Below are 54,283 nucleotides of genomic sequence, written 5' to 3'. Positions count from 1 at the left end.
AAAAAATTATTTACTTTTTATAAATTTATTTTTAATTGAAATCACTTTCTAAAAAGCGTGACTAGTTGACTGTTACATAACTCGAAGGGGTTTGCCTAGTTGTTAAAAAAAGTGTTGTTTTTTTCTTTTGAGGGTGAATCCTGCAATCAGCATCCAGGATAATAAAATCAGGGATATAAAGATTAATTGAAGACTTATTCTATTATTCAAGAATAAAGTAGATTATTCTTCCGAAATATATATATATATTAAAAGAACGGTGGCCATAAGGATGAATGAATCTTAAAGGAAGAAAAAGAAAAGAAGGAGGGTTGGGATTGAAAGGATAAGAAATCGAAGGTGTGAGAGAGTAATCTATGACAACAATTTTGGTCCGATTTGATACTTTTCCTGATATTGAATTTTTAAAAAAATATATGTTTTTTCTACTTTTCTAAAAACCGTTTGAAAGACATATGAATGTCAAATTATTGTCTGTACTTGGTTTAAAAATATAAAATTATATTATTGGTTTTTTTTAAAAAAAAAAACAGCTCGATATCCTACAATGCTGGTGGTTTTGGTATCCTATAGATGGAAAAAAAAAAAATCATCTTTTAAAAAACAGGGTGAGTTCTAAAACTGTTTACAGGGAGAAATAAATGAATATAGCAGTTAGAAATACAAACCTGAAATTGAGCTATAAACAGGCCCGTCGTCTTAAATATATTTGACAACATTAGTTTACTAATTTTAACCCCCTGAGATATTATATTTCCTAACTCTATTTGACCTGAAATTTTTTCATAATATATTTGACCTGAAATTCAGATTATAAATTTATAAATAATTTTTTTAATTAGTTATGTATTGATAATTCTAGTAAAAAAAATTAATTTATATTAAAATCTGGTAAAATGAGTCAGCAATATTATAATCAATTAGTTATCTAAATAAAATGAGAGAGATAGATAATATGAATCAATAAGTTAATGATATAGAAAAATAAAAAGTTTCATAACAAAATTTTTCAATACAATAGAATCATTGAAAGATAGAAAACAAACATAAATCTAGTGACAACCTAGTTGTTTTCATCATAATAAGTCTTGATAAACTTCTTTTGAGTTGCAAGCTAATGAGTTTAAATTAACAATTAACTAATATAAATTCAATAATGAAATAAACCCCTAAACAATATCTAATTCACTATAAAAAATTCAAATTAAAAATAGTTATTTAAAATTAAATAAATAAAAAAAATATAATAAAAAAATTTTCATGTTAAAATTCCTCAATGTACCCTGAATCTTCAATTTTTTTATATTTTTTTGCGGATTTGAGTAATGATTTCAAACATGTCGTTATCTCCTGATTTCAAACATGTCGTTCTCTCTTGTCTGAATGAATTATTGGGCCTACGATATATAGTTGAAAAGTTTTAGATGTCTAGTTTCTATCACAACTTTAATTAAAGCAAAATTTAACCGGTGGCTCCAAATATATCCCAAACAGTACACGAAGTTCTTGGTTGACATATTTGACAACATTAGTTTACTAATTTTAACCCCCTGAGATATTATATTTCCTAACTCTATTTGACCTGAAATTTTTTCATAATATATTTTCATATTTCTAATATTTCTTTGTAAAATTTCAGTTTTATCTAATATATAATTTGAAAGATATACTTAATCTCGTAAAACTAGTCAACTGATATTTTCAGATCAAATTTAAACTTCACTTGATATATATTATAAATTTATAAAATAAAACTAAGTTTACTGAGTTTATTAATTTTATCAATTTTGCATGAGTTAATTCTTGATTTTAATAATCTTAAAGTCAGCGTTTCGCGGGCTAATGAAGTCTCCCTCCTCGTTTCCATCCATAGCCTTGTTGTTGCATGTGAACTTAACGTGGCGTCATCAGCCAGCGAGTCCGCTGGCTGGGCTTGCTGCTTGCGTTTGCGTCCTGCAAGACAGAAGGAGATGATATGCGTCCTCTGACCTGTTTCTGATTTCCATGCCACGTATCAACCTCCTATCATGTATCCGTGCGTTTCTACTCCTATAACTCACAATTTGACAAGTAACTACAGAAGGTAATCTATCTGTAGCATTTTCTTCTTCTTACGATCTACTGGTATTTTTGTACGATAGCGAGATCCTCTTGCCTTGGTAAGAAACAAGATTAAAAAAAAAAAACAAGAAGATCAATTTCTTTGTATTGGATCGACAATTGAAATTTCAAGAATTTCTTTATTGCTGGGCTTGAAGCATGAATAATCCCTTTAGTAAAACACTAGTTAATGACCCTCACAACATTGCGGTCAGATGAAAAATTTGTCAAATAGAAAAAATTATATTTAGATAATATAAAACTATATATTATTGTTATTAAACTTAATTTCGTGAGTTGGTTTTAAAACTTCTTGATTATATTTTTGTTTGGGTTGTTCGTGATTTGGATTATAAACCCCACTAAGTTTAACTTTGTTTTTTTTATATATTATGATATAGTGACAAAAATAATAATTCGCAAAATTGAACATCAATCGAGTATATAGATATTTATTTGAGATTACAATAACTTTATAAAAAATAAATAGAAACAAGTTATGAATACTAATTTAAAGTTAATGAAATATTAAAGTATAAAGTTGAAGAAAAAATAACTAAATCGAAGGGAAAAAAATTGAAAGATAAGATTTTTTTTAAAAAAGGGAAAAAAAAGGTCTTACCCTATTTTCTCTTAATATATAAACTAGTTTCTTAACTTGTACTGCTCTGCGAGTTTGATTAAAATTTTCTTCAACCCGAAAAAGACATATAAAGCAGCTGGAATTCTCTTGCTTTGTTATTAAACAAGACCCAGGAAGTCAAATTTAAAGATTCTAGATTTAGACTCTTTGCATGACCAAAGTTTCAAAATAAATCATGTAATAGTTGATTTTACGTAACTTAATCGACTTGATAAGTCTAAAGACAACCATGACCAATAAAAAAAAATGTTTGGTATTAAAAAAAAGTAAAGATGACATTTTTTTTCTTTGATATTAAGAAAATAACATATTAGACTAACTCAGGTTTCACGGCTTAATATGTCAAACTCTCGATTTTGATCATAGACTCTATTAGGTTTACAAACTTTGTTTTTAAAAATAAATAAATAACTCTCTACTAAGCTACTCTCGTCCTGTAATAAGAGACGTTATGATCATCATCTATATGCGTGCTAACTTGAATATTTGCAACATTCATACTTGTATTAGCTTTCACAATTATCAACATCACCTCGTCAATAAGATCATGGTCAATCAAACAGTGGTGTTGCAAAATCAATGGGTTTTGGCATCCATGTGGCCCTTTCAATATTGAAATTTCAAATGAATCATGCATCTGGCAATACCCCTATACAAATACCATGTACATGTTGGTTCATGAATGCATTACAACTGTATATAAGTTTTAATTGAATGTTGAATCTTATACCATAGTGAATTATTGATATGTTACCGTTTAACTGTGATGGTACATTTAACCATGTTTTTAATTTTTGTCCGGCCTTAATTCATCATATGACAAGCCTGAATTTTCATTAATCAAAACTCAGTCATTGTATGTATTTTGGACATACCTACTTGCATCTTCAAACCCAGGAGCATGATGTCTCGTGAATTGGTTTGGTGGCTCAATTAACTCACCATCCTTATCTTCATCGTCTTCTTCATCTTTCCCATTTTCATTGACTTTATTAATGTGATGGTCGTCTTTATCATCACATGTTTTAGGTTTTTCATAACAACATGGAGTAGTTGTCATATTCACTCGAGCTTCCATGTCAATAATTTATTGTGCCGACATTAAGTTATTTACTTCATGCTACTTGTGTGGTTCTTTAATTGTAACTTGGCACCCGGGTGAACTTGATATCAAAGGAGTTTGTTTGTCTAAATCTACTACTAAAGCAAAACTTTATAATATGCAACCCGTTATTGTTAACGAACTTAAGCATTGGATTCACGCTTTTGTCATTACAAATGGATGCATCGAAATAACAAGTTATACTTACTTTAATTTTCATCATCTATGTAACTTTAATATCAATTTGAAACATGTTCCGCCAAATTCGATCACATATCATTCTAGTAGCTTTATAAAAAGCATATTTAATATGACAATTAAGAACTCATTATTTTCTCTACTGCAAGTGATACCATTGTCGGAATTGACAATTACACCACTATAAAAGCACAATATTCTAATATCTCCATATATTCTATCAAATAACAAGACAAAACTCAATTTTTATTTATCAACAACCCAAATTCATCGGGGCACTTAATTTCAACAAAAGTTTATCCAGTGAAACCCTTACCATAATATAATTGGCAAAGACCCAAATTCATCATTTTTCTCTATAGATAATGAAATTATCAACTCAATTAACATATTTTGCAACTCGTTATCGTATTTTATACCTAATTCATCAAAATCCCTAATCTAACTACAAAACCCTAACCCTAAACCACAATTGATAATATGAGTTAACTCGCTAGGCCCGAGACCTAAGTTATGAAATGGTGATAACCTCTTGAAAAGCAAATTAAAACAAATCACAAAACTTAATATCCAATCAACTTAGTGTTGAATGATAAAATCAGTAAAAAATTTAATTAGGAAAATAAATAAATAAAACTCGAGTCAACCAAGTTAATTGATCAAACCCATGGTCCATATTATGAAAATGAGATAACCTTATAAAAAATAATTTTTTTAAAAATATGAAGTCCACCCCTCAATAAACCTAATGTTGAAGGATTGAATTGAATTTGGAAAATCGATTAAAAATAAAAAAAAATAACTCGAGTAAACTCAAATCAACCCATTAAACATATGACCCGAGTTAAAAGATCAAAATGACCTTACAACAAGTAAATCAAAACAAATCGTGGAGTCTAATTCTTAGACAATCCAAAATCAAATGATAAAATTAAAAATAAAAATAAGTGAATTAGAAAATGAAAAAAAACTCGAGTCAACCCGCCAAACTTGCGGTCAGGATCATGACGTTGAGATAACCTCATAAAATAATAAATTATAAAGCCCAAACCATAATAAATCTAATGTTGAAAAATAAGTTATGAATTGAAAAAAAATATACAAAATACTATGCAAAAAAACACTAAAAAAGAGAGGAGATTTTATGTACCCCTCCCCTCAACACAGTACATAGGAAATAATATTTTGCAAGTAGTAGTACAATAAAATCCTCTCTTTTTGAATAATATTTTGCAAGGAAAGATTTCTTTTAATAGTATTTTATAAGGAGAAGTAAATAAAATTATTTATTATTTTAGGTTTTTCTTGTTAATTTTCTTGCTCTCTTTCCTCTCGGAACTTTCCCATCCAAATCACAATTTTAATGCTATTTAACTTGTGATTTTTATCTTAAATCAAGAACAAATTTGCGATGAGATGATCAATGTCATCATAAAGTTGATTTTCTATCCATGACAATCATTTTTATAAAATGACACTGATCGACTACGTTGAAAAAAATCATAGCTACGTGCAATGACTATATAGTAATATTGGGATTGTTCTGGTCATATATAACTGCAATTACCTAACCATTTGATGATTGATGATCTATCGTTCCAATGTTTGAATTAACCTTGCTCCCAAGAAAATAATTCAAATCAAATATCCTCTAAACAATAAAAACATTGGTAAACAAAATGTTTTAAATAATAAAAAAAATAAAAAGAAATAACCAAGAATCAAAACACTGCATCATTTTTTATTCTCTGCATAAATAGAAATACTGATTGATTTAATTGACACTCACGTAAAATTATCTATAAAAGCATCATCATTTTCCATATATTTTTTAAGTGAAATCCAATAAAACTTCAAGCTGCATCAATTCTGTTTATTTTACGTTTTAAAAACATTTTTAATAATAATAATAATAATTTTATTTTTTTTACATCAAATTAATATTTTTTTGATATTTTTAAACAATTTTGATGTGTTAATTTTAAAAAAATAAAAAATATTATTTAAAATATTTTTAAATAAAAAATATTTTTAAAAGTAATCGCAACCACACATCTTAAGCTTCAAAAATAATAGTTAATCATTTTTAGACACAGTCACATCTTCCATTTTTAATCTGTGTTTAATCTATATTACCTTCCCCTACTCCTAAAAAACAAACGAATCTGTTCATGTTCCTAAAAAAAACGTTTCTTTCACTGTATCTTCCCCAACTGCTAAAAAAAAGGTGTTGTTACATTGCTAATAGCACCTTAAAATTTTTTTTAAAAAAAACATGCTGCCAACTGCATTTCTAGAAATATTACTGCCGGTATTTAGAAATTTGGTTGTAATTATTTTTTAAATGAACTAAAATAATATTTTTAAAAAATTATTTTTAATATTAATAAAAATTTGAAAATATCAAAAAAATTAATTTAAAGTAAATAGAAAATAATAAAAATTATTATTTTTTAAAACAGAAAAACAAAAATAACTTTAACTGTATATGCAGACCAAACCTATCCATGAGTGGCCGTGGCGCCCTCTTTTCCTGGACAATGCACTTTATAAAGTGCCATTCTTCTGTCGATTCTCAAAGAAAGCTTTAGAAACAGTATCATACCCTCATATCTTGCAAGACAAGTGAACCATGGCATTTCAGAAAATAAAAGCCATAAACATTGCTAGCAGCCTTAAAATATTCAATTTGTCCAGTGGAAAGTCACAAACAAAAGAGGTCTCTCCACTCCAATCCCTTCCCTTCCCTTGTTTCTTACTGTTGCCAGCACCCACGATTATCCCGGTATGAATCATGACTAGCCACGCATCATTCACTTCCCCGATGCAATCCAGGTGGACCCCAACGTTGGTGTGGACCGATCTCTTTTCTACCTACTCATCTAGCATGCGCACGTTAGAGCATTTCACTGCTTTTCCCCACCTCTCCGGCGGGAGTGCACGCTAGCAATTTAAAGCAAATCAATCACCAAGGCGCACTTCCCACCTAACTAGAGCCGGAAAGTGAAGTGCCCGGTTTCAACTCCGACATATTTAGCACTCAACATCCTTCACCAGAGCAGGAAAAAGGAAAGTAAAAACTAAAAAGTAAAGAAAAGAAACAAAGCGAAAATAACAAAAGTACAAATAAAAGCGTTTTAAAAAATCTAAATCTCGAAAGTACCCCTGATCCAGTGATCCCTTCAAAATCCTAAAATTTAATTTCTCAGCAGCCTCTCACTTTCTACGTGTGGATGGAGCTGAAGAAGCACCTAGATCAGAGGCTCCCTGAGAGGAAGGGGCAAAAAAGGAAACTTGAAGAGGAAATCGAGGAGGAGCAGAGGGAGATCTCGGCGGTGGAGGAGGCCGCTGCAGCTCCCTACGGCGAGGCACGGAAAGTGATATTGAACGAGGTGTATGCTCAGGTTAATATCCTCAACTCTACCTTCTCATGGGACGAAGCTCATCGCGCCACCGCCAAACGCGCTACTCACGTCCTCGCAGAACTCGCAAAAAACGGTACCCGCTATTTCCTTAAATTTCTAGATCTTTTTTTTTGTTCAAGAAATCGGATCTAGTTTTAAATAAGTGTATTTTCGCATGTCTTGCTTATAAATTGAGGAATTTTGTTATAGAGGAAGTAGTGAACTTGATTGTTGAAGGAGGTGCAGTTCCTGAACTGGTTAAGCATCTTCAAGTACCACCGTCAAGTGAAGTTGATCATGATAATTCGAAGCCGTTTGAGCATGAAGTCGAGAAAGGAAGTGCTTTTGCGCTTGGGCTGCTTGCAGTCAAGGTGAATTAGTTCAATCACTTTGTAAATCCGTGTGTTGGATGTGGTGTTTGGATAGTGGAGTGAAGAAGATTTTGATTAAGAGGTTTCTATCTCTGCATAGAGAACTTGTTGGAAAATGTTTTATGATATGCTGATTTTGTTAAAGGAATATAGCTGTGTTGGTGATCATGTACTAAGTGAAATTAGTTATTTTAATTCCTTACAAAGAAATTAGCATACAAGAAGGGATTGTTTGGGTAGTCGGTTCATTTACTTTGTCGTATGAACGTTGTAGTTGTAGTGACACACATCCAGTCCTTGTTAGGAGTATTTGTAGTATATTATGTGAATATTGCCCACGGAATGTTACAAGCGAGGCCATGAAAGGAAAGCAAGGGTAGCATATGGAGCACACAATGTGCTGAAGACTAAAGTATATATACTCAAGTTTGTTTTGAAGAAAAATGTAGGTTGTGCTTGGCTATGCAATGGCAACTAAATCAATGTGTAGGTTCTTATGAAGGAGTTTGAGGCATTAATCTAATGTTTGAAACTGTTAAAAATAACATTTAAAACATCATTTGAATGAAGCACATCTAATGTTTGAAGCATTGAATGATTCATAAATGTTCACGTTGTACCCTGAATACATATTTGGTTCAAGGCTTTTGAAAATTTTGGTTGGCAAATAATCTAGATATAATGAGTGAACCTGTGATGTCCCCCGAATCTTACTTTTATCTCCTATCTTTTTCTGACAGCCAGAGCATCAGCAACTCATTGTTGATGCTGGGGCTTTGTCACATCTTGTGAGCTTGTTGAAGAGGCAAAGGGATGTTCACAAGGATGGTTCTGATTCTCGAGCTGTGAATAGTGTTATTAGGAGGGCTGCTGATGCTATCACCAATCTTGCTCATGAGAACAGCAGCATTAAAACTCGTGTTAGGTTTGCTAATTTTGTTGATAATTGTATTTCAATTCTGTATTCAGCAGTCTGCTCAGTATTCTTATGGTCTTTGGAACTGGACATGCAGGATGGAAGGTGGGATTCCTCCTCTGGTTGAGTTGCTTGAATTCACTGACACAAAGGTGCAAAGAGCAGCTGCTGGGGCACTTAGAACCCTGGCTTTTAAGAATGATGAGAACAAGAATCAGGTGATTGGACCTTCTTAAGTAAGTTTGACTTTTATCAGGTTGGTTGTATAAGGGAGTAAATGCTATTTTTTTTTCTTTTCTGATATTGCAGATTGTTGAATGCAATGCTCTTCCTGCCCTTATATTAATGTTACGATCTGATGCTGCTGCCATACACTATGAAGCAGTATGATATTTCAAACTGCCTTCTGTGATTAATTTTGAAATCTGCATTGGTGAGGAATTTTTTTCGCACTTCTTGTTTTCATCAGCCTTTTCATGTTTGCAGGTAGGTGTGATTGGAAATCTGGTACATTCATCCCCAAGCATAAAAAGAGAAGTTCTTGCTGCTGGGGCTCTCCAACCTGTTATTGGTTTACTTAGGTTTGTCTGGTCTCATAAACTTGTCACCTTGAAACTCTCTTTAAGCTAGGCTTTGCAGAGTTTGAATGATACCTAGTTCTTAAAATTTCCAGCTCATGTTACTTTCTTTCGCAATTTCTTAAGTTTACTCTTTTGTGCAGCTCCTGCTGCTCTGAGAGCCAAAGGGAGGCTGCTTTATTACTTGGACAATTTGCAGCAACAGATTCAGATTGCAAGGTGCATGTAACACCCTTTGTATTTTCCCCTTTAGTTCTCCTCTCATCTAGCTTGTCTCCTGTATATTTTTGTTCTTTTATTGTTTCTGAGTTTTCACATCTATCTGTAGCTCTTGAACTGATAGACAACGCACTAAAGAGTGCACCTTAATCTGTTGAGGCTCATTTGCCTGACCTTTTCTGATTTTCCAGTCATTTCTATTTCTGTTTTCTCTGCAAGCTCTTCTTTTGTTTTGGTAAATTGAAGAAAAAGTTATTTGCAGGTGCACATTGTACAAAGGGGTGCTGTTCAACCTTTGATCGAGATGCTCCAGTCTCCCGATGTCCAACTGAGAGAAATGTCAGCATTTGCATTGGGGAGGTTGGCACAGGTTACCATTTTTTTTTTGTTTCACTTACTCTATTTGTATAAAAGTACAAATCCAGTTACGGATGAAACAATGTTACATTTGCTGGTGGAGTTAGCCACCTTTTTCCTCCAAAATAATGTAGATCTGGCCATTAATGATTTTATAGTTACATAATATGGTTTGTGTTATAATTTGTATTCTTTGCCTTTTCCATCAAGCAAGTTGAATTCTCAAACAGAGTAATGAAGTATTTGTTTACTCTTATCACAATTTTCTTCCTTCCTCTCTCTACTGCAATTGGGGATGTTGCCCTTTTTTTCACCTTTCCTTTATTGCTAATCATTTTTGTAAGCTCAATTTTTTTTTTTCGCATTGTAATCTGCAAATGTTCATACCATGTGCTCGTTGAAGATTTTCTTTGCTGTTAAGCTTACTTTTTGTTTTGTTTTATTCCTTAAAAGCTGACCAATTGCCGTACTTCAAATTATTTTTCATCAAATGTGCAAGTGTTCTGCAACACATTGTTTTACTTAAAAATCTGGAGGACTTGAGAAGTAATAATATCTTTGAGCAAGTTCTTATTTGCAATTCAACAGAATTTTGGCTGGATGGTTCTTTTTGGGTCGAAGAAGTTACTCAATTTCAGGTTAAAAAAATTACTCAATTTCAGGACACACACAACCAAGCTGGTATAGCCCAAAATGGTGGTCTAGTGCCATTACTGAAGCTTCTGGATTCAAAGAATGGATCTCTTCAACATAATGCTGCATTTTCTCTGTATGGCCTTGCAGATAATGAGGTATTGGAATAATTACTGAATTCTTTGGAACTTGACCAAAACTACCTTGTTTGTTCCATTTTAATAAGAATTTTATTAAACTGCAAGTCTTTCTAATCTAGTATGATCTTGTGGTGTTTCATTTCTCCAATAGGACAACGTCTCTGATTTTATCAGTGTGGGAGGTGTTCAGAAGCTGCAGGATGGAGAGTTTACTGTTCAGGTATGCAACTTTCTTCATTTATAGTTGAACAGTAGTTGTAATGTCTATGCTCATATACACGCCTATGCTGCTGATGCTATATTGCTTTAAGCAAACGGTAGCTTGAATATTTTCATGTTGGGACCAAGATGTATGCCTTCCCATTGTGTTTTAATCTGATCTACAATGACCAATATAAATTATTAACATATTTCCAGGCAACAAAAGATTGTGTAGCCAAGACTTTGAAAAGATTGGAGGAGAAGATTCATGGAAGAGTGAGTTTTTTTTATTTACTCTTTCCCTGTCCCTCTTCCATTTGTCATAAAATTTGGCGATATCCAGTTGTAGAAACTGTAGCAGGTTTATGTTTCTTCAGAGTTTTATATCCGAGCCTCGAATTTGAAATTGTATAATTTTCATATGTAGGTTTTAAACCACTTATTGTATCTAATGCGTGTAGCGGAGAAGGCTGTCCAACGACGTGTTGCTCTAGCTCTTGCACATCTTTGTTCCCCAGATGACCAGAGAGCAATATTCATTAATAATAGTGGCATGTCCTATTCTTATTAATTACACGTGATGTTAAATTTTAGAAAGAAGAAAAATCTTACTATTTTTATTTATTTGAGTGCAGGATTGGATTTACTCCTTGGGCTTCTTGGCTCTTCAAGCCCAAAGCAACAACTTGATGGAGCCATAGCTCTTTACAGGTTGGCCAACAAAGCAACGATTCTTTCTCCTGTGGATGCGGCTCCTCCTTCTCCAACACCGCAGGTGTGTTTCCTCTCTGAACTCTTTGGTCTTTTGTTCATGCATTTTGTTTTGCTGTGTAAACAAATAAAAATGTCTATTTGTTGGGTATGCTTCCTAGTATGAATAAGTGGGTATTCTGAAATTTATGGTTGTATCGTTCTAGTTTTGGTGAAGAACAATTAAAATAAACGTCAAGTAAAATTTTCGAGCATGTTTAATGCATGTTGAATTTTTTATCATGCATTTCCATTTGATGCTGTTTTATTACGTAGTATTTGTTTCACAACATGAAAGATAATCTATACCTCAAAATCTCTTGACTGTTGAATTGTGTGTGATAACAATTAATTCTTTTCGCAGGTGTATTTAGGAGAGCAGTATGTAAACAATGCTACATTGTCGGATGTCACCTTTCTTGTCGAAGGTTGTAAATTATAAGTTCTAGATACTGCTGTATTACTTGTTTAGGATACCTGACTTGCGATTTTCGTTTTAGTGCAAAGCAATTTTGTTGGTTGCCCTGATGAGTTATGTAATTGACTTAATTTGTACTGCAGGTAGACGATTCTATGCCCACAGAATTTGCCTGCTTGCTTCCTCAGATGCATTTCGGGCAATGTTTGATGGTGGTTACCGGGTAAGATCTTGTAATTGTGCGGATGTCATGGTTTACCAACCATTCTTTGTGTCCCTCTTGGGGAAGGGTGCGAGAGATGGTTGTTTTCAAACTTTATTTTGCCACCCAATCTTCTGTTGCTATCTGAACTCATTCAACTGAGATAAATCATTGGCTTCTGTTTTCAATTTGTTCAGAGTTATGCTGTGTGTTAGTCCCCTTATTGTGGACGTCAAACTCAATGGGATACGTAGTAATGTATTGAGTTTTGTTGCATAGCCTGAAATCTAGATAGGATAGGCAACTTGAGTTGCTGTGCATCAGGCAACCAAGATGGTTACAGCATTCATGTCCATCTTGATTAATTCCTCTGCATCTAACAGGAAAAGGATGCAAGGGACATTGAAATTCCAAATATCAGATGGGAGGTTTTTGAGCTGATGATGAGGTTTGTTAGAATGTAAAATTCACGCTTTCATAAAACGAACAGTTATCTAACTCGTTTCTGTTTTCTACAGATTCATATACACAGGTTCAGTAGATGTTACATTAGGTATCGCACAGGATCTCCTCAGGGCTGCTGACCAATATCTCTTAGAGGGGCTTAAGCGACTATGCGAGTATACCATAGCACAGGTAAGCCATGAAGCTTTTGTTTATACATGTGAATATTCAATCTTGCACTGCTTAAGTTGAAAGCCGATGTCTGATAAACATTTTATGTGTGCTTAAGGATATAACATTGGAAAACATTTCAAGCATGTATGAACTTTCGGAAGCTTTCCATGCTATTTCATTGAGGCACAGATGCATTTTGTTTATTTTGGAGCAGTTCGATAAATTGAGTGATAAGCCCAGGTTTGTTGCTTAACTCCTGCGCTCTTGCTATCTTAAAAAATGCCACATGGCAATGAACATAAACACATAAATATTTGCTTCTGATTCCATTTGAAAAGACAGGAAAAGGAGTTCTATTCTGGGATCCACATGATGTTGTAATCCCAGATTAAAAAAAATTTCACTGCCGGGAAGAAAATTTTCAAAAATTAAGATCATTGGGTGTCTATCCCAATTAACTATTATATTCTTCTAGCATAGATCTTTCCACTCACTAATTTTGGAACTGTCCAATAGTTTTCTAGAATGTGAAAACACTTGTTACACACAAAAAAAGAACCCGTTCCAAATCCTCTACTGGTTCTTGACGTTATTTTGTATACTGATATTGCAGGCACTCTCAATTAATCCACCGTATAATACCTGAGATTCGTGATTACTTTGACAGAGCACTCACCAAACCTAACCAACATAACTTGCGGCTCTAGAATCTAGATGGCTGGTTTTGATTCTTCGCATCTGACTAGATATTTTTGTACAGAAAGTGGTAGATGTTCTCATTGATGCTGAGCCATTGAAATATTCTAATAGGTTGGTGAATAGTATGGCTCCTAAATTCTTAATCTTTCCTGTTGCCTGAGTTACGTTGCATGTTAGCACTCTGTAACTTTCCACATTAGTTCCGCTGAGATTGTTGATGGAAACACGGGCCACCTCCAACATGATTGTGTTCATGGATTGCGATGTTCATGTATTCTCTGATTGGCATTAGCGGGAGATGCATCTTTTTGTGCGCAATAACAGAGTCGTTGCTTGAAGCAAATTCTTGGCAAACTAAAAACCAGGAAAAGATTCCAGGTCTAGAATCTCTTTCCTTGAAGGACTTTTAGTCTCGGAAAGTGACTTTTAAGGTGAACTACATGGCTGAGGGTGGACTTGGAGGAGTGGGGCAATGGGCCTCCCAAATTATTAAAAAAAAACTATTTTAGTCACTTGTAGTTCTAGGAGTTCAAATTTACCCTCCGTTTTTAGACGTTTGTGCTCTATATTTTTTGAAACTCTCTTTGTGCCACGTTATCTTTGAATTCTATCCCCCCCTGTACATGGGTTTATGTAAAACCATTATTTACCCTTTCCGGGTGCTATGATTTTTTTATTGGGCTTCTCAATATGGTTTGGTCGATCACTAGTTACATGTCGTGGGTTAATTTTTTTTTTGTATAAAAAATATCAAGAAAAAATTAAGATTTAAAAGTGTTTAGTTTTTCTCTAAAGCTATATCTAAAAATCTTGGATTTGGCTGTAACGCCTGACTTAAAAGTAATATTTATATGATCTAGATCTAGTTTGCCAATAGTCTTGGATGCGGGTTTGGCTGTAAGGTCGTGTTATAAAAGTGTGATAATTAAATAAATTGATTAAAAAAAATCAATAATAAAAAAAGTAATGAAGAAAAAAAAAATCTGAATTAACTGGGTTAACCCTTTAAATCAGGTTAACCCGTCAAACCTTAAATTCGTGTCGTAAAAGTTTCATAACTAAATAATAAAAAAAATTTGACGGGTTATCCTAGAATTAAATAGGCTAACCAGTCAAATCAGGTTATCTGTCAAACCCGGAATCCGTGTCATGAAAGTTTGATAACTAAATAGAAAAAAATTGAACATTAGCAACCTAAATTAAATAAAAAAAAATTAATTAAAAATAATAATAAAAAAACAAATAAAAGATATAAGCTTGTTACTAATGAGAAAAAAGAAAACAAATCTGAATCAATTGAGTTAACTCGTCAAATCAGGTTAACTTGTCAAACCTGGGATTCGCGTCATGAAAGTTTGATAACTAAATAGAAAAAAAAAATTGACAGGTTAAATGAAAAAAAAATTAACAAACTAAACTAAACGAAAAAAATTGATGAAAAAGTAAAAAAGATAAAAAAAATTCCAGGTTAACCCGTCAAACCAATTTAACCTGTCAAACCCGAGATCCGTCTCATGAAGTTTGATAACTAAATAAAAAAAAATTCACATTAACAAACTAAATTAAATAAAAGAAAATTCATTAAAAAAACACAAAGAAAAAAAAGGCAAAAATAACTCATAAAAGCATTTTAAAAAAAACAAAAAAAAAACAGTTAAGAGTTTTGCACAGTGCACAGTGAAACACTGATGCATAAAAAGCGTTGGAAAAGCTACAGTACTTTTGCCATACCTTATAGAGTATTCTATAATTATAGATGCTCAACTAATTCTCGAGTTTTAACTTTTAACTTTGAAATAAATTTTTTAAAATAAATTTTTTTATAAATATATTAATTTTTTTTAATATTAGTATATTAAAATAATTTAAAAATATAAAATTATTAATTTAAAAAAAATTAATTTTTTAAAGATATTTTAAACGAAAAAACAACCCCACTTCATCAATCCTTGATTGTGCCTTGCATTTCTTTATTACACTTCATATCTTCTCATTTATGAGTTCTGTTGGGCGTAGGAGTGAGTGAAAAAATTAAAAAAAAAATTGAAAAAATCGAATCGTGAAAAAAAACTAATTAAATCGATTAAAATTTTAAAAAACTGACCGGTTTGATTTTGGTTTTATAAGCTTAAAATAAAAAAAAAATTGAACTGAACCGAACTGAACCCAAACCGAAAAAAAATTAGAAAAAAACCGAGCCAAACTTAAAAAATCGAGTCAAACCGGTTTGAACTGGTTTTTGTCATATAAAAACCAAATAGAACTGAAACTGACCGGTTTTAGCTCCAGCTCCCAGAGCTCACTGAACCTCACGAGAAACTCCTCATCTTGGTCTACTTCCATGGTGGAGGCTTCTGCGTTGAGTCTGCCTTCAGCTTGCAGAAACTAAATTCTTGAGAAGCTTGGTTTCTCTGTTCATATGACGCTAATCAATAACAGGCTTATGAAGACGTTAACGTTTAATACAGATACCACCGATAACTAAAAACGTCATTCACTATTAGGACTGGTATCCTATCATAGGATATATCATTTCCCCAGCATGGTAATTGCAAATAAAAATTAATTATATTTATTCATTTTCATCTATTTTATATTTATTCTATTTTTTTTGTTTTTTTAAAGAAAAATATAGATAAATGAATATTATGAAAATATTTTTGAGAAAAAAATAATTTAAGTGTGGTCAATATTGATGAATGAACTAATATACCTCTCATTTTATTTTAAATTCAAAATTAACAAAATTTTAGCTTGGTTTAGCATGGACCTTTGCTAGAACAAAAAGGTTTCCAATAGGTCCATTCAAGCCTTCCCGTCCTAACCTTTTAATTTTAGATTTTGGCCTTCATAAAGGCCCAAGTGACTTTCTCTTGTATAAATTAACGGGCCGCTGGCACCCTCATTCCACAAAACCAATCAGAACCGTCTAATTGCCCCAGAAACCCCTCCCCGCCCTCCACGTCATCAACTCAAAACCCTAAAAGCACCCTCCCCCTTATAACCCTCTTTTACTCGACCCCCTCTTCCCCACTTCCCCGCGAGAGTTTTTAGGCGCTTGGCTGCAACCAAACCCCCAAAAGAAAACCCTAGCCAACCAACCATGGCGGCGCCGAAGGAGTCCGTGCAGTGCTTCGGCAGGAAGAAAACAGCAGTCGCAGTCACCCACTGCAAGCGCGGTCGCGGCCTTATCAAGATCAACGGCTGCCCAATCGAGCTAGTTGAGCCTGAAATCCTCCGATTCAAGGCCTATGAACCAATCCTTCTCCTAGGACGACAACGTTTTGCTGGAGTGGACATGAGGATCCGTGTCAAGGGTGGAGGACACACGTCTCAGATCTATGCGATCAGGCAGAGCATAGCGAAGGCACTTGTGGCGTTTTATCAGAAGTATGTGGATGAGCAGAGCAAGAAGGAGATAAAGGACATTTTGGTGAGGTATGATAGGACTTTGCTTGTTGCTGATCCTAGAAGGTGCGAGACTAAGAAGTTTGGTGGACGTGGTGCCAGAGCCAGGTTCCAGAAATCTTACCGTTGAGCAAACAAGACAGCAGGAGAGGTTTTATGTTTTGATTTTGTTGGACGAACCGTTTTGATTTGGTTATGCCATGCTTATGGATTTTGCTTCTAAGTTTGTTGGATTTTAGGCAAGGCATATTATGATTATTAGTATTACTGCTATGGATTTTCTTATGTCGTATGAATTTATAAAGTTTCATCGAACTGCAATTCTTGGTTTTTGATTTGGTTTTGCTTGTGATTAATTGTTTGCATGCATTAGTTGTGATTTGCTTTCTGGATTGTGCTTATGGAAGTTGAGTTTAGGAATCTTTTGATTCTTATCTGTGAATTAAGTTGCACCATATTTGGCTGCATATAATTGTGATAGAGTACTTGCATAATGCTTACAATAATACAATATAGGCTTAGTTTTTCAGGGAAAATCGTGCCTTTTTAAGATTATTCATTCTGGAGAAGATTAGAGGGTAAGGGGGGGGGGGGGTTGCTTTTGTAAATGGACATTTTTCTTTTTTAACACAGATGGTTTTAATTGGCAAATTTATCATAGGGACTAGTAGAGTTTTGGTACTGGATTAAACATGTGGGTAAGGACAAATCTGCTTGTAGAATGTTGGGTTAGCACAGGTTAGGAATTTGGTGTTTGATGTGTATATAGACTAATTACTCGGAGAATCTTTTTTGTTGATTGTGATTTTTGCTTATGCAATTAGTTTATGCTTTAGCTGGGATTCTCCAGTTAGCGCTGGATTCCTGGTTTATGGAGGTGTTAATGCCTAATATTTTGTGGATACTGTTTTGTGCCGGATGATCCTTTTGTCCATTTTTCTGTGCTTTAATTAACTGAACTATGAGGTGTGAAGGGGGCTGTAAAGACCAACTGATACGATGGTGGTTGATCACCGAATACCACGTTTAGGGCGACGCCAGTTGGTGAAATGAAGAAAAAGAAACTATTAATATGGAAATATATTGAATGATATTTTTTTCTACATATACATATAAAATAATAATATATTAGATTGATTTGAATTAATTCTTTAAACTTATAACTTTAATCATTAGTTTATTATAACTTTTTAGAAAATAAATTAAGAAAACCAGTTTATAATTAAATGATAAAATTATATATAAAAAAAATTAAAAAGTAAAAAAAAAAATAGAGTCAACTTGGGTTAACTTATTAATCTATTAAATCCACAATCAAAGTTAAAATATTAAGATAACTTCATAAATAAATAAAAAAATTACAAAACCCAACCAATTAAAAAAAAACAAAAAAAAAAAAATCTCAAGTTAACCTAGGATATCTTAACCTTTATTTATTAAAAAATCAAAATAATTTTATAAAAAAATAAATAAAAAAATTATGAAGTTCTATTTCCAACAAATCTAATATTAAAGTTTTAAATTGAAAAAAAAATCATGATAATTTCAAGTAAAATAAATATTAAAAAGTAAAATAAAATAAAAAGATTAAGTTATTGAAAGATAAGTACCGGAAATTTAATTAGACATTTAATTAGACGAGTATAAAAATCAATTTCTACCCAGATTAAATCTAAATAATTATTTCAGATTTAATCATGAATAATAATACAAAACATAATCCATGTCTATTGACTATAATCTACGAGATATATTTAACATCAATTCCAGCCTTTCATTAATTTTCAGATTTTCCTCTCGGTGACAAAAAAATAATATTAAATTTCAAGAGATTGTCAAAAGTGATTGCAGTTGCCAGCATCTAGTTTCAATAATTCATGCATAAATGCACAATTCCTCGTCCGAGCATTACACACATCCACGTTGACAGGACTTGCAAATTTGGTTTTGAAGCATCACAAGCCCATTAAACCAGGGGGTAATAAAACAAAACAATTGAATCTAGTCAACCTGTAAGCTCAAAGTCAGGCCCAAAATCAAAATAACGCCAAACAGCAGCGTGACGAAGCGAGCAGAGCCCGAGAGAGACAGTCCAATAACACAAGGTATGTGCGTCCAAAGAGAGAAATCCTGAAAAAACCTACTACGAGTAGAGTATTGTATTTGTGCGTGGGAACTTGAAAGTCCCTTCCTCCTTTTCACTCCCACTCGAAATCTCCATTTCCCTCCACGCGCGCGCACACCCTCTCTCTCACTATACATAAAGATCCATAGAGTATTTAGCTGCCTCTGCTCTTAGGGATACTTACTTCTTGATAATAATATTAAGCATACACAGTTAACGCGCTATCAAAGACAAACAGATTCGCACAGAAAGAGAGAGAAAGGGGAAGGTACTTTCCCTCTTTCTCTCTCCAATCCTATCTTCTCGCTTGTTTAAATCTTACATTTCTAAAGCTTCTTCTGCTTTCTAATTGTTATGACTGATTGATATAACTTGTGATATGATATCGCTAGATCTGTTACATTTCCCACTTCTTTTCTTGATTTAATAAAGATTTTTTTTTATCGTCCTAGCATTAGATCTAGGGGTTCTTTGCTCTCACGTGTTATTATACTATTCATTCGCTAATTTTATTCGCTTTTGCGTATCTCTCTGTTTTTTTCCTTAATATTATTCTGCTATATTATTATTTATTAGCAATTTCTGTACCCAAAATGTTAATGAGTTGATAGTGTTTTTTGTCTGCGAGATAGAAAAATGGGTAGATGATATATAAACGAGTAATATAGGTAGAAAATTGGAGGGATATATGATCTCCACTGAAAAATTGAATCTCTTTTATGTAAAAGGTAGTGACGTATTTTAGATATAATAAAATTGGAATTCTGTAGGAAGGATATCCGTGCAATTATTTTCGTTGAATTAATAATATATTATTGCTATGCGAAGGCACCTTCTGGTGAGTTTGATCGCATCTCATTTTTTTTAGTTGGGGTCTGGAAATGATTTATATGTGTCGCGTGACTCTCCTTATGTTTATGATTTAATGGAGGTTTTTTAGGTTTTCTGATAGAATCAGCCTTCTTAGCGTTTTGGTAGATTTTAGATGCTTACAATTTTATTTTTTTCACTTTGATGACTCTTGTTGAGAATAAAATAACGTTCAGATATACTTTCTTGGATATAGAATCTAGTTCGTAGTCATTATTATCCCGGGGTTGCTCTTTCTTACTACCTCTATAAGCATTTTGTCTATTTAATATTTTGTATTTTTTAGTTTCTTTACTTTCATCAAGCTTGAGAATTGGATGGTTGAGTGCTTTCTAACCTTAATTTTGTGAATATGCCTTTGTTCATTGTTAAGAATATTTCAGCTTTTCTTATTTTCCTTTTCTTTTCTCAATTGGTCCGTTGGATAACATGAAAAAGTTTGTCAGTAAATGTCTGCAGGTTTCTCTGAAATGGATGCCACTGAGTCAAAGTCACAGCCCCGACCATTTTCAATAAAGCTGTGGCCCCCTAGTCAAAACACAAGGCAAATGCTTGTGGTTCGTGTTACCGACAATCTCACTACTAAGTCGATTTTCACCCAGAAATATGGAAGTCTGAGCAAGGAGGAGGCTGAGGAGAATGCAAAAAAAATTGAAGATTTTGCTTTCGCTACTGCAAATGAACACTATGAAAAGGAGCCAGATGGTGATGGAAGTTCTGCAGTACAGCTTTATGCCAAGGAATGCAGCAAGCAAATCTTGGAAGTTCTCAAAAGAGGCCCTTCTAGGAAGGACGACAAAGAAGTTTTGGTGTCTGAAGAAGTTAGTGCACCCCGTGACACCATGTTTGATATATCTAAAGGTGCGCGATCCTTTATTGAGGCGAAGGAGGCCGAGGAAACACTTGAGCCATTAAAAGAGCCAGGAAATTCTTACACTAAAATATGCTTTAGCAATAGAAGCTTTGGTCTAGAAGCAGCTCGTGTTGCTGAACCCATTCTGGCCTCCATTAAGAATCAGCTGAAGGAAGTTGACCTGTCAGATTTTATTGCTGGAAGACCAGAGGCAGAAGCACTTGAAGTAATGAATATATTCTCCACTGCCTTGGAAGGTAGCATTCTCAAGTCCTTGAACCTTTCAAATAATGCCTTGGGTGAGAAGGGTGTTAGGGCTTTTGGGGCACTCCTTAGGTCACAGAGTTGCTTAGAGGAGCTCTACTTAATGAACAATGGCATCTCAGAGGAAGCTGCTGAAGCGGTCTGTGAATTAATTCCTTTGACAGAGAAGCTTAGGGTTCTTCAGTTTCATAACAATATGACTGGAGACAAAGGAGCACTTGCCATCTCTAAGGTTGTGAAGCGCTCTCCCTTACTGGAAGATTTTCGATGTTCCTCCACAAGGGTAGGCTCTGAAGGAGGAGTTGCCTTATCAGAAGCTCTTGACACTTGCACCTATTTGAAGAAGCTTGATTTGCGAGACAATATGTTTGGAGTGGAAGCAGGAGTTGCTCTGAGTAAAGCTCTTTCCAAATATGCTGGTTTGACAGAAGTTTATTTGAGCTATCTTAATTTGGAAGATGAAGGTGCCATGGCTATAGCTAGAGCTCTAAAGGAATCAGCTCCCTCACTGGAAGTCCTGGATATGGCTGGAAATGACATAACAGCTGAAGCTGCTCCTATTGTGGCTGCATGTATAGCAGAGAAGCAACATCTTACCAAGTTGAACTTGGCTGAAAATGAACTCAAGGATGAAGGTGCTATCCAGATCAGTAAGGTCTTGGAAGAAGGCCATCTCCAGCTGAAGGAAGTTGATATGAGCATCAATTCTATACGAAGGGCTGGGGCTCGAGTCTTGGCAAGGGTAGTGGTGCAGAAGCCTGAGTTTAAATTTCTGAATATTGATGGGAATTTTATTTCAGATGAAGGCATTGATGAGGTGAAGGAAATGTTTGAGAAATTCCCAGATAGGCTTGGATCCTTTGATGAGAATGATCCTGAAGGAGGTGATGATGAGGAAGAGTCTGGAGAAGGTGAAGGTGATGAGCATGAGTTGGAAACAAAACTTGAGAAGCTTGAAGTTAACAAAGAGGAATAAAATTGTGCTTTATTTGAATATTTTTCTTTAGCAGATTCTGTTTCATTAGTAGTTATCTTTGGCACACATTGATGTAGGAGACAGTGACAGCATTTTGGATTGACTGTTCTGTTGAATCGTAGCTTGCATGACCAGGACAGTTGCTGTGAGCTGTGATCGGCATCAAATCATAATTGATGTTGTCTGTAGCATAGATTTAGGGAGATCTTTCCATGTTTCCGTATCATCCCTGTATCACATTTTGTCTGTCTGGGGCTTCCAGAGTAGTTGATTAAAATGTGACGGCACTCTATAGTGGATAATAATGCCCAGACTTTCAATTTCTGTTCTCCATTGTTGAGCTTCTGTTCTCTTATCATTTCATACATGCTATATCTATTTACAGTAGTCGAGTTACTTTAGTTTCCTGACTCTTCAGAGAAGTCTTTCGCTTTAGCTTCCCACCTACTCCATCAAAATTCCAAGACTATCAGAACTGTGATGAATGTCGAAAAGGTGCATGCTGGTTTCTGAGCACAAGCATAGCCTCACGAGGTTTGACAGTTGAGAATAAAAGACACCGTTAAGATTTGGAAAGCAAGCTTGAATTTTTTCCTCGCATTTTTCCTTTCCTTTCATTATTGGCGAGGCTATCGGTATTGAATTTTTACCAGTTTTTTAGTTGCTGTATTTTGGCTGGATCATCTGTTTTGCTGCTTTGTCTCGAAAGGAAAAAAAAAATGCTCGTTACAGGATCATCATTCTCAGGTATAGTGTGTTCATAAGAAAACATCATCTTCCAATCCAAGGATGAACTCCAGATGTCTTCCTCGCCAAAAGCCTTATTCCCACATGAAAAATAATCTTGAAAGCCATAAATAATAATAAATGCGCACTTCATAAATTAGGGAATCTCACATTATTGCCAATATGTTACAAGTGCCAACGAATATAAGAGTGGTAATAGCCATGCAGACATCTAGGTTCACCTTTCACCATGCGATCTTATGCCCTCACCTTTTGTATGCGGTTGAAATGTGATGATAATAAGAGGTGCAATTAAATTGGGAAAATGATGCATTGACTGCTGATGTTACAAATGCTAGAATCGATGGACATGGAGGAGCAGGCATGGGAGCAAGTACTGGAAGCAACCCATTTAAGGAGGCGACTTCATAGGACAACAATGGCAGCCCCAAAGAAATCCTGGCGCAATGCAGCAGCAATCAGAAAAGCAGAGGCCTTAGGGATGCTTTCGGATCATCCCATCACTAAACTGTGACGATATTTTGCTCAATTACATCAAGCCCAACCATTTCCTTTTCCGTTGGAATTCTGCCCTCTAGAGTTTGATGATGAACTTGGAATAACATAACTGGATCTCTTCTTCTTATAGGTATTCCAAGTAAATATATGCTTGTTCAAACCACTTTCTCCACCACCTTGTTCAGATTTTTCTGAAACCTGATAATCTGGTTTTTGGGAGACTGCCTCGTCAGACTTGGGTCTTTTGGGGGCTGAAGCGTAGGTATCTTCACTTGTGCCCTCACTTGCCACAGGCGTGTATTCATTCCTCATTTCCAGAACCTTCTTGTCTGTTCTTGCACTATTGCTGGCAGAATCATTGGCTTCAGACCGAGTATGTTCTTGTTTCTTCCCTTTACCTGACAATTTGGACATGTCTTCTCCATTTTCGACAGCCTTAATCCATTGTAAATCACTTAATGTGTCACTGTATATTACCTCCTTTCTTCTCCGCTTTCCCAAGACACCAGTACTATTCTGCTCAAAACCTTTGGCCTTATCTTCCTTGTTATCAGGTGCTTGATATGCCCATTCAGGTACCTCATGCTCTTCCATGAGACGAGATCTGTAATCCTCCTTTTTTCTTCTATCCTTGTCCATATCCTCAAAAATCCGAAACTCTTCTTGAGAACGGGCTGCGAGGCGGTTGATCTCTCTCTCACTTGGGACATCTGTTCCGAGTGAGCTAGTTCCTCTATGCATAATCTCCTCTAACATGTCTTTTCTGTCCTGAGCTGCACTAGCAAAGACATGCCACATTAATGCATTGCTCAATTCATCCAAAAGGAACAAAAAAAGCCTGGCAGAAATTGAGTCCAGCTCATTATGATTCCAATCATCAAAATTTATGAGAAGATTTCAGTTGAAAAGCAAAAGAAGCAATTGACTAATTCCATAAATGATGGAGAACATGATGTTGAGATGGGAAGATTAATAGACCACAGGTTCCTATGATACAGTTCTTCATTAACTGAAATCATGACTGTAAAACAGCTGGAGAATATAGAACCAAGTCAGCCAACATACAGACTTGATGCTTTATCCTATTCAGTAGTTGTAGCAAGTCCAAGATATGTCCAGACCAATGTGCTCACTGCAGTCCTGGTTATTTGCTCAATTATTAATTATAATTAGTGGTTTCAAGAATGTGCACATGTATTTGATGCTACAACTTTTTCTAGATCGAATCAATGACGGCATACCTATCAAAATAACATTAATAAACTGAAGCATGTATGATCCACAGTTGTCACAGCAAAAATTATGAAAATTATCCAGCAGACTGAAGCAATAACACCTTGCCAATAAGAGAGTAAATGAATGCCCCTGGTTGGAGCAATAGCAAACAAAAGAAACATTTCCTTCTTGACTAAATGGATACTTTCTAGCTAAATGCATGGAATTCAAGTAGGATATACCTGTGGACGTTGTATTAAAAAGTCCAGCCTGGATGACCTTGGCATCAATGCCCTTCTTCTGTTTTGCACGCTCCAAGATCACCTCTTCAACCGATCCAACACTAACCAGAACAAAAACTCTGACTTCCTTCTTTTGTCCAATACGATGGGCACGATCCTCTGCCTGCTGGTCCATTTGGGGGTTCCAGTCACTATCAAAAATTATTACAGTATCTGCTGTTTGTAAATTCAAACCGAGACCTCCAGCACGAGTGCTCAAAAGGAACATGAAGTAAGGAGAGTCTGGAGCATTAAATTTCTTTAGTAATGTTCCTCTTTCCTCAGTTTTAGTTGAGCCATCAAGTCTAAGATACTTGTAATCATGAAGTTGCAAATAAATTTCAAGAATGTCCATAAGACGAGTCATTTGTGAGAAAAGCAGGACTCTATGATCAGTTGCATGAAGTTTTGGGAGTAGGCGGTCAAGTAGTTCAAACTTCCCTGATGCTCTCATGATTTCATGCTTCCTCCACATGTTATAATCTCCAACAAAAAGATATGGGTGGTTGCAACACTTCCTGAGCTGCATCGTCAGATTCTGTAGACTCTTAGATTTTCCAGATCCTGTAAATTGATGTTTTCTCATTAAGTTCCAAGTTTTAACACTTTAAGTCAGTACTTTCACAAGATGGATAAACACCACCAAGATACACAATGATGAGGTCACACACAAGAAAAAACACACGTAAACCAGATGAGGAAAATGAGCAAGCATAGCAGGCAGATATATAGAGGAAAAACATGACTTCAAGTTCTCTGTAGAAAGTGGAAGATGATTGATGATAACAAATACACAAGTAATCAAGCTATTTCACAGAAAAAATCGTAGTGGTAGCTAATTAGCATTTCAAATGAGTTCTGGAGCTTCTGTGAGGGTAAAGGAAAGGAAAGGAAAGGAAAGGGGTGGGAAAGACCCAAAAAAACTAGCAGCTTTTCCTTCCAAAGGCAGTAAACATAGATCCCAGGAAATGCCAAACAATCATAGCATATAATGACAAAAAATTCAAAATTGCACCGACAAACAAAGACTGTTAAGAACTCAGGAACATGAATAAACTTTGGGTAGCAGTAGCGACAAACCAGTATGCAGCCCAACTCTGCCCATCTCTGTAACTTGCTGGTAATAAACTTTTTGCCATGCTGACAAATCACATTTTAGTAAAACCTGAGTTTTCCCAGGAAGGTATTTCTCCACCTCATTTTTTTTCCTCCTCAATATGAACGGCCTTATAACCTGAGAATCATGGGAATGAATCAGGATAAAGGCCCAAGAAGACTGCAAAACAAATTTGAAATTTCAAGGGCACCTACATTATGCAAACGACGAATAATCAATAGTTGTTCTTCATCGGTGAGAGAAACTTCACCGCGATCAGCGAAGGGAGCATTAAACCACTCTTCAAATTTATCCTCAGAATTAAAAATATGCGGGAGGAGAAAATTAAGCAAGGACCAGAGTTCCTGCAAGCTGTTCTGTATTGGAGTCCCAGTCAACAGAAGTCTGCGCTTCATCTGATAGCTGCATGCGAGTTAAAATTCAATTAGAAAAGCCTTCACCATGTCTTATGAAATGATGTCCAAGTATTATTGGATTCCAATAAAACTGAGGACATAAGAAATCTTTACAACTTTTCAACAGAAAAGAGCAACCACCTCAAAACACATTGTAAAGTATCATGCCAGTGCCCAGATAATCACAATTTGAATCTTATTAAGTAAAAAGGATGAAAGGAAAAATAATTTTCAATTATTTCATAAAAAAGAATCAGTGTCGCAACAGAAAAGGAATAATTCAAATATGTATCCTGATGCTGCCCGCAAATCCAGGCATCAACTGGACAGATCCAGTATGCTCATACAGTCAGCAGGCAAAAGTTAATTAAATTCCTAGCACTTTCTCTGGAAAGTACATTTTTCAATCCAAAAACAATTTGCTATCCAAAAACTGTTAAGATCCAAACCTAGCCAACCATCATGCTGCTACTAAGATTTTACAATGACATGACCAAATGCCATGCAACCATGCAAACAATGGATGCATGTAGCAAAGAAATGAACATTGAAAGAGATTCAGCTTAAACAATTAAAAGACCTAAACATGGAGCTCATGAGGACATACATAAACTTCAAAATAAAAAATGAGGCAGGTTAGTACACATGTAGCGCCATACCCTCCAATAGTCTTTGCCAGAGCACACTCATGATTCTTTAGTCGATGACCTTCATCAACAATCATGTACTGCCATTGAATTTTTTTCAAAAATGCTTTATCTCTCATGATTAGATCGTAATGCGTGATCAACACCTGAAGATTCCCCTCTCTTGATAACTGTTCCCTTATTGCCTTTCTCTCCTCTAGACATCCATCATAAAGAAAAGCTTTAATTCTGGATGAAGAAGAAGAAAATACATTAGAAATTTTGAAGCAAGCACCACATGAGCATGCTTACTCGTGCAAATGCACCCTGAGAAAGAAACACAGTAAGTAAGTCTTTTTGCATACTCAGCCTCTGAAATCCATGTTGAGAATTCATTGATCCAATTCGGTAGAACAGCCTTTGGAGCAACTATCAGGTGTGGCCCACACACACCTTTTTTCTCCTTGAGATATGCTATCAATGAAATTGTTTGTATTGTTTTCCCCAACCCCATTTCATCAGCTAAAATTCCATTTAAATTGTTGTTGAATAAAGACAGCATCCATTGAAGCCCTTCTAACTGGTATGATCTTAATTGTCCACCTTTAAGCATGTATGGCTGCTCAGTTACCTGCATTACAATGTACAAACAGTTGGATTCTCTTATTAACAGCAGCATGAACAACAAAAGTTGCTTGGAATTTACAATCACCATTCCACGCCTTAAAGCTCAATATAAGCCACATATATGAAGATGCTGCGATGGGAAGATATACTGCCTATTCTGAACTTGTATCATATTTTGGCAGTTCAAGGATATTTCTTACTATAAAGCCCAAAAAGAGTTCAACCAAGGTGGCACTTAACATGGTCTCGTATGCTGAATCCTTACTAGTTTCAGGTTAAATTATTTAGTAATTTGGAGTCCTATTCTATAAATGATGGGCAGGCAGAAACATAATATTTGCTGCTTCGGACAAAAAAGGTGTAACTGGCAGCTTCCTTAAGTCTACAATCTTATAGGAACTCTGAGTGTCAATGTTTTTTTTCTTTGATCCCATGATGACCACCAGCTTTGTTAGAATGTTACAATTAAAATTTCTGAATTCTAGAAACACAAAGAATCTAAGAAAATAAATACCAACAATAGTGGAATAATAACACTAGGTTTATTGGGGGGGGGAAAAACACTTTTTTCATCTTCATCTCTTCTAATCTCCATGACGACAAAACATAGCTGCAAAAATTAGAAAATACCAGGAATGTCTATATTAAAAGAGCCAACATGTGTAACTAGCAGGTTGGAGTGGTACTGACTACTGAGCAACATGGTTCAAATTCTGCTCATGGCAGAGACAGAACAGATTATTAGGGGGGGGACGGGTTACCTCCCACTGTATAGTCCAGGGTATGATGGATCTTCTAATGAACAGGAAAAAATGTTAAAAAAAATGCAGGTCTTCATTTGAGCAGATAATTTTTGCTTTCCAGTTTTCCAGAAAAGTGGAAAGCAGAAATCTATTTTAAAACAAAAGGTTACACCTCTAACCAATAAGCACATTTTGCAGCAGTTTAATCTTTGTTTTTTTGCAAAGTTTAAATACTTTCCACAAGTAAACACACCCAGAGTGTTTTGGTTTGCAACTATAAGCAAACTTGACTGGTGTGATATCATTCCTCTTGCTACCCTTGTTTTGAAAGCTTTGTTGTCTCTTCCTCCTCTCTCTCTCCAAATTCTGATGCTACACTTACCAAGTATTGTTCACAGCACATAAGCAACCTCCAAATTCCTCCTTTCCTTCTCTAGTCACCTCCAAACCCATCCCATCATTATTCTAGCATAAACGATATCTTCACATATTTTTCCAACTCTTTAAACATTAAACAACCTCTTAAAATAAACCCCAAAACTCATTATTATTTAGCTGCTGGCAGATAAAGACTTCATATCAATCTCTTCCAACCAACCTTTAGTCATCAGACATCATTTCTGCAACTGACAATAATTTGCACTGCCTCATCAAATTACAACTCCTAAATCTCCAGTTTCACAGCCATAAACTATTACAAAATGTATGAGAGAAAATTCCCATAGCCTGTCCACATCCAAAGCATAGGACCGTCAAAATTTGCATGTCCTCAAACTAGGCAGCAGTTAGCCTTTGATGCTGAAATCAGCTGATTAGCTGTGCTTTCATAAATCAACCATATTATCTATAAACCAAAAGAAATAACAAAATGAAGCAATCCATGCAACGAAACTCAACTGTCTATCCATCTCAAATAAATGGGAAAAGCAATCCTGAAGACCAAACCCGCTTAAGCAAGATCTTGAAAAGGTTTATCAGGACATAATCTTTTGCACAAGACAGCCACTTATAAGACCCAATTCCATGTGCTTGGACTCAAAAGCTAGGACAGGTAGCCAAACACTCAAGCTTAAGGGAACTGCTATAAGGGACCAGTCAATAAACAGCTTAATCCTTGAGCATTCACTTGCAAGCACCAATTAACTCTCATCTAGTCATTCTTACAAGAGTATGGCAATCTAAACAACACGCCAACTACTTACTCATTGCGGAGACACGCAAAATGATTGGAATTTAAACAATGGAAATCAAACAAAAGATCCACATAGGAAAACCCAGAGATAAAATGATGCAGGGAATAAAGATTCACTATTTACCATCTCCTGAATCGAATGAATGGCTGAGTTGTATTGTCGTTGGCCTTCAAGCAAATCACCAGTATCATCATTAAGATTAGAATCAATGATGACATCTTCCTCAGGATATGTATCCAGTTCACTTTCATTCCTTGAAGCATCCAACTCCGGAGAATCAGCTTCTGAGTCTCTTAAAGGTTCAATGCCATCTGAATGTTTGGAATCTTTTTGGCGCTTGACCGCGGCTCCCAAGTTAGCAAGTAGGTTATTTGTTTCTTCAAGAAGCATTGTAAGTCGTTCATTCTTGCTCTCCTTTACTAACCTCATATATGCTTCTTGATCATCAGCCTTCAGGGCTTGGAGCCTCAGTTTCTCTGCCCGTGTAGCACGCTGCCTTTGCCTTCCATGCCATGCCTGTCAAAATACAGTAACATGATTTGCATTCATCTATCATATGCTATTCTAAGAACAGTAATAAACAGTCAACCTAATAAATTAACAACAGATCTCATCTTCTGGAATTACAGAAAAATATTGAAAGTTACACTAACTAGTTTATTTCTAACATTCTGTAATTAGTCACAAGACACAGATCCATCACAGAACTCAATTTAGCTTTACATGAACATTCTAATGGCAAAGAAGACTTAATTTCATATTACTATCACATAAGAATGCTTTGAAGATTGCCATCTAAACTTTTCCTTTGGATGTGATATCCAATCCCCTCTCCCTTGTTAATAATGTGTACTTCTGATTCATTCAACTCCTCCTTGGCTATCCCTTCAGTTAAACATATAAATTCCGTGTATAAAGGTTCAGAAATCCCCCATCCATGCAAATGTCTGCGCTTCTCAGTTTCATATTAGCAGGAATGAAGTAAGTGGCAAGATAGAAAGACAATAGAATACCTGGATCCCATCATTCCTTTGCTTTCTCCTTTTATGAGTAGCCTGAACTTGCAATTGGAACTCTCTGACAGCGTTAAGTATTTCTGCAAAAAATTTTCTTTTTCTAGTCTCCACATAGTTCCTTTCTTCCTCTTCTAACCTTGACAGCCTCTGCATTGAAGATTTTCACCAAGTGAGAGCATACAACAGAAAACAGTATATTTAACAGCAAACAAATTTTATTTTCTTAGTTATCATATTGCATTGTAGATCTTATTATTCAAAGCTCAATTTTTTTTTCATCTCAACTTACTGTGTTTCTTCTGAGAAGAAAATTATCTTTAGAGAGAGATGACTTTTATTTCAGTTGACATCATATGCCAATGATTGAAAGCTAAGATTGATACATAGCACCAGCATAGCAGTTCAGGACCCCAGTCAACACTATCAAGTTTTAGATTGCCACCTTAGTTAATCAGACAATAGGATATTCTAGCAGATATTATATACAAATGCCCAGATTCCAAAAATCCCCCATTTGTAAGCAAGATGGTTTCACAGAGAGAAAATGAACATTAGAAGAAATAACCTCAGCATCTCGTTTCTTTCGGAATTGATCATCAGCTTCCATGGCAAAAGCATCCCCTATACCATATAGAGGACGAGGCAACCGCATCATACCCCAATCAAAAAGTTGCTTGTCAGGAAACATACAATTCAAACGAAGCCAGTACTCTGAACTCACTTCAGATTGAACTTTGCTTTGCAATTCTGCTAGCTGCCAGAAAAAAATTCATCCCTCAATTTCCAAATAAAACAGTGAACAGAGCCCTTCTATCACCATGGATCCAAAAGCCCCTTTAGCAACATGTCTAACAAAAAATGTAAGATACTAAAATGAAACCAGTCAACCACAATTAATCTAATTTAATTAAATCTAGCTTCTCTTCACAGGTCTCCAAAATCCTTAAGGAAATCAATCCTGAAAGATAAGCTATCAAGCTTTTCCTATTTCTGAAGGGGAAAAGCAGATTTATTATATTTCTGGATATTCATTTGTTTCACCACTCAAGCAGACAGGTTTCTTGGAGAAGCATCGATCACAGTATTAGAAGAACCAAATGTTACCTGCATCCAATTCAGATTGCAACTTGTACTCTATCAAGTATAAGTACAACAGGCAAGCACGAACTTGACAAAACTTTTCAGAGCACTTTTAACGAATTGAACTTACCTTAAGTCCATGAAGTTCGAGTAAACATTTCATTTGCAGGTCTTCACCTCTGGTTGAAGGCAGTTCTGATCCAACACATAAAAACTCATCAATAAATCCTTTCCAAGGATTGTCTACAAGGACAAATCAACGAATAGAGAAAGGACACTGTTACTATTATTAACAAGTTACCAAAATAACTGCCAGCCAAAAAAAAATCATTAAGCCCCAATATCAGCAGGCATAGCAGCCCAGCTCTGTGAATAAGGTATCTTAATCAAGTACCAACAATATGCTAAATCACGAGGACAAGCAAGCAAGCTGAATTAAAATTACCTTGTGAAGCATTTCATGAGCAAGACAAAATAATGTGAAATCCTGAATGTGAAGATTATGTACAAGAAATAGCAACCTTCGAGTTCATTCAAGCGATGCAGGATGTGGCTTTGATATCGATTTTCCCTCAATTCTGCCAGAGAAAAACCCAACATGCAATTTAGCCTTTGCTTTGATAGTGCATCCTCAAATCCAGTCATCAAATCAGTTCTGATGGAAATCCCAGGGTTAACCTGCTGTGTTATGTTAAATCCATATTCCAGAAGCTAGATCAGAAATGACAAATTAACACATGAATTACAGACTTCAATTGCAATATCAACTTCAAACAGCTAGAGCAGTTAACAGGCAAATCTCCATTGGAAAGAAACACTGCACAGTTTGGGAAAATAAAAAGTTGACGTCTTGTTTCTCAATGTAAGAGATTATAAAACTCTAGAATAAAAGGCCTATCAGAAGATCAGAAAAGAAAACCAAAACTCGTCCACATGTTAGCCTTTAAACAAGGTAACACACCAGTGAGACCATTGTAGAAAAGAAAAGGGAAGCCACAGGACTTTTCAACAATAAACGTGTATATCTTTAATAAATACTGTCAACTTTGATCGTCCATTACAAAGACACCAAACATACATATCTAGTCCAAAGATTAAAAATGACAAAACAAAATCCTAGCTGGCAACCACAAAGAAACCTAACCGAAACAATTCTCTACCCTGCATAACTTAATTGACACAATCACAATATTGGGGTTGAAAAGGAATGCAATATTAGTTAAATAATCCATAATATTTCCACACATAACAAGAAGCAATTTCACATATGCAGAGAAGAAAACACAAAATTGACATGACACCAAAATCCCTAACCTCGAAATTCTCCTTTACACCACAAAATCCTAAAATAAATAAATAAATAAATTCCCCTTCAAAAACCCCAAATTTCCAAACTTGTGACATGAATCCCCAACAGAGCATCCAAGTTGCCCCAAAAAACACCCAAATTCACAAAATTAAACAAACCCCAAAACCCCCGAAACCAAAAGGGCATCTCGAGAAAACATACCAATTGGCTTCTCTCTTGGGCCCCACCGTCAAAATCAGCATTACCGACATCTGAATAGATTGAAGAGACGGTGTTGAAAAGATCAAGAGGGAGGGGGAGATTACGAGAGACAAAATTCAGGGCGGAGATCAGAGACTTTGTCTTCTGAACATGGTCTTCTAGTGAGGAGGAGAAGGAGGCGGCTGGAGAGTCTTGTTGAAGGTGGTGCTCAAGCTGAGCAACCATGGCGATTGGCGGGAAGGATTTTAACGGTCTCTTGTTTTTATTTTAAACGGTTTTTGTTTTTGAAGTATCGCTGCTGTGCCTGCGTTTAAGAGGGGTCACAGACACCCGCTTTGAGCTAACTGACTCTATAACTTGCCTGTCTTCGGCATTTTCTCTCGCTCTTTACTCTCTTTTGTTTTTTTTGGAGAGAGAATAGGGGGGGCGGCATACGTTTTGGGTTTACTACTAGTGTTTCCCTTCTTTGTGTATTTCTCACCAAACACGCCTCTATTTCTGTTACATTACCATGATGCCCTTGTTAGCCTATCTGCTACCGTATCCAGCTAATAGCCTGCCCCGGTTAGAGTTTTTGTTTGCCCAGTTAATAGCATGCTTTAACTTTAAAAACCGGTGTTTTTGTTCATCAACCTAGAACTAACCTAATAAAAAATAAATTTTAAAATATAATAAAGTAAAATTTTAAAAAATATATAAAATATAAAAAAATATGAACTTAAAAAAAATAAACTCAAATGAACCTCTAAATATGATCTAGTTTCTAAAACTCGCAATCCAATAAATCTTAAACTAAGGTTCAAATAAAAAACTTAATTCCCAACTAAACTAATTCTAATAGATAAAATCATAGAAAAATATTAATAAAAAAATCTTACAAAAACCAAATAAAAAAAATGAAGGTTTTGAAGAGAAAAAACCTAAGGATGAAATTTGAAAAAAATAAAAAAATAATCCTTAACAAAATAAATAGCAATTAAAAAAATGAGGATTAAATTTGAAAGATTATAAAATCATAAGTAAATGAAATTGAAAAAAAAATATAATTTGATATATTATTTACAAGATAAAAAATAACATGGCTGAAATTGAAAAACAAATTGTAGGGGGGCTAAACCAATAAAAGACAAACCACAAACAAACAAATATATATATATATATATATATATATATATATATATATATAAAAGAAAACACCAACTTAAAAAGGAAAAAAAAACTAACTCGGACGAATCTTTTAAATTTAGTATAATATTTAAAACTCGTAACTCGTGAAATCTTGAACTTGAGTTTAATTAGAAAGCTTAATTTTTGACTAATTTAATTTTGAATGGTGAATTGATAAAAAAAATATTAATAAGAACAATAGTAACAGAAAAAATTGGCAACTCGTGAAATCTTGAACTTGAGTTTAATTAGAAAATTTAATTTTTGACTAATTTAATTTTGAATGATGAAATTGATAAAAAAATATTAATAATAACAATAGTAACAGAAAAAATTGGGATAAAATTTGAGAGAGAAAAACCTAAAGATGATGAAATTTAGAAAAAAAAATAGAAATAACACCAAACAAAATAAATATTAATTAAAAAATAAGAACAATAATTTAAATATTAAAAAAAATAGCATGGGGTAAATTAAAAAATATTTTTACTTTGATGGATTGTTTATATATTAAAAAATGGTAATGGTGAAACTAAAAAGCATTTGTAATTTGATAGATTAAAAAATAATTATGATGAAATTAAAAAATATTTGTAATTTTATAATTTATTCTAAAATAAAAAGAGCAATAAACAAAAGGATAAAGACTGAATGTGAATAAAAAATAAATTGAAAAGGTTGGTTTGAAACCTTGTAGGGACTAGTGTAAAATTCAAGGAGGAGAAAAAAATAAATAGTTGTCGATATCAAACCAAATGTGTTTTTGGTGCACACACTACATCATAATGTAAAGAACATCAATATCTTTGAAACACCACTTTGAAAGACAGTGTTTGATTTCCTATTAACCTCACACGCGTTACCTAAATAATGCGAGGTCATCCTCAATTGCACTTGTCAACAAGTTTTTTTAAAATAATATTTGATACATTACACTTCAAGAACCTCCAAATTTACAATAAACCAATGTAAAGTGACCCAAAAACTCTTATGAAAAAAATTACATTGTTTTTGTTTGATGAACATCAAAGTAATTATGTTTTGAAAAAAAATAAAAGGATTAAGACACCTCTGGGTGGAATGCATTAGATTTTTTATTTTATTTTAAAGCTAAAGTGGTAATTTTTATGTTAAAAAAAGGAAAATAACAAATATAACTCTATACAAAATGTTAAAGACAATCATGTAATTATGAAAAAACAACTTCGCCTCCAATACTTAATTCTGCGGGGGGTTTTTTTTTTTAAGATAAGGTTATAATTACATTATTACAATGCATAATATTCCAAGTCTCATTGCACAATGACTTACTGGGGAGAATTAGTTTTTTTTTTAATTTCTAAATAAAATCCTAACATGATCATAAAATCAAAATCTTTAAAAAATATTATAACAATATTTCAATATTTTATACATGGATGGAAGGAAATAAAAAAAAAACTAATCAATGTGATAAAATCATGTAAAACATATATTAAAATTTCAGAAAAATAAAAATTTTATTTTAATAGAATATTCATGAGTTATTTTTTATATATATATAGTAGGCACGTAATGTTTGGGAAAAAATTAGCATTCCCATAAAAACATATAATAGTACTTGAGAATCATGACTACATTGAACGACAATTGAAACATCACGTTAAACCTTTTTTATGTTGCATTCAAATTAAATTTCAGAAAAAAAAAAGGAAAAGAAACAAAAATATATATATACACACACAAAGGAGCCAAGCCAAAGCATCTAGCCCAGCTAAAAGAAGGCCAAACATGTGTCGCCCTGCTAGGCCAGGTCCATTCATTGGATCTCTCTTTGTTTTTTTAAAGGGCAAACAATACATTATCTATCAGCCAATATTTCGACTACCAGAAATGTGGTCAAAATTTTGCTTTTAGTTCCTTTTTTTTTAAAAAAAAAACTTATTTTCACACTTAATCATGGTTATCAGACTTGATTTAGGAATTGATCCTATCAGGGAACCTTGTACTATATTACACGAGTTGACCTAAGTCAATTTATATTTTTTAAAAAAATATAAAATTTTAATATTTTATATGAAAAAATTAAGAATTAATGCATGTGAATATAGACTATACATGTTATAAATAATGAAGTTTAAAAAATTATTTAAAAAGATTTGTATTTCACATTGAAAATATATTATGTTATATTTGAAGTTAAAGTATTTAAATCAAAAAGGGTTTTTTTGTTCCACATTAAAAAAACATAATTTTTTTTCATGTGAATATAAAATATATATACTAAAGGGTTTCAAATCTCACATTGAAAAAATATAACATTATTCTAGTATTTATATAGTGAACCTTGAAAATAGTTAATAACCAACTAAAAAATATAAAAAAATAAGGGTCTCTCTGATTAGGAGAAAAAACACATTTGAAAAAAAAACCGGGGTCTCAATCGGGTTTTGCTGGGTCACCCAGGTCAACCAAGTTTTGCCAGGTTTTTATTTACCCCGGTCTTTTGGCTTACCTGGACCAGTCCAGCCATCAGGCTGACTGGGTCCCGGGTCGACCCATTAGGCCGGTTCGGGTTTAATAACTATGCACTTAATAAACATCATTAACCCCAATAAACCAGTTATTGAGTCTGAAACACTTTTAAATTGATAAAAAAATACAAAATCAAACTAAAAAAAATAAAGAGATTTTTTCTCAGCCCTAATATATATTTTCAAGCAAGACAATGATCTAAAACTATATTAATTAAAAAAAAATTTACTAAATAGAACTTGTTAATATCAAAACTGGTTGTTTGTCACTGGAATGTTGCCAACTAATGAACATCTCTCTTATTTATCCCCTTCCAATGACTTTCTTTTTTATTCCTTAAACTTTAGGACTAGAAAATAAATAAAATGAATTTTCAAACTAGAATTGAAATTTTAGAAACTATAGGGATCATAGAAGAATAAAAAGAAAAATAGATGGTTCAAAAATAACCTTTTCATTTGATTTGAGATCCATCATGTGATTTTTCAATTTAATCTTCTTTCCTTAAATTTTTTATAATTTTTTATCTCCAAAAAAAGTTACAAAAACTATTCATAAATCACACTTTTACATAATTAAGAAAGTGTTTGGAAACACGAGGCAACTTATGTTTTTAAAAAATTTATTTTTTTTTGTTTTGGATTGTTTTAATACGCTGATCTCAAAAATAAATTTTAAAACATAAAAACAATATCATTTTAATATATTTTAAAATAAAAAATATTTTAAAAAACAATCACAACTAACAATAATACAAATTTGAATGTTCCTAATAATTTTTCAATGGTACGTTTTTTTTGTCAATATATAGCGATATACTTCCAAAGGTTACCTGAGATATGTGTCAATATTTCCACTATATATTGGATATGTTATATGGTTAGTTCGATCGTTTGGAGTAAAATCCAAGAAGACACCTAAATTGACCGAATACTTTGCTAGGCTGATGATAATTAAGTTTAATTTCTACACTATCACCTGGAGTCTAATAAAAGAAGCTACGAGAACTAAATCTATTTTATAAAATGTCTTGAATTAGAACATTTATTCTGTTATAAAATAACCGCACAGTACTATGAATTATTGATACCGCTGTATTAATATTATTTTAAAATTAATATAAATACTTAAATTAGTTTTTGTATATCTCGACTAATCTTATAAATTTTAAAATTAATAATTATATAAATTTTAAGTAATTATATAAATCAACTATATCGATACTGAGAAAAAGTTTTGAATTTTGCCAAAATACTCATATCATCTCTTTATTATAAATGCTATTTATTTAAAGAAATGGAGCTGCTTTCACGGTACCACAGACCCTAATACAATTAATAAATTAAATAGAGAGAAAACCCACAAATAATAGAGGATTCCTCATTAAAATTATGAAATGTTTTTTTTTAATGAACTAAGATAACTTGATAATACAATATTCTCCAGCAAGATTAATTCACAGTAAACCAGGTTCATAACTACCACTAAAATCGAATAAAAAGTCAAATTAGAATAATAAATCACCTTTTGCTAGGATGCATGCTTAAGACAACTTGCACAAATAGAAAACTGATTGGTTTGTATAACCCAGCTATGCTGCGAGGGATTAATTTTTTTTAAATGTAGATTTTTTTATTAAATTTAAAAATACAATTATTTTGAATTTTTTTAATTGAAACATTTTTTTATCCGGAAAAACATAAAATTTTAAACTTGAATCATTGCTTATGTCAAAAAACTGAGATACAAGACACATTTTTTTTTTTAAAAAAAAGCACCCCTGAAAAAAATATATTGCAAGGTAGTGTTCTTGATTTTTTTTTAAAAAAATACAATTGCACCTCCCAGTAACAACGGAGGAGTTGAAACCTCCCCAGTTGTCTCCAGATTCATCAAAGCATAAATGTTGCGTGGCAACTACATGTGTCTTGCCACTGCCAGCCAATCAAGACATCCATTCATGGAAATCCCTTCAGAAAAATGAAAATAAGGGAAATCTCCAAGATTTCTCCATGAGTTTCCTTAACTGAAGGTATGATTTTTTGTTTTGTTTTGTATTGTCAGCTACACTCACAACTTTATTATCAATACAACTAAAAGAGTTGGGCTTTTCCCAGCTCTTTCATTGTTTATATATGGTTTCTTTAATATTGATATGAACATTAAAGTACCTAGTCTTCTTTTATTTATTTTTTTAATTTCATTTTTCATTTTTTTCCCTTTCCTTTACAATCGAATATTTTCTGGCTTTATTTTTTTAGTTTAATTTTTTAATATTCAGTTAATTTTAAATTAATATTTATAATTTATTTTGATTTATTTTACATAAAATTATTGCAGTTCCAAATAATCACCCCAATATTTTGTTAGTAGATTTTGCAAGCTCTTATTTTTGTTATCGTATCATTAAGTAAAGAATAGTTTTATAAAAACAAAATTGTTAAACCCAGTCAAGTCCATGATCTACATTACAAGTTTGACGGGTTAAGTCATGAAGTTTAAGTTGATTTAATATGTTATTTTTTTAATATTAAAAAAAATATTACCTTAATTTTTTTAAAAATTTAACTATAGTTTTACTAATCGTCAGAATTGCTTTTGAACTCACCAAATCAACTATGTTACATCAAAGTAACTCTTATATAAGTAAATTTTAAAATCATAAAAAGTTTGGTTAGAAAATTTTAAGTTAACCGAACAAATGAAATTTAATAATAATACCAAGTAATTCTTTAAATATTTTTTTTTAAGACCACAAACTACACATACACCAACTGGATACATAGGGAGAAGCAGTACCCTGTGCTCTCTAATGGATGGATTGAACAGAAGAAGGCGAGCATCATAATCACTGGACAAGCAGAGCATCCCATCACAGCAGCTACTCCTTGTCCTGAAGCTGAAAGAGTTTTGTCTAAACATCAACAGCTAACTATAAACGAATCTTCTTGACAACCACCACCAACAGAAAACAACTATGGCCCTTGTAAAATTGTAAGAATGACACTGCTATGGTTATGCTTGCAACCTTTATTAAGATGGTCACAGTTTGAGCCAGAGATTGAGGAGAAAATAAGGGAAGCTTGAGTCAGTGATCAAGTCAAGCCGTTACTCTGACCAAACCTGAATCGAATTAGTGATTTTAGAGGCAGTCCAGTGAGTATGTCTGTCATGATATCACGAGGAAGCTTCGTCTCTGCCACAGGTGATCATTTTTTGAATCTTTTACAAACAGGGTGAGCAAAATTTAAAATTTGTTTTTACTTAAAATTATTGTTTTTATATTTTTAAATTGTTTTTTATATCAAAAATAATTTTTTGAAAATAAAAAATATCATTTTAATATATTTCTAAATAAAAAATAAATACCTCTTAGGTTCTGCCTACAGAAGGATGTCAAAATTGGGTAGTCGTCTTTTACTGCATTGTTTGTATTAGGCACGAAAAAGGCATTCTTGATTTTTTTTTTCTAATAATAATGTCTACTTTCAAATTTATTTACCAAACCCCAGTATTTTGTCACTTAAGACTTCACTTGTCCAAGAAATATTTCCTACTTAATTACCAACAAACAAACATAACTTAAGATAAATCTCTTGTAATAATGAGAAAGATTTGAAGCAGGCCAAAATAAGTATATATCTACAAAACGAAAATGAGAAGCACGATCCAAGTAAAACTGGACGGTGGAAATTAAAATGAAAATGAGAAGCCGATCCAAGTAAAACTGGACAGTAGGAAATCAGGTTGTTGGTAGAAATGCCAGATGACAACACTAGCCAATGCTTGAAAGAAATCTCATCAAAGCATAGCATGTAATAAATCAGTCGTAATTCATGTTGCTGGTTGAAATTAAGAATATTGGCATTGAAGGATTTAACAACTATCACCAAAATTTTTCAGATAAGATACTAGAAAGAAACTACAGATTTTGCAACCATACAGCTTAAACTAGAGTAAGGAAATGAAAACTCTTCAATCTTCCACATTGCAAGCAGCCAATTCCAGGATCTTCAAAATATGTTTTTAGAAGACTCAAAAGGATCAATAGCAGAATGGCCATTATACCTGGCTGACTTCTGGTAACTTCAATGTTGAACTCTTTCCATTGCTCGGCTGATTGGTTCTTGGAAATACTGAAGTGATATGAAAATTGCTTCCTGTTAAGAAGATACATATTTTATTTAGATCACATGTTTCGTATATGGGTACATAGACGACAGGCCAATCAAAGAGTACCACCTCGGTTCGAATAGTCCGACTTCCTTGATGGGGACACGTGTTCAAGTATGAATCAAATACTTCACGAACATCTTTACCCTGAAAGAATAAGAAACACCAAAACCAGTATTCAGTACACAATTCTCACAAAAATGTTGAATCAACCACTGGTTCGCGATGACCAGCTTAAGCATGTGCCATCAAACAGATTTGAATTGAGTACAAGGAGCATGAATGTATGTGAAGAAGTGAGGTGTTTTTTTCCCAGATAAAATTTTATTCCTTGAAAACCATATACCAAGGAAGAAGAGGTGAATAACATGTCCCTGAAAGAAAATCAACAACCCCCCGAACCCCTATCCAAAAAAAAAAGGAAAAAAAGAAATAAAATCAAAAGGAAAAGGAAAAAGAAGAAGGAACAAAATGATTAGCTAATGGCAATGGATGTTCCAATGAAGCGATACTTTTAAGTTACTGTCTTCTTCAATACTCTCTTCCAATCCAGCAAGCCCGCCAAAAGCAATCAACAGATGCCTAACAGATGGAACATACAACGAAATTATCAATGGATCACATTTGAATAAAATGCATAGGTGTTCCTACTTTATACCAGCATATGGCAGAGCTAAAAAGAATATGCCTAATGGAGATCACAATCCTCCAAAGGCAGTGCATGCCTATCACTTGCCAAACTAAATATTTTGGTGGCATCTCAAAGCGAATCCTTATTTAATCATTCTATTAAAAAGCTAAGTGCCTTAAATTGACCCACAGTCAAGATAGAGGAATACACAGTCAACATCACATATCCTAACAGTAGTGAAGTTTTGCTCTGAAAACAATTAAACAGGATAATTTCAAGAACTTCTTGGAACATTTTTATCTTTATGCAACCCTCATATGCACTGTATACTTGTGCTCAAGTTCTCTTAATGTATAAATAAATCCCCAAAAAAAGGAAAGAAATGGCAGGTTGATTGCGCTCGAAAAACTTCTTAACAGGACATGTAAGGTATGCCCATCAGTACTTAATGATTGCCTCCAAAGGCATATGCTAAGTTATCTGAAAACCTAAAGAAGCAGCCATATATTACAAAAATCACAATTCAGCCTGCTGTCTCAAGCACTAAAAACAAAGTCATCATACAATTCTGAGTGCTGAGCATTAAACATGTCAATGAATCAGCAGTAAAATTGTCCAATCATTCTACAAGAAAAAAATCACTGAGAACCATATCTCTTATTCTTACTATTCAGCCTACCCTGTTTGATAACAGTAAATCCTCTAGGCAGCAATGGTATTGTGTTGGCAGATTCTCTAATTTATATGGGAGCATTTTTATTATTAGGAGAAAGGTAAAGGCTCTTCAGAAGCAACAAGTTAAACGAACTGCACAGGGAACAGAAATCCCCTCCAGTCACCATGAAGCAACTAACCAGAGAAAGTTACACCAAGGATCTAATGTAGAACAAGTGCATACCTGAATGTTGGTAAAGAAAGCTCTGATGAGTTAATAATGAGACCATGCTCTGAGGTACCAATCAAAAGATCATAGCCACCCTGTGATTGACATCATGGAAGTTGATAGAAGCCTTCAATTAATGATAGGCAAAAAACTGTTGTGCAGGTATACCAAGGTACACAGAAAAAAGCTATAAAAAAAAGCTAAAAAATTAAAGAATCAATACCCTGTATGGACAATCCTTAAATACTGAGCTGATATTAGAAGCATATCGCACTCTATACCCCCAATACATTCCTGCTTCCTCCCTTGGCTTCGATAATGAGACAACCTGGCGTGGTGAATCTAGATAAATGCAATATAAAATTCACAATTGTACAAAGTTAACATAAACAGCAAACTAGTGCTTAATATAGGTTAATGATAAAACATGGAGTCATTATAAGGACCAAAAACCAAGAAAAAGAAAAAAAAGAGGATAGGTTTCTGAATCAAAGGGGCTTTAACATGGAAATAAAGAAATCTGTATCTACTGCAGCTAAATTTATCTTTGATGCTCAAAACATCAGTTCAATGAATTAAAAATCAGAAATAAGTTTTCTACCTTTTTCTTCAGAAATATCCCCAAATAACGATGGGAAACAACTCAGCCAAAGTTCAAAACTTTATAGCGAAGGGAAAAGGTGACAGAAATTCATTTACCATCATCCAAATTGCGGTTGGTTCCCATAGCCACAGTTACTCTTATTCCAGGTTCAAGCGCTTGATTTACAACAACATTCTGCATGATTTAGTTCAAATCCATAAGACATAAACTTACCGGAGACCACTTGCCTATCTAGACTTGAAAGGGAAAGCATTAAAATCAGCATGAAAAAAGATTAATAAATTAACCATGGACACTAAAATGAATTGGGCAAGGCATTGAAAAGAAAGAAAGAAAAGGAATCGTGCTTTCAGATAAAATTGAGCTTTGACATGACACAACATAAAACTAGTACTACGAAATAAAATCTAAATGAAGAAAATGGAAAAAGCACACCCAAAAACATAAGAAGGTAACATCAGGTATTGAAAATGCTATAAAGATAAATAGAAAAAGAGGATTTATAACGTAGACTCTCGTCACTCACATTAGTTCTTAGCAACTGCAGTCAAGATATGTAGTGATGAAGGATTGACTTTGTAGTGTTTACATCCTCTTTGCACAAAATTGAGTTCCATCATCAAATTAAATCAAAGCAAGAGTGTCAAAGAGTGGTGGAACATCTAAACTTCAATTTGATGGTGATCAAAAACTTTCTTGTGAAGATCAAAGAGTAGTGGAGCATCTAAACTTCTATCTGATTGTGATCACATATTTTCCTATCAAGATTAAAGTGAATTGAGTATAATTGAAAGAAGACCGTCACCAAGAAACTACACAACTCTGACTATGTGAATGATAGACAGCTGATAGCATGCATAATTTGTGGTTCCTCAAAAAAAAAAAAATTTCAACCAAAAGGAACAAAAAACGGTGAAAGCCACATATTAGCCTGCAGAAACTTCGATAGAGCATTACCTTACTTAAGCCCACATCAACCAGTGTTTCCCCAGAGTTGGAAACTTTTTCATTTAGCGTGACACCTACAATGTTATTGTAAGACACGTCAAAAGTTGGCGCTAAACAGAGAGTACGAATATAAACAGTGCACAGATGAAGTTAATCTAAAAAAAAAATAAAGATCACCGGAGATCAAACACAAATACAAAAAGAAGGGGAAAGAAGTATCAAGTGGATATCCTTGAAAACAATAAGAGGAAAATGGGGAAAGCTTACCTTCCCTAAACGGAGCCCATTCATGTTTGCGCAGATGGTGTGGAGCATCAAGCGGGGGCAACATTCCCTAGAAAACACAAGAACAATAGTACAAACAACATTAGTTGAACAAGCAACAAAGGAAAAACACTTGACGCGAAACAAATAGGATTCAATAATGAATTGGTCCCTCACACACCACAAATCTTAAGTTATTATGCTTTGGAAAGAGAGCTTTTCTTAAATACTGCGGAGTCTCTAAATACCGCAAGATCCTTATGAAAAAAGCCCCACCACTCTCATTCTCATCTGAATTGTTGTCTGTCGTAACATTAGGATCCTCTTTCTCGGAACTACTCTTATTATCAAACACCACCACCTGTTTATATAACATAACCATTGCTTAGTTTTCTCAACAAAGAATCAATAATGAGTATGCATTGTTTATTAATAAACAGACGGTTAAGCCAGTGAAATCAATATAGAAACCTCATCGATTCGAAATATAGTCGCGGCACGAGCAATTTGACCAGCCAGCTGAAAACGAAAACAGAAAATTAAAGACAATTGAATATAGAAGAAAAAATAGAAATGCTAAAATAGAGAGGGTATAGTACTCGAGTGGCGAGTTCGAGAGACTGAGCATTGTTGATGATGGAACCAGAAACGGCTATGCTGACTGTAGTTATTTCCTTTGCTTCTTTATCCCTCTCATCTCTTTCTTTGTTTCTCCTCCTCCTCTTCTTCTTTTTGTGAGAATCGCCATTAGTGAGCTCGAGCTCGTTTTCTGCTTTGTCGTTTTCAATTCTCTCTGCTTCAGTTTCGGCTTCCGCTCTCTTCTGCTTCTTCCCCATTTTGCTTCGTTGGGTTTATACAGAGTAGAGTAGAGACAGGCCTACGCGCGTTTGGCAAGGGGTTTAGAGGTTGGGGCGGTTTGTACTTTGCTTGTGGTGTGTAGCAAGTTAATTTAACTTAACAATGTTGTTTGCGATTATTTTTAAAAATATATTTTATTTATAAATATATTAAAATAATATATTTTTTATTTTTTAAAAAATATTTTTAATATAATACATTAAAATAATATAAAATTACCAAAAAAAATTCATTTTAAATAAAAAAATTCTCTTCTTTTTAAAAATATTTTTGAAATGTAAATACAAAGACAAACTTAATTAAGTGGTAGTTTTGATTTTCGAGAAAAGAATTAATTACCTCCCCTTATTTTAAAAACTATTTCTCTAATTCTTTGATATCATGCTTAATTTAATTTTCCTTTATTATAAAAATGTTTTGTTTTCTTGACATTTTTTTTTATTTTTTCAAAGAACAAAATGATTAGAAAAAAATATAAAAATGATAAAAATGATTGAATGATTAGTTTTTGAAATAAAAGGGATCATTTAATTTATTTCTCAAAACTAGAAGGGTTAATCTCTTTTTTTTTTGGGAATTTGATTTTGCCTTTTTCTGAATTTAAAAATAAAATAGTAAATTGTTAGTTTTAGTTTGTTTTCAGAATGTAAAATACTAACCATTGATTGCTAAATTTTTTTCAAGACCAGATAAAATGATTTTCAAAATTGTGCAAGTGATTGTTGGTGTTGCTTTATTTTTCAAAAAATAAACTAATTTTATAATCATGTTTTAAAAAATTAAAAAATAAAAATTGTAAATGACAACAGATGATCTCAAGTGCTAAACTTTCATGGGAATTTTAATCTTTTTTTCAAATATTTTTTAAAAATAAAAACTATTTTAAAAATAAAAAAATAATCTTATAATTTTTCTTTTTTGATGTTCAATTCAACTATATCACACCATACCTATTACTATAATTATCACAATATGACTCGGAGTCTATTAAACTAAGAACTATTTGTTAAGATCTTTATTAATAAAATATTTTAAATATAAAATAAAATTGATTCAAGACTCCACTAATTTTTTTTTTATATATATATATATATATATAATATTTTTTAAATATTTTAAAACATCTTATTTATAGTTTTTTTCAATAACTCATTAACCTTAAAAGCTGGCTGTGCCACTAACGTCACCCTCCGATATCACATTCACATTCTTCGCTTTTATTTTTTCCCACAAACACCAACGAAACCAATTTCAGCCATGTTTGACGAATAGAGAGCGACTCTTTTCGATACAAAGTCACCCTTTCTGCGTATCTCAAATCACTTCTACTCGTTGTACTTCCTTGGAAGGTCCGACCCTGACTGGCCCAGTGGACACGCACGGTTCATGTTCTGCTCACCTCTCTGAAAAAAAGACATTGTCATGGGAGGCAACGGTGACCACAAATTAGAGAAGAGAGTCTTTCTCGTGAGGTTAATCTATCTGCTTGGTGTCCGTTCCATCATGGATCAGACAACAGCAACGCCAAAAGTCAATGCTCCTCGAGTTACGCTCGGATTAGAGTCACGTGCCCTAATTACATGATGTTATATGGCTTTTGAAATTCTAAGTATTTTTCCTTTCTAGCACGTGTTAGAGAATTTTGAAGAAACAACACGAGGAAAAAGATGTTAGAATTTTTTTTTTTGAAATATCACAATTCAGGAAATACTTATTCAAGAACTGCTATATTTTAATTTTAACAAAAAAAAACAAGGAAAATAAGAGAGAGAAAATAAAAGGAAAAAGATGTGAGAGTCACTAAATTTCCAACGATAACCTCTCTTTACCATTTAAAAAACTTTTATAAATATAAATTAACAAATATCAATGAATGCTATTAATGGTGATTAGCGTGGGTTACATGTGTATTTAAAAGAAATGATAGGTGTCTCACTTGTCTTTTGTGACTTACATTAATTATTATTAATAGTTTTTCTTGATACCTATGGATTTATCCCATTAAGTTTTTTTAATGGTATGAAAATGTCATCAGATTATATTTTAAATATCTTTTCCTCTACCTCCCCTATTTGCTGTTTGTGTAAAACTAAAATGCCATAGCTCCTTACTATTTGCCAAAATCTTTTTCAGCCTGTACTAGTTTCCAATTTTTTTTAAATGTGCTGAATTTCAAAAAAAAAATCAAAATTCTTTTCAAACATTACACTTAGAAAACCAGCTATGGCAAACTCCAACATCCTTGCAAAGCCACAGAAATTCTGGAATTGGTCCTTAGCGATTAGGGTAGAGGCGGATCCATGTAAGCTACCTAAGCTAATTTGGGTCGAGACACTGTTACTGTTAGTTTTTTACCAAAGGGACGAGACCAGCGTGTTTATAGCCTGTTGTGCACCAACTTCAAGTCGAGAAGCTAAAATTTTGCTGAACACATTATCTCGATGCATATACCCATCTGACGGGAAACAGTGTATATAGATGGAGACTACAGCTCAAAGAAAAAAGACTCCAGGAAAAAAAAATTAAATGTACACCAAAACTTGTAATTTACATTAAGAATCAACTTTACAAGATATTCTAAATTTTCTGTCAAAGTCCAAGAAAACTATAGAGGTGTTATCCTCTGTTCGCAATGTTTTAGCCTCGGTCAACAAAATGCTTGCAACCTTCTCGGCTACATTCTCTCCATCTGCAGAATACTTCTGCTTTGCCTGTATAGATAAAAAAATGCAAAATGTCATTAGAATATAAAAATTTCCACAAACTCATAACTAACATGTATCATGTTAGAATGAGAAGATGAAAGGAGGCTAACCTGCATGGCAAGCTGGGCGGCCTTCTTTAAACTAATAACATCCCAAAAGCCATCGCTGCAATTTTTGAAGGATCCAGATTCACACTTCCAGTAAATATATAATAAACAGAATTTGTATAGACAGCAAAATTTGTAAGTTCTGTTCAGAAATCACCTCGCCAATAGTGCAAAAGCACTGCTCGCTTGCTTAACATGTACAGTTTCACTTATATAAGGCTCTGAACTAAAGCGGGGTTCCTGCTGTTTCAGAAATTTGTCACCAAGCATCCGAGCAAGGTTCAAGCCTGAATAAGGAAAAATAAGGGTGAGTTATTATCTACGCAATGATATGAAACATGTCATAAAATGTCACCCCTTAACTTACCATAAAGCCGTGTTTCTCCATCTCTCAATGGTTCTCCAGTTTCATTAAGTCGAAGTCTTTCAGAGTAACTACTTACTCTGTGATCTTCTGTCATCTTAATCTGCTTCCCATCAACACTGAAAATATGGTATTAAAGATGCAGTTATGATAGCAAAAAATAAAGTTTTTTTGTTTTTCATGTTATATTTAGAAATCCATAACTTTTGGAATGTCCTAAATGAGATTGGTGTAGCTTCATATTAACAGCAGCCAATAGGGCAGTCCCTTTCAAAAGGTGAGTACTCTGTGTCAGAGTTAAAAGCTTTTCAAGGAAAATTGGTACTCCTGATAAGCTTTTTTTAGGATGACTGTTAAACAAGGACCACTATTTGATAGCTTATCAAGGCCTGATTGTGAGTTGTAAGATTCCATTTTCATATAGATTTAAGTTATAATCGAAGCATTCTACAGCCTTTTTGGGATTTTGATTTTTGTCGGCACTCTTCAAATTACAAAATGAGAATATAAAAACATACTTCATAATGCAAGCTGCATCTCCAACATTGGCACATTGTGCAAAGAAATTTTCATCACTATCAGCCCAGACCAGAAGCAATGTTGCAGCACAACCCTGCAGGGAATTGGCCATTATAATATGCCAGATGATAATCTTATAAGTTTTTGATGCACAAAAAAGGTTCAAAAGTAGGTAATAAAATCATTTCACAGTGGTAAACAATCTACAATTTCGCCACTCTTCTCTTAACTTGAATCAGGAAACGATACCAGTTAAACTAGAAAATCAACAGGTTAACAAGAGTTAAATCCACTTAAGTGCAATGTTGCTCTGAATTCAACCAGCCATGCTTTCCAAATACAAGAATAAAGAAGAGAAAGTGCCTTCTTATAAAAATTAGTCACATAACTTGTTCAATCCCCCTTTTATTTCTATTAAATAAAGTGTGTAAGTGCATCATCCCCAAGGACCTGAGGTGCTTCATTGATCCAAGCTATCTTTGAACAAAACACCCCGGTAATGATCTTTTGACAATCCACAAAATGCTCATATTCTAACTAGCCGGTTCATTTAAGAGTTAAAACAACACATTGCCCAAATATGACCTTCCACAAAACATGTACATGACAATAAGAAACCAGTTAAGGTTTCATCATTAAGCAGTTATGAATGTGTTAGAAGTTCTAGCTGAATTCTACATGTGCTCTCCTGCACCAGGTAATAAACCAAGATACAGCAAGAGGAGCAATAGTGAGTGTCTACACATAAACCATACTGCTAGCCTGCAACTTGATCCCAAAACATCATGTATCGTAAAATAGTAATTGTGATGCATTGCTTACCAACTGGTCATCCACTAGCCTCTGATTAGCCTACTTCATTTAGCTACTTTTTATTATGCAGGGACACCTACATAGTGGTTGTCACAATTCAAGAAACAATCAAAAGCAGCATATCAGACTTGGCCATTGATGAACAACTAAGGCGGCTGTTTGAAAATTCAAAAACCAGCCATCCTGTATCACAAAGGCAGTGTGGTATAACTCAAGTCACCTAATGGGGTTAATTTGCATTTGGAGTAAACTTGTTTCAACCTTCCTCAACCATCCCAAACAATTTTAGGATGCAAACATGAAAAGCTTTTTAATTAAGACTTTAAGAAATCACAATCAGTAGATACAAACAAAACAAGAAAAGCCAGGGGAAAAACCTCATAATAGTTATTCATATCAGCTTCAGTTTGAGAAAATGCAACTCTAAGAACATCTGAGGCATCACATTGCAATAAAACCCTCTCCCTTACAAGAGAATCTGACAGAATACTGGCAACCTTCTCAGGAAGCATTCTGGAAAAAAAACATAATGAAAAAGTAATTACTAAATTACCAAAAAGGTATGATAAGCAGCCAATTAATCATATAAATGCAGAATCAGGGGATAAAATAGACAAGGATAGCAAGGATTGGACTCATGAGTAGTGAATAAGGAAGAAAGAAGAGAAAGAAAACCACAGGATATTAGACGCAATAGAAAAGTGGTTTCTTTTAGAGCATATTCCTTAAACCAGTGAACATCAAATGACAATCTCAACCAGCCACCTTCTTGGACAAGAACAACAAGTAAACCGTGCAAGTGTGCGAGGTAGTTTGCTTTCACAGACTTTCACAGTTAGAGGTGACAATAGGAAAATGATCTTTGTTTAATCTACATCAAGGTAATATGTTAAAACTGAAACAAGAACACTAACTTGCTAGCAGATTTCGCAGCAGCTACTCCACCATGTCCATCACAGATACCAAATACGCCAAACTGCAAGGTAGGCATTTAGATCCTTTAACTTTCCTGACAAAATATATATACATCCCTTCTCCCCACAAAAAAAAGCATTAAAATGTTGCTTCATATGCAAGATCAAAAAATAAAAAATACCTGGGGAATGCCAGGAAGGGGCCATTGGTAATAGCACACATCTTCCATGGCAAGCTTTTTTCCTCCTCGTCGCAAAGACATGGGATCTGATGCCATGCCCACGCTGAAGGGTGTTTGGCTCTCAAATTTAGAGGTCACATGAACCTGGCACAGAGAAGATATCTTTACAGTTAGAGAATATGCAGCAAGAACTGTTCTTTCAACAAAAAACAGGCTATATATATTTGTAGTTCCTCAAGATTTCAGGTTCATATCACATCCATCACCAGAAAAGAAATCATGAAAAACATAAATGAAGCAGCCACTGCCATACATACAGCAATGAAGCAGTGGGAACTACGGAAATTGTTAAGGTTATCGTGTGGCTTCATGTATGCTTTGTTTTGGAAACTCATGATAGTTATGTAAGAGAATAATCTAGTAGTCAGGTGGTAGTGGGGAGTTTGGAAATGGTGTGTAAAATTTGGAATTTCATTTTCTTCTCTAGTCAGAAAAATTATGGAATTTCAATAGCAAGATTTTTAAATCCTATCAAGTTGGGTAAAGTTATGGTGTCTCGAGAAATCACGAGGGACGTAAGTGTTATGAATTCATGATTCTAAAATAAAATTCAGTTATTCGTGCATGGTGAAATTTAACTATTCAATCTGCATCATATCACAGATGCTAAAATGCAACTTGATAAACAAGCAGGTTGGCTTACATGAACATTTGAGGTTGTGCCAAGCGTTATTATATCTCCATTTGAAAGCTCAACAGGATCACCCCAAAGTCTGCTTCCAGAATCAGGATGGCTAATCAACTGAGAATTCAAAAGCGTTCCATTTAGGCTACCCATGTCCACCAATTCCCATTTATTTTTCTGAAAACCCAAAAGGAAGTCTATGATAAGCAGTGTGCCACATGCAAAGCACAGATCCAAACTAAAATCAAAGTGGAATAGTTATCAAGAAATTACATCCGCATTCCAGTTGATCATTGCATGCTTCCCTGACACCTCTGAATCCTTCAATAGCAAGTCACTGGAAACCCTCCCAAGGGTCAGTGGGCCACTTATTGACTGTACAGAGCAACGGAGCCCACGAGAAGGACCGGAGATGACTTCCAGAGAGAGACAACTTCCTGCATTTCTAACAGAAAAATATGATAACATGTTTTTCACATTTGGACAAATAAAGGAACATATCAAGAAGTAACCTCTTTCCCACAAGTGACAGACAAAAATTACTTTGATCAGTGATGACCTTTGGCACAAACTCTTGAAGTAAATCATTTTCCAAACCATATTTCAAATTAGGACTCTGATCTTCCAGTCTAGCATGCTTTTGCACTTCAGCTAAGGGCTCTGTCAATGAAAGGCACCTGAAGGTTTGGCCAGTTGAAAGCTCCTCTATCTGGTCCGAAACTACATCTAAAACAATGCTATCACCTGGAGTAGTAGAGAATAAAATTTAAGCCCTAGAGAATAGAAGAAAAATTAAATAAGCACATGAATTAATATAAAGGAATAGGAATCACACCATAAAACTTACCTTGGTTCAACTGGGGAGAAGCGGAAGGAAGCCTCTGCTTATATACAAGTCCATGAGTCCAAGGTGAGCGCAATAGCCCTTCATTTTGACTATATGCTCCCTCTAGGTCATTACTTCTTGTTAATTCATTGCCTTGATCACGTGCATTTGCATCATCCAAGACAAGGGGCCTCTCTAACTCACCAACCTAAAAAATGGAGATGTTTCGAGGCATGAGCAGAGCCAATCAGAAAGTGAGATGCATGATGATATGCATGCAGTAAGTACAAGATTTTAGTATTGGTGCAAAAATAGACTGAAATATATACATATTTCACCAGCCTTAGTGCATTGATACTATGTGCGTGGAAATCAACATATGGACAATTACTAGTACATCATTTTTCAGTGTTTAAAGAAAAGCCCTGACTCTCGTATTTGAGATGAGCACAAGCAAGGATAAGATAAACTTGTTAGATCTAAAATATTTAAAAGGTATTATAAGTGAAAAAGTTTCCTATACATACCTCATTGAATACAAATATGATTACCTTAAACAAGTTTAATCAGCTACTTGATAAAAAATGTCCCGAAACTTAAAGTTTGATGCCCCACAAGGTAAAAATTTAATACCGCACTCATCACATTCACACTCTGTCAGCTAAAGTAAAATGCAATAACAATAGATATCTGCAAGTTTATGTAAGATTATTAGACCGTATCGATTATAACCCTTCTTCCCACAAAGATCATCTCCACACAAGCAAACAAATGCAACCATTACTAAAATTAACAAGCTCATTCGCAAAACACCATATATAAGTAACACTGATATGAAATCAATCAAATCCCATTTATTTAAGCAGTATTTAAAATCCTCGTCCGAGAAATAGAGAAAATATATAATGGTCATGACAAATAAATGCTTGCTGTATTCGCTGCCTGAAACACAATCAACTAACTGATAGCACAGTGTACGGATTGCTCAACCATCAATTGACCAGATCCTACTCAAACTAATGAACAATCTTTAAACAAATGAGTATAGACAAGCAAGCACAAGTTCCAGCGTCAATCAAACCCCTAATTCTTAAAAAGAGTCTGGTGAGACCAAATATCAGCCAGCATCACTTACAAAAAATAAACCTCAATAAAACTAAAACCCTCCGCACTGGTTTCTATTTTCGTTCTCAAATCCTTACAAAAAATGATCTAGCAATGAACAAAAGTAAGGTCGAGTCGGCCCTAACAAAACCCCTGCGATTCCCCACCAACCAAACCGGACATCACATTTGTGGTAAAAAGGAAAAACCTAAGCAAACGAAGAAGCAAGAACATAATTGGATTATAGATGTTGTTGTTGTTGTACCTTGAGAGTGCGAGAAGGAGAAGAAAGGGACGAGAAGAAACGCCATGGTTTACAGGCGATGAGGATAAGGAGAATGATCAGAAACAGCATTAGGAGAGGAAGAAGGACACCGGCAGTGCTCCCTTGTAACATCATCGCCATACTCATGTCTCTCTCTCTCTTGTCTCTCTAGACAGGATTAGAGATTGGACTCCTGATTTGCGAGAACCTCGCTTTGAAATGGTCGCACACGCTCCCCTTCTAATTTATTTATTTAATTCTTTGTTTTTAACTAGCATACGCTATATGGTAGTGCGGGTAGTATTTTTTTTTTTTCTTTCGACGTGTTTTGCAGTGTAGTTGTGGATGCTTTTCAAATAATTTTTCATATCAAAATACATATTAATGATTTTTTTTTATTTTTTAAAAATTATTTTTGATATCAGCATATCAAAATAATCCAAAATATAAAAACTATATTAAATTTAAAAAAAAAATTTAATTTTTTTAGAAACACAGTCACAGCCATGTTTTTAACGGATCGGGGACTCGATGTTCGAAGCACCATTTTGTTTTGCGTTTTAAATAGAGTGGGTTAAATTATAAATTTTTTTCTTTAAATATTTTTTATTATGTTAATATTAAAATTAATTTTTTAAAAAATAAAAAAATATTATTTAATATA

At 33.9% G+C, this 54,283-nt stretch overlaps 6 protein-coding genes across 10 annotated transcripts; 3 read left to right on the top strand and 3 right to left on the bottom strand.

Moving 5' to 3' along the window:
* The first annotated feature begins 6,946 nt into the window (after positions 1 to 6,946).
* LOC133697204 (ARM REPEAT PROTEIN INTERACTING WITH ABF2-like) lies at positions 6,947 to 14,238 on the top strand. The gene is made up of 19 exons (XM_062119617.1): positions 6,947 to 7,541; positions 7,658 to 7,818; positions 8,559 to 8,743; positions 8,832 to 8,952; positions 9,044 to 9,118; positions 9,221 to 9,315; positions 9,456 to 9,531; positions 9,794 to 9,901; positions 10,551 to 10,679; positions 10,813 to 10,881; positions 11,079 to 11,138; positions 11,290 to 11,413; positions 11,498 to 11,637; positions 11,977 to 12,040; positions 12,174 to 12,253; positions 12,616 to 12,680; positions 12,751 to 12,868; positions 12,966 to 13,090; positions 13,464 to 14,238. Exons 1-19 carry the CDS (start codon positions 7,277 to 7,279, stop codon positions 13,555 to 13,557), a joined length of 2,154 nt encoding a protein of 717 aa, XP_061975601.1. The 5' UTR covers positions 6,947 to 7,276; the 3' UTR covers positions 13,558 to 14,238.
* Positions 14,239 to 16,553: 2,315 nt separating this feature from the next.
* On the top strand, positions 16,554 to 17,278 carry LOC133695639 (small ribosomal subunit protein uS9). The gene has a single exon (XM_062117553.1). It carries the CDS (start codon positions 16,653 to 16,655, stop codon positions 17,085 to 17,087), a length of 435 nt encoding a protein of 144 aa, XP_061973537.1. The 5' UTR covers positions 16,554 to 16,652; the 3' UTR covers positions 17,088 to 17,278.
* A 1,810-nt stretch (positions 17,279 to 19,088) lies between these two features.
* Positions 19,089 to 22,378, top strand: LOC133695638 (RAN GTPase-activating protein 2-like). 2 transcript variants are annotated; one of them, XM_062117552.1, is made up of 2 exons: positions 19,089 to 19,350; positions 20,412 to 22,378. In XM_062117552.1, the coding sequence occupies exon 2, from the start codon at positions 20,423 to 20,425 to the stop codon at positions 22,043 to 22,045; it is 1,623 nt and encodes a 540-aa protein (XP_061973536.1). In that variant the 5' UTR covers positions 19,089 to 19,350; positions 20,412 to 20,422; the 3' UTR covers positions 22,046 to 22,378. The 2 variants fall into 2 exon arrangements, with proteins under 2 accessions (XP_061973536.1, XP_061973535.1); XM_062117551.1 differs by having other exon boundaries at positions 20,399 to 22,378.
* Positions 22,379 to 22,903: 525 nt separating this feature from the next.
* LOC133695637 (probable ATP-dependent DNA helicase CHR12) lies at positions 22,904 to 33,536 on the bottom strand. Of its 3 annotated transcripts, none has more exons than XM_062117548.1 (12): positions 33,094 to 33,536; positions 32,105 to 32,264; positions 31,714 to 31,778; positions 31,069 to 31,257; positions 30,501 to 30,650; positions 29,611 to 30,003; positions 27,290 to 27,555; positions 26,958 to 27,173; positions 26,098 to 26,305; positions 25,867 to 26,020; positions 24,748 to 25,350; positions 22,904 to 24,063 (listed from the first exon to the last, which is right to left on the bottom strand). In XM_062117548.1, exons 1-12 carry the CDS (start codon positions 33,316 to 33,318, stop codon positions 23,327 to 23,329), a joined length of 3,366 nt encoding a protein of 1,121 aa, XP_061973532.1. In that variant the 5' UTR covers positions 33,319 to 33,536; the 3' UTR covers positions 22,904 to 23,326. The 3 variants fall into 3 exon arrangements, with proteins under 3 accessions (XP_061973532.1, XP_061973533.1, XP_061973534.1); XM_062117549.1 differs by having other exon boundaries at positions 32,105 to 32,261; XM_062117550.1 differs by lacking the exon at positions 33,094 to 33,536 and having other exon boundaries at positions 32,029 to 32,130.
* Positions 33,537 to 40,560: 7,024 nt separating this feature from the next.
* LOC133696963 (uncharacterized) lies at positions 40,561 to 45,186 on the bottom strand. Of its 2 annotated transcripts, none has more exons than XM_062119265.1 (11): positions 44,877 to 45,186; positions 44,749 to 44,796; positions 44,459 to 44,638; positions 44,281 to 44,347; positions 44,023 to 44,087; positions 43,161 to 43,239; positions 42,685 to 42,803; positions 42,477 to 42,556; positions 41,460 to 41,529; positions 41,017 to 41,094; positions 40,561 to 40,934 (listed from the first exon to the last, which is right to left on the bottom strand). In XM_062119265.1, the coding sequence occupies exons 1-11, from the start codon at positions 45,111 to 45,113 to the stop codon at positions 40,863 to 40,865; spliced, it is 1,095 nt and encodes a 364-aa protein (XP_061975249.1). In that variant the 5' UTR covers positions 45,114 to 45,186; the 3' UTR covers positions 40,561 to 40,862. The 2 variants fall into 2 exon arrangements, with proteins under 2 accessions (XP_061975249.1, XP_061975250.1); XM_062119266.1 differs by having other exon boundaries at positions 40,561 to 40,910.
* A 2,462-nt stretch (positions 45,187 to 47,648) lies between these two features.
* Positions 47,649 to 53,853, bottom strand: LOC133696077 (protein phosphatase 2C 70-like). Its single transcript, XM_062118110.1, has 13 exons — positions 53,620 to 53,853; positions 52,272 to 52,458; positions 51,968 to 52,168; positions 51,698 to 51,861; positions 51,443 to 51,601; positions 50,740 to 50,883; positions 50,558 to 50,619; positions 50,021 to 50,156; positions 48,830 to 48,924; positions 48,315 to 48,430; positions 48,105 to 48,234; positions 47,951 to 48,005; positions 47,649 to 47,846 (listed from the first exon to the last, which is right to left on the bottom strand). Exons 1-13 carry the CDS (start codon positions 53,764 to 53,766, stop codon positions 47,688 to 47,690), a joined length of 1,755 nt encoding a protein of 584 aa, XP_061974094.1. The 5' UTR covers positions 53,767 to 53,853; the 3' UTR covers positions 47,649 to 47,687.
* Positions 53,854 to 54,283: the final 430 nt, after the last annotated feature.

This window comes from Populus nigra, chromosome 6, assembly GCF_951802175.1.
Source record: "Populus nigra chromosome 6, ddPopNigr1.1, whole genome shotgun sequence".
Lineage (NCBI taxonomy): Eukaryota > Viridiplantae > Streptophyta > Magnoliopsida > Malpighiales > Salicaceae > Populus > Populus nigra.
This window is presented reverse-complemented; position numbering and strand designations above follow the sequence as displayed.

Excerpts from the sequence above, each read along its gene's own strand:
- LOC133695637 (XM_062117548.1), bottom strand. The coding sequence starts at position 33,318 with ATGGTTGCTCAGCTTGAGCACCACCTTCAACAAGACTCTCCAGCCGCC. Across the intron at positions 30,004-30,500 it reads AAAGGAATGATGGGATCCAG|GCATGGCATGGAAGGCAAAG; the intron begins GTATTCTATTGT and ends GTATTTTGACAG. Across the intron at positions 27,174-27,289 it reads ACATGGATTTCAGAGGCTGA|AATTAAAGCTTTTCTTTATG; the intron begins GTATGCAAAAAG and ends TTCTTCATCCAG.
- LOC133696077 (XM_062118110.1), bottom strand. The coding sequence starts at position 53,766 with ATGAGTATGGCGATGATGTTACAAGGGAGCACTGCCGGTGTCCTTCTT. Across the intron at positions 50,884-51,442 it reads GCACAACCTCAAATGTTCAT|GTTCATGTGACCTCTAAATT; the intron begins GTAAGCCAACCT and ends TCTCTGTGCCAG. Across the intron at positions 48,006-48,104 it reads GCTTTTGCACTATTGGCGAG|CGATGGCTTTTGGGATGTTA; the intron begins GTGATTTCTGAA and ends CAAAAATTGCAG.
- LOC133697204 (XM_062119617.1), top strand. The coding sequence starts at position 7,277 with ATGGAGCTGAAGAAGCACCTAGATCAGAGGCTCCCTGAGAGGAAGGGG. Across the intron at positions 8,744-8,831 it reads AGCATTAAAACTCGTGTTAG|GATGGAAGGTGGGATTCCTC; the intron begins GTTTGCTAATTT and ends CTGGACATGCAG. Across the intron at positions 9,119-9,220 it reads CTGCCATACACTATGAAGCA|GTAGGTGTGATTGGAAATCT; the intron begins GTATGATATTTC and ends TCATGTTTGCAG.
- LOC133696963 (XM_062119265.1), bottom strand. The coding sequence starts at position 45,113 with ATGGGGAAGAAGCAGAAGAGAGCGGAAGCCGAAACTGAAGCAGAGAGA. Across the intron at positions 44,639-44,748 it reads CTATATTTCGAATCGATGAG|GTGGTGGTGTTTGATAATAA; the intron begins GTTTCTATATTG and ends TTATATAAACAG. Across the intron at positions 44,348-44,458 it reads ATAATAACTTAAGATTTGTG|GGAATGTTGCCCCCGCTTGA; the intron begins GTGTGTGAGGGA and ends TGTGTTTTCTAG.
- LOC133695638 (XM_062117551.1), top strand. The coding sequence starts at position 20,402 with ATGTCTGCAGGTTTCTCTGAAATGGATGCCACTGAGTCAAAGTCACAG.
- LOC133695639 (XM_062117553.1), top strand. The coding sequence starts at position 16,653 with ATGGCGGCGCCGAAGGAGTCCGTGCAGTGCTTCGGCAGGAAGAAAACA.